At 38.9% G+C, this 72,089-nt stretch overlaps 3 protein-coding genes across 5 annotated transcripts in view; 1 reads left to right on the top strand and 2 right to left on the bottom strand.

The window, feature by feature from the left end:
* Positions 1-19,349, bottom strand: part of LOC139135218 (uncharacterized) — a 22,804-nt gene extending 3,455 nt beyond the window's left edge. Inside the window, exons 1-2 of one of the 2 annotated variants that reach the window (XR_011552953.1) lie at positions 19,112-19,349; positions 2,254-4,919 (exon numbers count right to left, since the gene is read on the bottom strand). Coding sequence is in view for 1 of the 2 variants with exons in the window: in XM_070702501.1 (XP_070558602.1) it covers positions 3,881-4,919; positions 19,112-19,242 (1,170 nt within the window). In the remaining variant the exon portion in view is untranslated. Of the gene's footprint in view, positions 1-1,110; positions 4,920-19,111 lie in introns of those variants that run through there. The other variant, XM_070702501.1, reaches the window with a different exon arrangement.
* A 27,763-nt stretch (positions 19,350-47,112) lies between these two features.
* LOC139135229 (1,25-dihydroxyvitamin D(3) 24-hydroxylase, mitochondrial-like) lies at positions 47,113-58,285 on the bottom strand. The gene is made up of 9 exons (XM_070702514.1): positions 57,715-58,285; positions 56,729-56,916; positions 53,190-53,396; positions 52,036-52,193; positions 51,397-51,569; positions 50,998-51,076; positions 50,370-50,529; positions 48,095-48,138; positions 47,113-47,554 (listed from the first exon to the last, which is right to left on the bottom strand). Exons 1-9 carry the CDS (start codon positions 58,218-58,220, stop codon positions 47,450-47,452), a joined length of 1,620 nt encoding a protein of 539 aa, XP_070558615.1. The 5' UTR covers positions 58,221-58,285; the 3' UTR covers positions 47,113-47,449.
* Positions 58,286-60,409: 2,124 nt separating this feature from the next.
* Positions 60,410-68,355, top strand: LOC139135206 (uncharacterized). 2 transcript variants are annotated; one of them, XM_070702488.1, is made up of 7 exons: positions 60,410-60,578; positions 62,515-62,808; positions 63,263-63,319; positions 63,847-63,978; positions 64,929-65,051; positions 66,267-66,423; positions 66,779-68,355. In XM_070702488.1, exons 2-7 carry the CDS (start codon positions 62,548-62,550, stop codon positions 67,045-67,047), a joined length of 999 nt encoding a protein of 332 aa, XP_070558589.1. In that variant the 5' UTR covers positions 60,410-60,578; positions 62,515-62,547; the 3' UTR covers positions 67,048-68,355. The 2 variants fall into 2 exon arrangements, with proteins under 2 accessions (XP_070558589.1, XP_070558582.1); XM_070702481.1 differs by having other exon boundaries at positions 60,438-60,578; positions 62,507-62,808.
* The last annotated feature ends 3,734 nt before the right edge of the window (positions 68,356-72,089 follow it).

Genomic DNA, 72,089 nt, shown 5'->3' with positions numbered 1-72,089 from the left:
TCTCTTACGAAGATGATTAGCATGTGTGCATGTGCCGCCGTATTTACCCTCAATTCGTTGTTTGCTTTAGCTGCACGGAGGCAAAACCTTATATTCTCCTTCTCTGACGCTGTTTCATCATAATTTGTCAGATAGTATAATTAATGAATAATTAAACAGTGGATATCAGCCACATGTCTCATTGCGAACAAATTCCTAACAGTGCTGTCACAATAGAGCACGACCGTTGCTTGAGTGCAACCCGAGAGTGTTTGGCATTGTTAAGAATATTTGAGTTCATCAGAAAATAAACGTTTACTTGTGCTCTATCGATGAAGTGAAAACACATTCTGAGTCAGAATATCTGACTGTATTGGCAACCCTACTACAAACACCTAGCATAACCCCAAGCACTAGCGCAGTAATAATATTGAGTTTGAGGGCGATATGCTTATTGTGAACTGCAAAAGTTATATATATATATATATATATATATATATATATATATATATATATATATATATATATAAGAGATAGATAGATAGATATAGAGATAGTTACATATATCCGGCATTATTATACCGTACACTTTATAGAGATAAACAATTAATATAGGGTTAAACGTAGTGTAAATAGAAGCCATTATAAATATGATACAAGCAAGGGGGTGAAGACGATTATTCGTTTAATGAGTTACACCTTGTCTTGTATTCTACATAATGGAAAGATTCAATCGTTGCAAATGCAATTTGTTATTTAAGGCAGGAATATCCTCTGGGAGGATATTAGGACTCTCAAACTTTTACGTTTCTTTTCGGCTCTACCACTTGAGGGAGTTCATTGTGAAGCTCATTTGAACCTAGCTTTTCAAAAATGCAAAATTTCATCCCCTCTCCTAGAGTCAACAGAATTAGGACGGATATTTTCAATTTCAAATATCGATAAATATTGGGTAATTTTTTATATCTAGTTCCAAAATTTGCATGGCGACCGTCTAATTTTTATTCTTGATTTGGTAAAAAATGTTTAAGACTTTCACAGAGGAAAGTTTAACTAAAGGATTCTTTCACTCTCGAGGTGCAAACTATTATAAAATACTTAGGCCTACATGAATAACAGGAACCCTACTAGTTAGACTTATAGCAACATATTTATTTTATTGTTTTGAAAAAAAATATTTTGTACAATAGATTAAACACAGGAAAATTCCAAGTTTAATTTTCATGATGAAAATATGATTATGCGACAAAAATTGCTGCATACAGTTTGTTCCCTAGTCTGTAGACAGAGCTGGCAGCCTGTATTATTTGTTGAAGGTTTTTTTTCTCTTTGAACAGCAAGAAACAGTGTCCTTACGATGTTGCATGACATGTATTGCTAAGTCGTTGGAATACAGAATATACAGAATACAGACATTGTAAATGAAAGAATGTTGTGGCCGCATGCGATTGCTACGTTTAGTGCCGCCTGTAACCTTCAAGTATTCGAAGACGAGTCTTTCATGTTTTGATGATTGACAGACTAGACTCCCGCTTCACTCATTGAGAAGTGTGTATGTTTTTTTTTGTTGAAATAACAAAGTTAATACAATTTTGGAACTTTCGCACGTTGGACCAGAACGCCCAGGCATAAAACTTTGATGAACGGCTGAGCACGGAATTCAGATAATATTTTCTCAGTGATATGAGATTCGACAGAAAACATGCGCTAGTCTTGATGACATTCTTGGGGAATAGGAGCCGTATCTTATCTATGGAAACAAAAATTTCACTTGTTTTGACTAAATGTAGGATTGCTGAACCATGCTTCACTCATTTGATTTTCTATAACGTCTCATGGTCCCTGGATAAGCGGTTGTGTGTAGGAAAACTGACGATTGAATATGTTAAAACTGTCTCCGATTGTCCAAAGACTTGCAAACATGATATGCTAACTCGTTTTTTGTTCAGTTATTTTTGGTTTTAGGTCAGAACTTTTAACTAAGAATTTGAGTCGACGTGAAAACAACAGAAAAGGAATGATTTTTTCAACGGTAAATCTGACACCTATCAAGATGACAACGAAAATAACTTAAATCTCTATTCAAACTTGCTCAGTGGATGATTATACTGATAATGTTTCCTGTCGTTTGCATCGCTGCCTGTTCCGTGTATAATTGATATTGAAAATAAAATAGTTTCATGATTGGTCTGGATCGATACGCGCGCGTATGAGAAACAATAACCTTCCTCACTTTGGCCGAAGTACGAGTTACATAGCAACAGACCATCTTACCTGCTTTTTGCAATTGCTGGGACTGTTGTCCCCTTTCGCCAAAGGAAGAGTATACTGGACGAACGTAAAAGAAGACAAATCAACGCCAGAGGCAGAGTCCTTCTCCATGCAACGAGCCTGTCAAAAGCCATGATTCTCTCACCGTGTCCGGTTTGCTATGAGCGGTAGCTCTGCGCGGATGACGCACCTTCACAACAGCTGATAACGTTGAAATGAACCCTTACAACGTACAATCAGGACTGCCTTTTCGTGCGCCTGACATGTCGAAACCCTTACCTCATCGACCCGTTTTCAAAAACTGTCAAATAAAATAACTGCCGATCAAATTTTAGTCAGCGATTATCATGCTGTTGTTCCACATATGTCGACAAGCGATATCTTAAAATTCGGTCGTTTGGAAGCATCAACTCTCGTAGATGAAGACAGATCCAACGAGAGGAACGATTACAAATACATTAAAATCTAATTTCTGATCCTATTTTTTCGTCTTCCTTTTTCAATACAGTTTGGCAACTGTGCATTTTTAAAATCAAGGATTAGTAAACAATAACATGTATTTTACACATATAGACGCTAATTAGTTAACAATGTAATTAGTGGGTGTTTCAAGATTCTTTTAGGAATGGAATAATAACTTGCAATTGACATGCCAAAGAGAAATAATGAAAAGAATAAAAAAAATCAAACAAACAACAATAAAAAATTAGCACACTATGTAGGAAAAAATTGCGAGAGATCGAGCGGAAAGTGATGCCTTCACGCAACTGGTAAAAATCTCTAGTTATTCTCACCGCTATCAGTAAGAAGTTTTCATTCTCACCGGTGGGCAGTAAGAAATGCACTCCCTAGTGAGAATCATGCTGATCTCAGGTTCTCACCGGTGAGACTGCAAATTTTCACCAAACATAGTGAGAATGGTGATTTTCACAGTAAAAATGTATCATCCTCATTGTTCACTGGTGAGAATAAACCAGACTCGCCTTAAATTGGTGAAAATAGCCAAACTTATTCTTAACCGGTGAGAATCAGTCTGGTCAAATTCTCACCAGTTAAGAACAAATCTCGCTGATTCTCACCAATGAACGATGAGTCTTGTTGATTCTCACCACTGAAAAATGAGTATGACACATTCTTACTGTAAAAAATATCATTCTCAGTATGTTAAGTGAGAATTTCCAGGCTTGGTGATGAGAATTTGTTATCATATGTGATTCTCACCAAGGAGTGGATTTGTCACTGCTCAGCCGTGAGAATTAAAAAAAATTATCACTGATAGTGTTGAGAATAACAAGAGATTCTCACCCATTTGCGAGAAAGCGTCACTTTCTCGGTCGAGTCTCGCAATTTTTTCCCTACAGTGACATTGCTGGCCCTTTTATTATGGCAGCATTATTTTACTCAAGGGATAGAGGAGTGCATATTTTGGGGTAGAACACATAAATTTTGATATCAATGATAAAATTAGTATTTTATGAAATTATATATCTCTTTTCAAACTAGAGTATGTATAAAAGTCTTGAATGTTACATGAATTTCTATAAAAAAGATCTGAATTAGGTAAATTTCAATCATCGAAATTTGCCTTGTAAGTGTTATGATGGCGATTTTCGAAAACACAGATCACAGACTACTTGTTTTCCGCAAATTTTTTTTCGTAAAAAGCTAGCACTTGTCTTTTAAAGATGTCTTCCATTTTCTTATAGATTTGGATATCGAAATGCAGCGCCCTCATGACCTCCGGATCAGATGACAGTTTCCTCTTCGTAGTTTTAACAGCTTCTTCTTTCGTTATATTTGCTTCCCCTCCCGTTAATCCATGATAATCACGCCTTAAGTTTTTCTGTCTGCCTACACACAGTTTGTAAAACGGTAATTTAAAAACACGTTCGAATAAGCGAAAATTTGTGTCGTATTCAGCTGTCAAGCCCACGACAGCGAACCATGATTCAAGATTAGCTAAGACGTAATCTAGAGCTAGTTCCATTTGCTTATCGTTCATGAGGTGATCCAAAATGAGTTTGTTTCGCCACCATGGGCTGATACGTTTGAGGGACGGGTCATCCGGTCCGCGGAGTTCGTCAACTAAGTTGGTGTAGACATTAGTGAAAAACTCGGGGTTTACCAACAGCTGGTGAAAGAAAAAGCTCCCTTGGTGAACAGCCCAGTCGTTCACCGTCATGTTGTGTATGTCTCGCATGACGCACTGGGGCTGCCTCGAGGCTCTACACATGTTGTACGAGGAAATGACACGCTCTAGGGGATCTCTCATTACCGTGAAGTACGCACAAGGTCTCTGGGCAAACTCACAAATAGAAAAAGTCGAGTCCCCCATGAAGCTGGTCCTTGAAACTTCGAAATGCCCCCTCTTTAGTATGGTACTGTAGACCTTGCCGGCGTTCAAATTATTCGCGGGTCCGGGAAGCGGGTCGCCTTCACGTTTCATCAGATCATTGAGGCAGCTCTTGGTTGTGGTCCCGCCAGATTTTTGATTGTGAACGAACACAATGGTGCAGTTTCCGTACGCGTAGGTCTCATCCGACGGCCATTGTTTTCCTACCTTCGGGTCAAACTGCCTGGTGAAGAAGTTTGGAAGATTGTTCGACCTGATCATCCAAGGGTATAGTCGGCGTATCTCATCCTGTAATGTGTCCCTTGATTTGTGTCCTCTTGAGAAAACAAAAAAAATATGCATCAATCATGATAATCCAAACCTTTGCTCAATGCAATATAAGAAGAAAGAAATTGCAAACGGCAAACCTTTCTTTTTCCTGGTATTTTCAGCAGACTGAAGGTCTATTAAAATAACATTATGAACACCTACTCTTGATTTACCAAAAAGCAAAGGCTTTGAAAAAGTTTTTTTTTTAAATAATTGATTCTATTACGTCACCTAATCGCACTGCGGTCTTTAAAGGAGGAATAGCTGTGAATTATGTGGATGTATTTACTATTTTTCAATTGTTTGGAATTTTAATTGCCAGGTCTCATTCTATGCCCTAGATAATGTTGCAACAACTACTTTTAGCTTGCCAACACAACGTCTCTATGTTGGAAATGCTCTCTTATTCTTTGTATTTGAATTTTAGTCCTGAATGAAATTCATCTATCAACAATCATGATGTATAAAGTATGTATATTAAAGATCCATTAGCTGTAACTTTGGTCATTTTTATTTTGTTTTTTTCTGTGTATCATCTGCAGTTTATGGTTTGAATCCCTGAACCATGGATAAATTCCAAGTATTTAGCTGATAAATATACCCTAGATGAGTATTATCTGCATTTTCATTGTTTAAATTTTGTATTCAGGTCCGGACTAGAATACATTTATCAACAATAACAATGGTCATTCCACATATAAAGGCTGTCTTGGCAAGCAGGACAACAGACATCGGTCATGATGATCGGATTATAGTAAAATTCTGTAGTTGCAGAGTAGTGACAAATTGGCCAAGAGTTACAGTGGCCAATATAGACGGTCCCTTTCACGCAAATACTTTCATTTCCCTGGCAATAACTTTCACATGTTGAAAACGATGTATCGAGTTGGCATAATAGAAAAACATACATTTTAAGATCAACAGTAGTGAGTAAAATCGGTCAAATTGGTCTTTTTCCGGTAGTATCCAATTTTAAAAGCTAAAGTTATTTTTTAATTGGTGAATATTCTCAAATGAAAGGTGATGCAACTAAATCTCTGAGACGTGTACTGTCATAAGCCAGCATTATATACTTAGTTCATAGAGAGGATGGGAAGACCGACACTGTTTAAATATCTGCCATTGCAATCCTAGCCACCGGAAATGATTACACTGTTATTGGAGTAATTTATGATCATTTATCATTTCTTGTCTTGTCATGAAAGAGTAGTAATCTTATTATTATAAAGGGTCTTATGCTTAGTAGTAATCTGAAGGCAGCCGTAGCCATTTGGTCGCGCCATTACATACAGCAAGACATCTAACAGTAATAAGAAGTATTCTTAATAATTCTTAAGACCAGTCAGTGTAGGAATAGGAATGCTATCTGTTTGTAATACTTTCACCACTGGACATTAAATGTCTATTGAAATTTTGTGTGTGCCGAATCTAACTCATGATCATCTGTACTTAAAAAATCCTCTTACGAAGATGACTTATCATGTGTGCATGAGCTGCCGTTTTGAACCTCGATTCGTTGTTTGCTTTAGTTGAACGGAGGCAAACCTTATCTTCTCCTTCCCTGATCCTGTTTCATTATCACTGCGGAAAGTTTAAGCAAAGGTTTATTTCAAATTCGAGGTGCATACTATAATATATATTATGAGAGGAAACCTATCAGTTAGACTTAATGCAACATATTCATTTTATTGGTTCGAAGAAACGTGTTTTGTACAGTAGAGTCAACACAGGAGAATTCTAAGTTTAATCGAAATTTTGATTATGAGACAAAAATTGCTGTACACAGTTAGTTACGGTGGTCTTATGACAGAGCTGGCAGCCTGTATTATTTATAGAAGATTTTCTCTCTTTGAACAGCGAGAAAGACTGGCCTTATGGCGATGTCGCATGACATGTATTGCTAAGCAATGGTTAATACAATGGTTAATACAGTTGTTGGAATATTCACGACGATACAGATTTTGTAAATAAACTATTTTTTGCACATGAAAGAATGTTGTGCAAGCGAGGGCCGCAAGCGATGGCTGCCTTTAGTGCCGTCGGTAATCTTGTAGTATTAAAAGATTAGTCTTTCTTGTTTTGATGATGATTGACAGACTAGACGCCCGCTTCACTCATTGAGAAGGCTGTATGTTTTTTTTTGTTTTTTTGAAATAACATAGTTTAAACAATTGCCACTTTCGTTTAATGGCTATAAAACTTTGATGAACGGCTGAGCACGAATTCAGATAATCTTTTCTCAGTCACGGTGATATGAGATTCGACAGAAAACATGCGCTTGTCTTGATGACATCCTTGGGGAATAGGAGCCGTATCTTATCGCAAAAAAAAATTCACTTGTTTTGAGTACATTTAGGATTGCCAAACCAGGCTTCTCTTATTTAATTTTCTATCACGTCTCATGGTCTCTGGATAAGCGGTTGTGTGTAGGTGAGCTGACTATTAATCAAACAGTAAATAAGCCAAAAATTATGTTAACTGTGCCTTTTGTCCGAAGACTCTTGCAAACACGATATGCTAACTCATTTTTCTTTTTAGGTCAAAAATAGAACTAGCAGTATGAGTCGACATGAAAACAGTAGAATAGGAATAATTTTCTGACACATGGCAAGGTATGTACGACATTTAAATTCATGGTCACGTGTCTCTCTTCGGACAGGAAGCTGAAAACGCGGTGACGGTTGCACAACCAAAAGACAATGTCATCGGACTTGGCATGCAAAATCACTTAATTTTTACGAAGTATATACGCAGCCACCCATTTCTTCGCTTTCAGATTTTAACTGGTACACTCAAGTGCACAGCTAATACGCTTATTTGTATTTAACAAGAAGATTATCCCCAGATTTAGCTCAGAATGACAGTTATGTAAATAAAGCCTAATGCTTACGCCGCGAACTAGGCCGTTTCAGTGTTCATTTTCTTCCAATTTTCACGTCATGTATTATTTCATTCATACCACAAATTCAGACAATTGTGTAAAAAGTCCTGTATTTCATTATGGGCTGGGAATTTCCACCGAAAATGTGAGCGAACCGGACTTTTAGCTGACTTTGTGCGACTCCAAGGGTCGCATACACATTTATTCGCTATACTGCGTTCCCGGGCCGTTTTTGGCAATGCATCGCAACTTCTGGAGAGTATAATTTAGCGCCGCGTTGATGGGTTAGAAATATCTTTGCATAGGTCATAGTTAGTAACTGTTTTTACAAAACTATGTCTCAGAATTCCGATAATGTTCCAAAAAACAAAAGATATCGTGACAAACGTTGACAAAAGCTATAATTTATTCAGAATCCACCAATTTTCACTTTCAAGGCTAATTGTGCAAAAAACAAAGCGGAGAACCAAAAATCCAAAACACGTTTTTTTTTTACACACCTTACCCTGCTATCGATTGCAGTAACCGGCTCACCAATGGCCATCACCCTCTCGTACTTACACTTCTTTAAGTGAAAAAACTCAAAAACACACATTTTTTAGCAAACCAAACACACACAAACAGGTTTTGAAATGTTCTTTTTGTAATCTTCAATTGTCAAGCTACCCAAACATATATTACATGTCCGGTTAAAGATTCATTTTAATGGTGAAAAATCAGGTTAAGGATAAGTGTCTGTGAATGTGGGTCTCCCCCTAAACTTGACTAAAGTAGTTTGACAAGAGTGATGTTGTCTAAAACCAGATTGGGAGCTGACAAAAAAGATCGTTTGAATGCATAAAATGGTACAGACTAGTTTAAACATGTTTTTCTTGTATTTTAGAGAGAACTGGTAGAAGAGACATAGACCTATAGTTGTTGACATCACTCTTAGAGCCTCCGTTATGAATCGGAACTACTTTAGCACATTTGAAACAGTCGGGAAATGTATCACTGATAATTGACAAATTGAACATTTCTGTAACAGTAACTGCAATACCAGACACACCAATTTTCAAGAGTTTAGGATAGACATTGTCATTACCAGCTGATTTACATTCATTCAGTATAGAGAGCTGCTCTGTGACAAAATAAACAGAAATTTGAGGAATCTTAAAATTGGCCGTGGTAGCACCAAATTTTGAACTATCCCAGTTATCAATGAGACCCATTTCAGTGGAAGCGTTGAGACTGGAATGATACTTATTAACAATACCTGTAAAATGTGCATTGAAAACCTTGGCAATATTCTTATGATTGGTTAGCTTTTCACACTTATAAAAAATACTGGGACTTTGTGAACGAGAATTATCATGAGAGAGAATATCATTTATACAACGCCAAATAATAGACGGATTTCTAGAATTGTTCCTGAAAATGTCACGATAGTGCTGTCGTTTTGCATAGGAAATAGTGTGTACAACTCTATTTCTTAAATATCTATAAAGTTGCCAATCATCGGGAGACTTGGATCGGGTAGCCTTAACAAGATGATAATCCCGGACATGAATGAGATCAAGAATGTCCGGAGTGAACCATGGCGGCTGTCTGAATCTTTTCACTAGTTTCTCAATAAAAGGAGCATGCGTATCACATACCTTGTTGAAACAAATGATCCACTTATCAATGAGTTCATTCACATCATGTATCTCAGAGAGATGTTGGCAACGGGTAGAATACAAATTACAAATAAAACTAGAAAGCATTTGCAAGCAAAAGCGAAGTTCCAGAGACCAGAGCAGCGGAAGAAACAAGAGAATGTGTGACAAGATAGGTGCAGAATGAAAGAGTGCTTTGGATTTTAATATTCAAGCACGTACCTATACTATAGTTAGGGTTGCTAGCAGTAAACACCATAATACAACTAAAAGCAAGGCAGTCCACAGATTACAAATGCCTACATGTACGGTAAAAACGCAACAGATACATACGGGGGCGACAACGCACGGAAATGTATATCAGACGACATTCTCGCGAGCCAGAGCAATAATTTTCCCTCCGCTGACCGGATCTGTTCAAGTATGCTGCCTAGCTCTGCATGGCAGGGCTGTGTGTTACAGGCGTTAAACGGCCTCGCAGACTGATATAGGAAAAAACGCTGGTGGCTCCTCAGAAATACGGCGGGCAATTTCTCCGCCAAAACAGCCGATTTTGAATCCAAATTTTGCATTGATCTTCGTTTTCGAGCACACCCACCTCGCCTAGGTACACGATGTGCCCAGCAGCGCTTGTAAACTTACGGAAAGCGTACTTTTCTGTCTCTATGCGAGCGAAGCGATCGATCCGCCGCCATTGTTGTCTCATGAGCATTCGGGCGAAATAGTATAGCGCCTCGTACGGCGAGTATTTAGAGAAATATAAAAACAAAAAGCAACAAAAACAAAGCGAAAGAAAGCTAGAATTATTAATAGCTGAACGCAATATGATAGTCGAGCAATGCAGAATAAAAAATAAATAAACACACAAGAAATGCCCGAAAAACCCGTCCGGCGTTGAACGGCCTCGCAGACTGATATAGGAAAAAACGCTCGTGGCTGCTCAGAAATACGGCGGGCAATTTCTCCGCCAAAACAGCCGATTTTGAATCCAAATTTTGCATTGATCTTCGTTTTCGAGCACACCCACTTCGCCTAGGTACACGATGTGCCCAGCCGCGCTTGTAAACTTACGGAAAGCGTACTTTTCTGTCTCTATGCGAGCGAAGCGATCGATCCGCCGCCATTGTTGTCTCATGAGCATTCGGGCAAAATAGTATAGCGCCACGTACGGCGAGTATTTAGAGAAAAATAAAATCAAAAAGCAACAAAAAACAAAGCGAAAGAAAGCTAGAATTATTAATAGCTGAACGCAATATGATAGTCGAGCAATGCAGAATAAAAAATAAATAAATAAACACACAAGAAATGCCCGTAAAACCCGTCCGAGCTGAGCGATGACGTCATAAGCGTGTCGCAATGCATTCTGGGTAATTAAGGTAAAATTTGTGTATAGCATCTTTTATGATAGTAATACCGGAAATAGAGAAAGAAAGAAAGAAAGAAAGAAGGAAAGAGAGCAAAACCTAACAGTTCCAGAGCTGGTCTCTGGAACAAATTATGTTGTCATGTTTCTATAATTTGTACCGGTTAGTGTAAATCTTCATTCTAGTGATTCGCCCAATTTCAACATTTCGCCACTTAGGCTTGAATTCCCACGATTTGCCGGAAGTGTAATTCTTCAAAATTGGCGGCAAATTTACATTTTCAAGTCTCTTCTGTTTAAATTCAATGACAGCGCATTCCAGCACCCGTGTGTCTCGTGAATTCCTATGATTATGCATGAAATGTCTCACGCAAGGTTGGACAATAGAAAGACAATGTAGTCGAACTTTTATCAGAACTGTAGCTGTTAAGTATAGCTTTTCATATTTTCACAGCTTGGATTTAAAACAATGGTGTTTTGACATGTCTCATGCATACTACGTATTAATCATTGTGAAACTAGCGTTGGCAAGTTTTCTTGTCGACAAAGTATTGTAAATTTGAAAGTCGGACTTTTGGGGCCTTGGAGTGAGCATATCTCCAGGCTCTCGGAGCGAAGAGTTGCCCCAGGCAGCCATCAGGCTGACCTGGGAAAATAAAGTTTCGAGCGCAACGTTAATTCCTGTGTCGCCAGATCTATATATTTACTCCATCTACGCGGACTGTAGTCTGAAGTAATCCCTTAATCCTGTCAGAACAGCAAGAACATCATTTACAATTCGATAATGTGTTGAAAAATTACACAACTGTGTTTTATAGAAATATGAGAACCTGCAGTAATGTTGCTGGCATGAAAACGCCTCACAACACACACGGGATAGTGATCGGAAGTACCAACTTTGGGAACGCACACATGAGCAATATTCATTGGACAGGTGACATAGATATGGTCAAGAAGAGTACCGGAGGATGGACGAGTGGGAACAGTGACAAGTTGCTCGAAATTCAGAGATTCCATTGCTTTATGAAAATTGTGTTTCTTTCCCATGTGCGTAACAAGATCTACGTTAAAATTCCCTAAGACGATAATTTCTTTGTTTTCAAAGTACCCTTATTCTATCCCAGATTCAATATCTTTATCAACACAGAGTGTTGAGCTGGGCGGTCGATACACACCCATAACAAGAAGAGGGCGTGCATTTTTCAATTTAACAACCGGTGCTAGCCTGTACGCTGTGGACTTTGTCGACAATTGACAACACACGCCTGTGAGTTTTCGTCAAGAGACATAAGTTTAAAACTATAAATGTTTGGGGATATTTATCTGCTAAAAATGTAGTATCGACGTGGTAGCACTGGTTACATAGACATCACAGGGAAGGAACGGCGATTGCGGTGGTCACGGTCATGGCCGGCAATGAGCTTGTCGGATATGTACTATCTGATGGTACTTTTTTTGTGTGTAGTTAAGATATTTTCTGAAAGCAGCAGCTTTGTTGTACCTTCAAAAAGTATCATTAGCAGACATTATATTGATTCCCTGTTCATTTTGCCCCGCGTCTGTCAGGAACTCTGGTTATCAGTAAGAGGAACTGAGTTTGTCAGGTACTCTAGTCAATAGAGCAACATGAGAATGCCAGTTACTTTAATCAGAACAACGTTGGAAAAACAGCTTGAAGTTACTGATTAAACAGTGAGCAAATATAATTAATTTGTGTCGAATGATTCATTTGATAACAAGTGATTGATGAGACAGAACTACTCAATGTTAGCAACAGACAAATATTCGGATGACGTCAGAGTACGAAGAATGCATCTTTATCATGTTTTGACTCGTATTTAAGATCCTTTATGTACCTTGCCAACGAACCATAGTCCACAATATGATTATAGCTAACCATGGTACGACGTATTTTGTGAAAGAACTCGAGGCTCTTTTCATAGCGAAATTATTAAAATAGGGGCCAACGCACTTACATGGCTGATCGAAAAAGTTACCAGTTACGAGTTACAAGACGCCCTCACTGTTTGAGAAAATTGTTAAGTTAACGATCGTTATCACAGCCACGGGGACAAAATAAGCGAAATTCTGGCGCCAAACACTCCGCTACAGGGAAGAGAAAAACAATTAAAGACTCCCAAATGCCCATTCCATATGCGTATACAGGGTTGTGCATTGTGATGGCAAACAAATTTAATGTTTCCTGTCTATGGCGAGGGTTGATTAACTCAAGTAGGCTCTTTCTGAGTGTCAAAAAGCTCCATTTATGCATTTAAAAATAAATCATTTACAGAACTTGTCTTAAGATATATGACTCTACAAAGTGCTGATAAGAGGTGTCGCGATTTTTTCTATGCGTGAATTACTAATAAATATATGCTGATATATGATATTTTGCAGGTGGGGGACTTGAAAAAGTTTGATCATGTAGACGGCGACTTGAAATGTTTTGTGGATATTGGGGGGAGGGGCACCTGAAAAAATAATATTTCAATCGCGATTCATCAAGCCCTGCCAAATTCTTTGTGAGCTCAGTCTGACAGTTTTGTCAATAGTTATGACGTTGCTTCAAGCGCAAGTTGTATCATAGAGTAAATGAGAGTAGCGAATACATTGACTGCAAAGTATTGTATAATTTTATACATGAAGTGTACAAATAAAGACTAGAGTTGAATGACACGTAATTTGCCGAGATATAAACTTCGATATAGCATTATTAATTTTCATGAAAAACGTTCTTTGAATTTCAAAAATCCTCTTTCCCATTTTAGCCTATCATTTGACGATTTATATGGTATGAACTTGGTAGCAGTTGGTGTCCAGCGTCACTATGACAAGCATACGTGTTGTTCCAGCTTTATGTATATCAGAGTTCATTAACCCTTTCACTGACATATAATCAGCAAGGTGCATCATCCATTACGAAAATGCAAAAACACAGAAATCTATATTTGTTCTTATCGATGTAGACAAAGGCGTGATTCATCTTTGCCATCCCGGTGTATGGAAAGCCATGACTGCCTTATATGGTCTAATATCATGTTGTGCTGGGCATTCAATATGTTGTGCTGGGCATTCAATATGTTGTGCTGGGCATTCAATATGCTGTGTTGGGCATTCAATATGTTGTGCTGGGCATTCAATATGTTGTGCTGGGCATTCGATATGTTGTTCTGGGCATTCAATATATTGTGCTGGGCATTTGATATGTTGTGCTGGGAATTCGATATATTGTGCTGGCATTGGATATGTTGTTCTGGGCATTTGATATGTTGTGCTGGGCATTCAATATAATGTGCTGGGCATTCGATATGTTGTTCTGGACATTTAATATGTTGTGCTGGGCATTTTATATGTTGTGCTGAGCATTTGATATGTTGTGCTGGGCATTCAATATATTGTGCTGGGTATTTGATATATTGTGCTGGACATTCAATATGTTGTTCTGGGCATCCAATGTGTTTTGCTGGGCATTCGATATGTTGTGCTGGGCATTTGATATGTTGTGCTGGGCATTCAATATATTGGGCTTGGCATTCAATATGTTGTGCTGGGCATCTGATATGTTGTGCTGGGCATTCAATATAATGTGCTGGGCATTCGATATGTTGTTCTGGGTATTCAATATGTTGTGCTGGGCATTCGATATGTTGTTCTGGGCATTTGATATGTTTTGCTTAGCATTCAATTATTGTACTTGGCATTTGATATGTTGTCCTAGGCATTTATTATGTTGTACTTGGCATTTGATATGTTGTCCTAGGCATTTATTATGTTGTTCTAGGCATAATTTTTTCGCCGTGTGAAAAGGTCATGACTTTTTTTTACTCGGCATAATTCTCGACTTTCGAATCGGATTGAGCCGAGCCTAGCCCAACAAATATGGGGGCTTTGCGAAGCGCCGAGCCACATACTGTCCCTGACAACAACTTGAACAGCAAAACCAAAGCAAAGGCTACACTGTTCGTCCGGTAGAATGACAATAAGTGGCGAGCGACGCAGATTTGACGTTTAAGTAGAACTTGGTATTGATAAAGTCAGTAAAGTTGTAGTATATATTACACGTACCTACTCCGTTCCTAAAGGTAAACCACTTGTTCCAAATATTGCTTTACTAGTGGGAGGTTCTCAAAGACAAAAATAATAAAAAGTATACACACTCTTTTCACACTTTTATAACAACCAGTTTCTTATTTAATTTCCTACAGGCTTGTCTCGTCAGTAACAGTTGATTACTAATTAATGAAACCTTAGAACGCATTGGAAATTACAAATCCCCAGACTAATACAGCCTTTACATGACTTTATTTTGACTCATTCTGTGTGCCAAAGCTCCTATGTCCCTGTATATGGCTAATCGATCACGTTCATTCAACATTTACCGATGCACAGTCTGTCGCCTGTGATTGGTGACACGAGAAAGCCCTCCTGAACTTGCGCCAATGAAGTAATATTTTCTTGTTGTTTTATCACCATACTTTGACTTTAGTAGTTCTCAAGCTTGTTTTCACATTTTATATCCAGCGTGCCGTGTTGTGCTGCAGTGTGTAAAATAGTAGAGAAGTGAGGTCAAACTGCACAGGCCAGTGGAAATTGGTGTGTGTTGCGTCATTTTTTTCAGGGGACGCTGCGTGAGAGCGGAAGTCGGTTTGGTATTTTATTGCTTAGGAACCGCCCAGTTTATTTCTAAAGGGAAAGGGACAAGTTTGCGGGGAAGTTAGTTTTCAAAAGTAGATAGACCTTCAGGACCAAAACGTGTGACCCCTATGTTCTACAAAACTAAGGACTGGTCAGTTTCTTCAGCCTTGGGGGCGGTGGATTCATGGGGGGGGGGGGTCACCCTGGTTTTGACTTTGGTGATAGGGGGTCACCATGTTTTTGAAATGCTCAATAGGGGGGTCAGTGTGTTTTTGAATTTTAACACAGGCTCATCATTGCCTAAAATGTTAGTGTCAGTCACAAATTTCATCATTCAGTTGTATATTTCGGCGCGCCCTTCGGGCGCGTAACTTTAATAATCAGTCATATTTTTTCAGCACACCCAACTTTAACATATCAAGCATACATACATCAGAGATATCTGACTATGTTCATATTTTTTCAGCGTGCTCTTCAAGCTCATTACTTTAATATATCAGAAATTTTCAGCATGCCCTTCAGGTGCATGACTTAAATATACAAGGCATATATATCAGAGATATCAGGATGTTTCATATTTTTCTGCGCGCCCTTCGGGCGCCATACTTTAATAAATCAGAGATATCTTGATGTTTGCAAAGTGAAAGTGTACCATTATGAAATCTGCATTTCATATGAAAAGGATGACAAATTCCTGATACTTTTCTGTTCTCTCTATGATAATTCAGTATGAGAAAGCAACATGCACAAATATTTCACAATATATATTTGATACAGTGACATTTTTAGAGATTGAAAAATGACAAGATATCTTTCCTTCTCATTGATGCAATTATTTTCCTTTGTGTCACAGGTTTTCTGTAGAAAGATGCTTTTTATGAACAAAATAACAGTTAAAAAAGGCAGTTTGTGTCATTATTAGTTTTATGGTTTCAATGTTTCAAGAAAAGGTCCTCTCAGACACTGTACACATCAGATTTGGCTAAAAAGCTCTCTATGGCTCCTCAGGAGATTTAATTGGATGGTTGGCAAGTCTTAACACCCATCAAAGTTTTCGATTCTCTGCTTTTTCCTCTTTGATATTAATGATTGACATCCATTTCTGTACAACAGTTCAGGACATCTGGTTAAGCATAGAAAGTGTGAAGTACATTCACAGCTCATTCAAAATACAGGTCATTCAAAATGTACTGTATTCAAACTTTAAGATTGACACTTTGAAATTCCTATCTTAGAACTGACATGTCAACAATTTCATTAAAACATAGAATGACTATTTAAAATATAAATATATGTAAAATGTAAAATAAAATATATATATAAGTATATATATTACGTATATATATATATATATATATATATATATATATATATATATATATATATATATATATATATATATATATATATATATATATATATATATTTCCACCTTTTGTTTTACCTATGTCGCGCGCCGGGGGGGGGGGGTCACCCTGTTTTCGAAATTTGGAATGGGGGGGTCACCCTGTTTTCAAAATTTGGAATGGGGGGGTCAGCCATTTTTTGACGTCAGCAAAATATAATCCACCGCCCAACTCCCCCCCCCCAAGCCGAAGAAACTGACCAGTCCCTAATGTACAGAATGTTGGTTGATCAGTTTTTAATGTTACAATTTTACGGGCGTATGATTTAGAATACTGGCCCTCCCTCCCTATAATTTCGCTCGAGTCCCTTTCTGCATATTCCCCTTGATGGAGAATTCGTAAACATACATTCGCTGGTCACCAGTTCATGCATTTAGAAGGCGGCGTTGAAGCCCGAATTTTGATTTATCCATGAAAATGAATCAATGAATTAAATTGCTGTGAAAATGCACCTATTTCCAGCGTAGCATGCTTATCGTGCATCGTGAACTTCGCAAGTATGTTAAGGCATGGGCGTCAAACGTTATCATGAATATGCATTAGGGCTCATGAATATTAATAAAACAACACTGCCCACTCATGAGATAACAACAGAAAATCTCTAAAATCATATCACAAACAAAGTTCCTAACTGGAACATCATCGAGCCAACGAAGTGACAAAGGACACACTAGTGTTCACAACAAAAGATAGCCCATAAGCACTGTGTGGAACTTCGAACACACAGAATAGGCCGATCACTGCGTACAAACGAAATCCATACATCAGCCATCCCGAGGCCAAAGTCCACGGCATGAGGAACGAGGTGACAAGGGTTAGTGAACAGAGTCGGACATAAAACGATCCGAACATGAGTATTCTTGCTTCCCTGTAAGAAGAATACAGTAATCAACAACATCTATACAATATGAAATTAAGGAAGAGATGTGCTTATGTCATGGAGGTACATTTGGTACCTCCATGTTTATATAAGCCACTAAGGAACGAACTGGTAGGAAACGTGGGGTCAAAAGGTCATGGTGGTCTGAGACATACTTCCACGTCTCACCATGGCTATAACAACCAATTTGTTAATTTTCTCACTAACAACCTTACCCGATACAGACAGAAAACACATTAAAGCACAAACAAGACAAGAGGGATGATGTGTGCAGCCACTTTCAACTTAAAATTACAAATTGTTTCAGTAACAGGCGACGGGGTCATGACCTTTTGGATTGCTTGCGAGATGGCCCGATTGCGCACAAAGCGACCAGATTTCTTTCGAAAATTCCAACTTGTAGATCGCATTTTTTCCTGAACTTTTGCTATCCCCAAACTAAGGCTTAAAATATCTTTACAACAATACCTTAAACATGTATGATTTGGTAGCGTTTCTTTAAAAAATCACCGAAACTCAACCAAGAATTGACTTTTCCTACAAATCGTACGTATTTGGTGCAAATTTGAGGCAATTAACTCAGGAATTTCTCTTTGTAAAGGATGTTGATCGATTGTACTGAACCCATTCTATTATTATATGCCGATAAAACATAGTTTAAATGTGGTTTACAAGTTGGAATATGCCGATACATAATATACGCGATTTTGGCGCGAAAATGTCAATATAAAAATCACGTGACATATTTTATGCAAATTTAAATGGCATAAACTGAAAGAGCTATCAAAACTACGTATGTGTACCAAATTTCATCAAAATATGACCAGTAGTTTTTGAGAAATGAAATTCAGCTCGAAATTCGGTCTGGACCCCTGCTGGACCCCTGCCTTAACTCACTTGCGTACGGCTCGCGTCACGCGGCACGTGAATTAGGCTTACCCCCATATTGAATGGCAAGCGCAATATATTGAATGAATGCCCAGCACAACATATCGAATGCCCAGCACAATATATTGAATGCCCAGCACAACATATTGAATGCCCAGCACAACATATCGAATGCCCAGCACAACATATTGAATGCCCAGCACAACATATCAAATGCCCAGCACAACATATTGAATGCCCAGCACAACATGATATTAGACCATATAAGGCAGTCATGGCTTTCCATATCGCTGCATACTGTAATGCCGGATATACGCTGTCGATAACAGTTGAAATACAATTGCTAGTCGTCTTGTTTTCTCTAAAGATAGACCTTTTCCATGTATAATTGATACTGAAAATAAAAGGCTTTCACGATTTGTCCGGATCGATACGCGGGCATATGAGAAACAATGAATCTTGCTCTTTGGCCGGAGTACGGGTTACATAGCAGTAGACAATCTTACCTGCTTTTTGCAATTGCTGGGACTGTTGTCCCCTTTCGCCAAAGGAAGAGTATACTGCTTGAACTTAAAAGAAGACAAATCAACGCCAGAAGCAGAGTCCTTCTCCATGCAACAAGCCTGTCGAAAGCCATGATTCTCTCACCGTGTCCCGTAGACTCTCCACAGTCGCAGTGCCTTGTTTTGTGCGCGCCCACGATTGGCTTGGCTGGTCCCCGCCTCAGTGACTAGCACAAAGAGGCAGGTAATGGGCAACCGCCATGTATCGAATAACGAAATCTGATTGGTTGAATCATGGGGCGCTGTCACTGGCGGTTCAATTTTACTTTGAAGAAAAGCTAAAATTATCACAGCAAAATGGCTAGAATTTAACCAAGGATTTAATTAACATTCTTACAAGTTTTGAAATATTGGCAGCTACCAGATTAGACTAAAAAGCAGGCGACAAAAATGATGCATTTTGTGCGGGCATGCGCAATTAACAACTTCCGGGAGACCAAAAACTGTCTCATTTCAAAATGACGGTTTGCCTGTATTTGCGTCTTACTACGTGCTGCGTCTAGTCACGTGAGACGCAGTGATCAGCGAAACGATGCATGGGCCTGCCTTGGAAGGCTACGATGTGCAGCTGTGAGCACGCGCTGCAATACACAGCGTCGCATCTCTGAAGGGCGCGTGCGTGTTCCCATAGGAAAGAACGCGAATCACAGGGTCTCTGCCAATCTCCACCGCAGAGTTCTTATCGGCGTGTATTTCCCACAATTCCTTGCGCTGTCGCCGATAATGATAATACTTATTAGCGTACGCGCGATAAGAACTCTGGTTCGAGAGTGGGTCTCTGCCAGACTATGTCCCGTTGCTATGAACGGCAGCTCTGCGCGGATTATGCACCTTCAGAACAGCTAGACGACGTTGGAGTGACCTTACAACCGTACAATCAGGACTGCCTTTTAGTTCGCCTGTCACGTCCCTACCGTCACCTCATCGACCCATTGTCAAAAACTGTCAAAGAGAAGAACTGACCAGTCCCTAATACAACGGTTTTGTTTACGAGAATTAGAAATGATCAGACACTCAAAACACCAGTAAATCAGCGACGCTCAACCGACAGAGTATATGAGATTCATTGAAGACGGCATGGAGGTCTCGAGAGATCTCTTTCTACCGCCATTCCATGTTCAATGAATCCCATATACTCTTTTGGCAGCATCAACTCTCGTAAATCAAGACAGATCATCCAAAGGGAGAAACGATTAAAAATAAACAACAAAAATCAAATTTCTGATTCTATTTTTTTCGTCTGGCTTTAGCAAAATAGCTTGGCAACTGTGCCCTTTTAAAACCAAGGATTAAATAAGGTTCCTGCGGCCGCAGCTGTTACTAGTATAACTATGCTTTGGGGCTTGTGGACATGTTTCTCCCCTCCAGATAATCTGATCACACACTCGTAACAGATTCGACGAGCTAATTGGTATGATAAAGGGGTTTGTTTGATTTATTTATGGATGTTTGTCACCCGAGGCTACCATTCTGGAAGTTCAACATGGAAAGTGATGCCGGCCAGGAATCATATGCGACTTAAATAAGTTCATGAAAAGTGCAAAATTCGTCGTTTTGTGACTCCTCTTTCAAATGTCATACAAATTAAAATTTACGGTCTACCATTCTCTACGCGGAATATCAACAACAGCCAATTTCACGTAGGTTTGCAAATATAGTGCAATTTATCATAGCTTCAATGCATAGGCATTTTCAGCGGGTCATCTGACCATTAACCTTCCATTGTAGTATCAAGGTTTTTTTTCTAACATGTGAACCATTAGTTACATATTAGTAAAAAATTAACAACGTCACTCCCCGCGGATGCCTTCACATACAGTTGATTGGATCGACCGGCATGCCTTCATGACAGCTTTCTGCCATACAAATTTCTGCCAGCTTAATGAGTTAGTGGGTGTGTGTGTCAATATGTACTGACTGATAACAATGAATTTTAAATTTGGCGCCTAACCCAAGCATGGCCAGTGATAGGACAGAAACGCCGTTCCACTTATCACGAACACCCCCACCAAGTGTAACATTTTGTTTATCGAGTCCTAAACGCTATGTTCAGACGTGAGCTGAGCACAATCACCTAAGTTTTCTATAGACAAAGCATAAAGAAAATTTTCACTGGCGGTTTACACAGTGTCGCATGACTGAACGAATATGACTAGAAAGTCTATTCCACAAGGAAGCAGCAGCATTCAGCTGTGCAGTCGAAGCTCTCGTTTTCCCGGTCGAATTTGGATTGCAACGGGAAAACTCCGAGTTGTGTGACGGAAAAAAAGTTTTTCCGTCGCAACGGACGAGAGCTATGGCTGCTGCTACAGCGACATATCGGCAGATCGTCCATGTAGCCGACACGAACACGAAGTGTCTGTTACCGTCTACCAAAAGCTATGAAAAATAGTCAAGAATGAGCTACAAAATCACTATCAGTTTTAAGTTGCAGGTAGAATAAATCTGTGCCTTTGTATAAAATAGCATAAAAATATCAGAAAGAACGATCATCATAATTTGAGTCTTGTTGGTTGAATTTAAGAGAAACTTCATCACTTGAACGGAGAGATCTGAATTCTGGTTTATGAAATCGAAAACTTTTGTGTATACACAGTCCCTCATAACATGACTAGTTGGCAATAGTGTAATACTGTCAGTAAATTGTACTCGGGTTCATTGAAGGAGAATAGAGAAAATTGAGACTGATTCACAGTCACTAGTGAGCTATTCAGCTCTGGGACTATTCGCCCCATAGACATGTGTACAAATGTACACACGTCTATGGGGCGCATAGTCCAAGAGCGGAATAGATCACGAGGGACTGAGTGGGCTGCGGGATTGCTGGATAGCTGAAAAGCCCCCTAAATAGCTAGGTAGCTAATAGCTACGTTAGACATAAGAATAGCTTATATTTAGCTCTTTGTGGCTATTTAAGCTATTATTAATTTCCACAGGACACTTTTAGCTGCTAATAAACATAGTAGGTAGCTATTCAGCTAAAATAAATGGTTATTGTAGGGCTGGCTATTGAGCTATTCAAGCTATTAGCCGTTTTTAGCTGATAATAAGCCACTCCTAACTAGCTATTAGCAGGCTACCAGCTAAAAACTCCCGAGGTCGGAATGGGCTGGCTATTGAGCTATTCAAGCTATTAGCCGTTTTTAGCCGCTAATAGCCACTCTTAGCTAGCTATTAGCTGGCTACCAGCTAAAAACTCCCGAGGTCAGAATGTACGAGGCGCCAAATGAAAAAAATAATTTACATACATACATCATAACATACATAATATTACATACATTCATACATACATACATACATACATACATACATACATACACACACAAACACATACATACATACATACATACATACATACATACATACATACATACATACATACATACATACATACATACATACATACATACATACATACATACATACATACATACATACATACATACATACATACATACATACATACATACATACATATATATATAGACTATAGAGCCTGGACAAGGGTCGAAATTACATCGAACCTCGCCGCGAAAAATTTATACACATAGGGCCTCGGTCTGACTTACTGATACAGATGGACCTTGTTCTGACATACTGATAGAGCTGCAAAATTTTATATACATAGGACTCGTTCTGACTTACTTATAGAGCTGCAAAATGTTATATACATAGGACTCGTCCTGACTTACTGATAGAGCTGCAAAATTTTATATACATAGAAACTCGTCCTGACTTACTGATAGAGCTGGACCTCGTTCTGACTTACTGATAGAGATACAAAAGTTTATATACATATAACCTCGTTCTGACTTACTGATAGAGCTGGACCTCGTTCTGACTTACTGATAGAGATGCAAAATTTTATATACATATAACCTCGTTCTGACTTACTGATAGAGCTGGACCTCGTTCTGACTTACTGATAGAGCTGAAAAATTTTATATACATAGAACCTCGTTCTGACTTACTGATACAGCTGGACCTCGTTCTGACTTACTGATAGAGCTGCAAAATTTTATATACATATAACCTCGTTCTGACTTACTGATACAGCTGGACCTCGTTCTGACTTACTGATAGAGCTGCAAAATTTTATATACATATAACCTCGTTCTGACTTACTGATAGAGCTGCAAAATTTTATATACATATAACCTCGTTCTGACTTACTGATAGAGCTGCAAAATTTTATATACATATAACTCGTTCTGACTTACTGATAGAGCTGCAAAATTTTATATACATAGGACCCGTTCTGACTTACTGATAAGATTGATAAGAAAATAGCTGATAGCCAGCTAAATATAGCTAATAGCGGCTAATATAGGCTATTAGCTTGAATAGCAGAATAGCCAAGGATTTTGGTATCATAGCAGAATAGCTGAATAGCTGCTCAACAACCACGAAGCAGCTATTAAGTTTCCGTCATTAGGTCCCAAACTTAATAGCTGAATAGCCGCTTATTATCCCTTGAGTCATTACTGTAAACCCTCTTAGCTGAATAGCTGCTAAATATGTCAAAGTTGGCTATTTAGGCTATCCAGCAATCCCGCACCTTTATGAGGGGACTGTGCATGATTCTTGAGGTTGGCCGGCAATGTTAGCCGTGAGTTGCGTACAGCCTCCGTGTGTTCCCGGCGTTACACGGGCTAGCCGGCATGTAAGCATTTTTTCTGTTTGTCTGTGAATAAGTCAGCATATCAAAATTAGACTTCAATATATCAAAATTGGACGACTGACCTTACACTAGGCTTACATAAAGGATAAAAACAAATAAATAAAAACGGCTAAGTACAAAGCTGGGATCGAGGTACAGGCCGGGGTACGGGCGGAGTGAATCCTTGTCCCCGGGAACGCTAGCGCTTACAAACAGGCAAAGTTGGTCAGTTTTTGTTTTAGTGTTATGTCCCATTGGCCGAAATGTTCTGCACCTGTGAATGCCAGACCCTTGTCCATAACAACGGAGAAAACATCAGTTTTGTAGTCATTCAAGTCACTTGAACTGGACCATTGATACATGTCATACCGTCGTACCGATCGACACGATCGCAAGCGTAGCACTCGTCGCTGACGTGTAATGCATACCCACAATGTACGGACTAACGTGAGCGCGTTCATGTAAGCTTATGGCCGTTGTTTTGTGACTCGAAATTATTGTGTGTCGCAACGCATTTCTTTTCATTCTCAACCAAAATGGTGACTTTGTTATTTTACAACATGACATGCACTTTTAATAGTTCGCTAGTATCCATTTCAACTCATTGGACAATGGAAACATCGTTGGTGTCGCCGTTCTGAAATACCGAAAATCCAGTCGTTGTGGACTAACCAGGTGGGAGTGCAGAGAAATACTTAGAAGAGCCAAGTGTAGAATTTGGGATAGAGTGGGGATAATTGTTTGCGTTCCTGCCAGCCTTATCCGAAGTATTCTTTGTAGTTGTATCGCCTCGTTCACGCTGAATATTCATAGACGTCGGCACTATACGGTTCTCGGGGCCTATATAAATTTCGGTATTGCACATCGCTTTGCCAGCGCAGGCGTAAATATTGGCAGAAAAAACATCGATATGTAGCTGCTTTGATAAAGTTTCCCCTTTCAAAGTATACAAAAAAAAGGACGTTAACAGTCAAGCACTAACTTGAGAGTGAGTCTTGCTACGGCAACTGACAAAACGATGACGAACGCAGACCGACAGCCGATAGGAATTCATCGTAGCTCCGAATATCGACCAAGCATTTGCGCCACATTTTTGAGGTGTGCGAAAATTTGCTACTGAGCAAAGTGCACGTGCCTCAAAACGATCCATTCACCACGTTTTTCAAACTGGCCGATGGAAATTAGTATTCTTATCGAACTATCGTTTCGGTAATTATCATTTGGCAAAGCTTGTACAGAAATTGTACAAAAAATATTGCTTTCTGTGATGAAAGAGAAGTATTACATTTTATACACATAGTACGTTACGTTTATGTTCTTCCTAGGCAAAGTGATTTTATCCTTTATATAAATATACTATAATTTTTTGTTTTTCCTGAATAAATTTGTTTACGTTTCATACACAATATATCACATTTTAAGTCCTGCTAATACAAAGTTTAAATGTTATACACCTATTCTGTCAAATTTTATGTTCTAGTACTACAAATTGTTAACACGTGTAAATTTGGCGTCATTTTTCATTGACGCTAGTATAGTTATGGCCGACCAAATTGCGGGGGGAGGGGGGGGCAGAGTTTCATCGATGTCTCGGTGAAATCTGGCTTTGACATCTCAGAGGTGCTCTGGCGTATAGATCGCACTCGTGTCAAGGGTCATCGCCCCAGAGCCTGGCGATGACCCTCGACCCGAGCGCGATCGATACGCCGTGACAACACTGCTGTGATATCAATGCTAGGTGCAATCATGCATTTTAAATTTCGAAAGAAAGCTATACATTTGCTGGCAATTTACATTATAATATTCATTTAAGCCCCAGTATTTGTAACTTTTAACCTTTTTTTATGTTCGAAATTACATATTATTCTCTTACATCCATCGTAAATGTTGTTCAGTAAAGAAATAAGCCAAATTTGTGCTCCTGTAGTGACATACAAACGCTAGATATTGCCCGATCGAGTTAGATTGCCGCGCGGGTTTGTTGACAATTTGTAGGCTGTGCACGTGATCGAGAACGCCGATACTGATGACATCATCGAGCCTGCAACATTCCTTGGGCCTTGCCATGCCACGCCACTGCCCGGGTAATCGCCCATGGTCGCCGGCTGAATGACCTGCGAATGGTTTTATTTTGTTCTTCTCCGTTCAAATACGTACTGCTACTGTGTTTCAGAGAATACAGAACTTTGGCAGAGGAGGCTATTCTGGTACCGTGTGCGTTATATACGGATTATTCAAACAGCAGTCGGCAATGCACCGATGCGCACCCTGCAGTTGGTCACTCAGAACTCCGGGTACCGATGTAAAATCAAGACGACACTATATACACTTGGCTCACTTCTGTAGGCAAATAGCTATCAAAATTGAGTAACTTGAAGTAATAAATTTCAGCTGATTGTCGCTTTAGCGGCAAGGTGATTGCGTAATCGAAGCAACATAGTTTGGCAATGTATGGTAGGCTGTCGAATGCAGTGAACGCGATGGCCTTTGGCGGCAAGTAAGGGAACCGTCAGTATTTACGACCTGGGGGTCATTCAAAAATTGAAAGTTTTGAGGGGGGTGCTCAAAATGTTTTTTCTTCGTCTTACTCTGTACTCAATGACATAATGATTAGTTGATTATATATATTTTACTCTGATACATATTAAATAAAAAGAAAATAAATACTCTAACAGTACAAATAAATATCAACTAGATGAAGCAAGGCAAAAAACTACAAGTAGGTGCTACTACTAGCAATACTTATTATGAAAGAGAAGATAGTGACGATGAGAATGATATCGTTGTTCATGTACGCAATGGCACCAGCGACATTAAAGATGAGGATCAACAGTGGTGATGATGATGTCACACAATAGTTTTCTGCAGTCGTTACCAGGGTTGGAAGGAGAGGCTGGGTCATGGAGAAATGTTCTCGACAGATATCACTATAAGTGCACTGGATCTAGGACAAAACTGAACTGTTGTGAATTCATCCTTTATATTATCATAGAAATGTATATTTTATTTGACTTGAGTTCAACAACCATTTGGACATTTAACCATACCATAATGACATGCTACCCATCCAAATTTAACAATACTATATGGTCGGAGACTGCTTATTAGGTGAGCTTTTATATCTACATATTATTACATGGGCTCAGGTAAGCCAAACTTTCTGTTAGAGGGGGGGGGGTTACTCAAAGTCATCATGGTTGGCTGGGGTGCGACTCAAAATTTCGGAGTTTCTAATGTAATTCCTACGACCCCCAGATCGTAAATAATGACGGCTCCCTAAACAGCTGTGAACGCCCGAGTCAGAACGATCGGGACCAGTATACGCACTGCTGTATCTCAGCGAAAATTTAGAAAAAAACAATGGAGCTACTGCTAAGAAATTTACAGACTCTTGCTCTCGATGCATCAGTTACTGATCTTTTATACTGGTAAAAAGGCATTCTGAATACAGCGGTAAATTTCCTCCCAAACGACAAAGGATAACACGCGGGCATTCTGCAATGGACGCTGTCAATTTTACCTTGCTGCAGGCCCAACACCAATCTCGGCCCGGCCCGGCTGCACTTGTGCAGTCTACTACCTCCATGTAGTACAGCCTTACAGGTCTAGTAGCTGGCCAAACACACAAAAAACAACGTCGCAGTATAAATTCCGTAGGTCAGAACCGTTGATCATAAATTTTCAGAACCAGTGATGTTTAAAAGTTTTGTATTGATCACTTCATTTAGGTTTATGTGAATGACTTTCTCATCGAGCTGCGTCTATAATTGTCCCGGGCATTGTCCATGCAAATTTGGGGCCTGCCTTAGCTCCCTCCGATCGTCTGTAGACTACAGCCTGAGCAAATTGTACAGTTGTGAAAGTCAGATATGTATCATGAATTTTATACAAAAATATAAACAACAGAATCAAACCAAGAGGTTAGTTTGCTGTCGGGCCGGGTGCGCAGGGGACGACTTTGCAGTGAGGCCGGGATCTCTCTTGTGTTTGAACGGGGTTTGAACTTCCATCGCATCGCAGCTAGCCGATACTTGTTGTACTACTGTAGTCCTTGTGAGGATTATATACCCGTTACGTTCGATATTATTTTGAAATACTTTTAAATTTTATAAGTAAGACTTTTGTACTGCATTCAAGATATAATTTTTCCTTTCTGAGCGTTTTCAATTACGCCGTACGGCAACGATATGCGAAGTTGATAGGCTGTGTTGCCTGCAGCATAGCCGGCCTGGCCGTACACAAACTTCGTTTGAGTCGACGGAGCAGAATCAGTCCCGCCATTTATTTTCAACGAAATTTTCATTATACTCCATAATGGAAGAAACGACTAGTTCAATGATTACAATGGTGAAGTGCTGAATTTTTATTCATATATGTTTTTCTCTCTCAATTCATTCAGCAAACTTGATCTCCGTACCATCGGTCACAACGTGCAGTGCCTTGCATGAAGCTTACAATCGACTGCCTCCGTCGTTAGTTTAGCTGTTCAAGACGTTTGTTTGCACGGCTCATTATAGTCGGAACAATCTGTAAACACTTACATATTTATATCTTTCCGGTATTTCACCCAACTTTTGCGCGTTTTTAGCTGAGTCTCCAGTTTCGATGGACCAGACCTTTTCGAAGAGCGTATGGTTTCTACGGACGCCACAGTAAAACTTGCGTAGATGTGGTTGAGCATGCGCGGTGGTGTGATTACGTTTCGTTTCGTGTGTCAACAAAGCTGACTTCTGGTCCGGACAAGAAGTCATTTTTCACTCCTTTTACTGTTAATCGTTAGGCGGGCTGGGCATGCAAACCATGCGATTCAGTATTAATTATGGTCTACTTTCACATACTGAGGATGTCATTTTAATCAAAAATATGAAAAAAATTGTTAAAAGTTACAAATACTGGGGCTTTAAGGAAAGCAATAAGATATCGCATGTTTTGAATGTACTGTAGAAAAATCCTATCACACTCAAAGTAAGGAGAAAACGAATAGAAAAATCATTGGTGTTTAGAAGTGCATTAGTGAGAGTAATTTTTTAAAGCTGTCAACAATTTTCACCATTATTAGTCTAATGAACATTCTTGTCATAGTGTTTGCCTTTACTTTTTGCTAGATTGCAATACAATTATACAATAGCTATTATTACATATCAAACATTTTAAATGTCATTTAAAGTTTTGTTCGGTAGGAATGATAACATGTGCTTTGCGTTCGGTCTCCACGTCAGTACATTTATATAAGGCCACGGTAATTAAATTATTTGCTTTGCATTCCAATGCGCACTTGTACTAGTTTGCCATGGAAAACGTACTGTGTTTTGAATAGGACTTTACCAGTCCACTAAACTTTCCTGCCCGCAATTCTTTTGTTAGAAATGTTGTATAATGTGCTATAATGTGTTCCTTTGACCTGCTACAAAATGATATGCTTACCCGGCCTGTTTCCTGACAAAAGTCAAACTAGACTGCTGGACATGACGGCGTTTCTACTAATTTTCACCGGACAGTTTCGGCAAATTGCGATATTTGACAGTGTCCAAATGAAAGCGAATTCTCTGTGTTACTTCAACGTATGCACTGTGCATATGCGCGCGGGTTGTTCGCATTACCTGGCACAAGGATGTTTAATTGTGCGTTGAAACCGCAAAATAACTCAACGCGCTGCAAAAAGTGACACTTGATTCAGTTAACCAAGCGTACAAAAAACCATAGCAACAATAGAAATATTAGCGAAGAGTCAGTGTAAGTACAGAGACACTTGACGTTAGTAAACCATCAATTCAAAGCACGCGTGTTGAAGATCGCACTGAAATATTAACGATTTTATCAGCATCTCTGACATGTGTATACGAAAAAAATGCGTTTTCCCAAAATTTCCGCCCCCCCGCCTGCTACGGCTATGAAAGTATTAGTAGTATTGCTAGACATATTTTATCATAGTGTCATGAGGACACATATGTACATTTGGTAAAGGCACAGTATGCTGTCGCGTATACAACCAAGGGGATGTACTTTATTTCAAACATCATTTATTTATCTTATCTCGGTTAAATGTCCTTGTTGGTGACACTCCTGTACATTAAAGGTAGACATCTATTTAGCAACAGCCGTATCACAAATGTGTCATATTGTTCTGTAACTTCTACCATAAGTCACGATGATTTCTTACACATTTGTAAACTTGAAGGAAACATCAAATATAGCAAAATTTGTCACTCTAATTTGTCTTTTCCCCCAGCAATATATTTCGAGGAACCATAAATTTGAGCTTTTGCTGATGGTTATTTTTGAGAAAAGTCGGATCGAGTCTCTTGCAGTGCGTCCATTAGTGTGAAGCAGTTGTACAGTGCCATTATGTTCAGTGGGGTTTGAACGGCCTTCATCTGTTGGTGAAGACTAACTGAAGGGGTTCAGCGGGGAGCAGTACACGGGTGACCGTTGCTTCTACCTCCCTGGCGCATTCTAACCGGAAGATTGAAACGGGAGAAGAATATTGTAAGAAGATATACTCAGAAATTGTCAATATTATGTGAAAAGCGAAGATAGTTTATGTCATACATAATGGTTCTCTTACATTTAGGTAGAACGTGCCTCAGGACAGAAAGTCGCCAGATTCTCAGGCATTTTTCAATGCTTTACTGGTCCAGCACTTGTAGGGGATCATTTAAAGTAAATTGCGCCTCGGGACAGATATTCGGCCTCTAACATTTTTACAATTTTTCATCTGATCAACCACATGTTGGGACTCATTTTAAAGCTTTTGCATTAAGAAGCATTTTCATCGTCTTAGTTTTGTAAAACAGCGAGCCCTATAGGGATGGCGGCCATTTTGAATTTCAAAAATCGGTAAATATTGGATAATTTGTTTCTCTAGTACCAAACATTGCACGGTGACCCCTGATTTATATTCTTCATTTTGAAAGACAATGGTTTAGAGTTTGTTTTAGGAAAGTATGAGCAAAAGTTGCAGTCTTTCACTTTTAAGGCGCATACTACCTTAAAAACATCTGCGAAACTGTGTTACCTCAATTAAAGCAATGTACAGCCCCAGCTCAGCCAGGCGGCGACCTGTTGGCAGAGAACATAGAGAAATGTCTTTTATCATCACAACCACAGTTCTTGCGGCTTAACCTGAAAGTCGTATGTGCACGGTACTGACACAGATCCATGAAGAATAAGCCGGCTTTGAGGAGCAACATCCTGTCATATCAGCAGTGACGTTTATAATTCCCTTATCCACTTTTTGTATAATAACTACTTTATAATCGTAAATCTTGCTGAGTAAAATTGCCATCTGTTACAAAGTCCATATTTTATATTTTGAATAGAAGAAGACGAAGAAATCATGATACAGAAAAAAATGAAATACATATAAAGTTTCCGGTTACAGGTCTCTTACTTATATCTAATTGAACTTTATGGTATTACTGACACCAATAATTCAATGTTTTGATGCCCCTATAGGTTGGGGAATGAAGCGGAAATATCATATGATATATTTTAGAAATTGACGGTGTTGTGAAAATGACAGCATTATCGCTGAGAGCCAAGACGATTAAAGTAAGTGATTTTACTCGAATATTGCTGTTTTAGGACGTTTTATCGCTAACAGTCGGTATCATGTAACATTGGGATAAATGTTAGCGTTGACGATACCTTATATTTAGATAAATAAATAAAACACTTGCGTGGATAAATGAACATACATACATACATACATACATACATACATACATACATACATACATACATACATACATACATACATACATACATACATACATACATACATACATACATACATACATACATACATACCTACATATATACATACATACATACATACATACATACATACATACATACATACATACATACATACATACATACATACATACATACATACATACATACATACATACATACATACATACATACATACATACATACAAACATACATACATGCATGCATGCATGCATGCATGCATGCATACATACATACATACATACATACATACATACATACATACATACATACATACATACATACATACATACATACATACATACATACATACATACATACATACAAACATGCATGCATGCATGCATGCATGCATGCATACATACATACATACATACATACATACATACATACATACATACATACATACATACATACATACATACATACATACATACATACATACATACATACATACATACATACATACATACATACATACATAGTCTATATTCTGTCAATAATGTTCTATACGTTGGGAATTTAAAGTTTTTTTGAGAAACATGGCTGCTGGGGAATGGAGATAATACATTCTCACATTCCTGGCCGCTGGGAGTGCGGGATCGAGAGTGTGGGAAAAATCGATCCCACACTCTCAGAAACCGTCCCACACTCTGCAGTAAATATTACACGAGCTCTGATTGGATGATAAACGTCTGTTTTGTTCCACGCGCAAAATGTTATCCAATGGCACGACGAGTAACACACAGACCAGAACTACAAAGTAAGCAGGTCAAAGTACAGTGGCAGACAACAGAATTGTCACGATTTTGGCTAACGTTGTATATGTCCAATGTGAATTTAACGCATTTTGTGGTCATGTGAGAAAAAGAATCTCACACACCAAGGACCTGGGATCAGATTTCTCACACGAGTTGGGGATATTTTGTCTCACCCTCGCCTGCGGCTCGTGTGAGACAAAATATCCCCAACCTGTGTGAGAAATCTGATCCCAGGTCCTTGGGGGTGTGAGATTCTATTATAGCCAAAGTTACACTTTTCAATATTGCCTCTGCCATTTTGCATAATACCTGTCAATCAGGGTCTCCCCTGGAAATGGTCATATTAGCATTACAGAAAAGTTAGTCATTCAACAAACAAAATGATGGGAAGTATTATGTTTGAACTGGCGATTTTTCGAGTAACCCCTTTATGGAGGATGCATCGTCGTTTCAGACAATACGGTAAAAGCTCTTTGAAAAGTTAATAGTTGGTATTAATTGATCTTTTATGGTACATCGGCAATTTAAAGCGCCGGGTCACGATACAGACAAAAGTGAAGTACGCAAAACCAAACTTATTGAATCGTGAACCTTGGAGTGTCGCGGCTAGAGCGATTCTTTAAGTGAATCAGTTTGAAAGTGGGGGCATATGGTTGCACACGGTTGAATCAGTTTGAAAGTGAGTGCGTATGGTTGCACACGGTTCATTGAGTTTTTAACAAAAACAAAGTTACACTTGAATACTTTATATGACAGAGACAAGTATAAACTTTGATGTCTCGTTCATTTTCATTTTTCATTTTCATTTTTATTGCCCTTTAAAATCTTTGACAAGTTCATTATTACAAAAACTAAAGATAGGCAAAAGGCAAATACGGATCAAGAAAAATAGCTACATGCTAATCGAGTCTGGTCCCATTCTCTTTAATATTTACATTTCATATTCCACAATGTGGCGCTCAGTGAAGTGAATAGTATTAAACTTTCTGAACTAGTTTCGTAACAACCACTGTTTTAATGATTTTATGAACTGATATCGTGATGTACTTATTTTAACAGTATTTGGTAAATTATTCCATAACTTTGCACCCATGTACGAAATTGCAAATTGACCAAAAGAGGTATACATTCTAGGTAAAGAGAGATTCGTACAAGTTTGAATCTAGTGTCATAACAATTATCTACCATTTCATAATAATCTTGTATAGGAAAAGGAAAATTATGATGCAACAAATCAAAAAAAAAAATCCCAAAAAGAAGTTTGTGAAGTTTATAAACATCTAAAATTTCCAAGTTTTGAAATAAGGGTGAGGAAGGCTCTTGGAATCAAGAAAAAGTTATCGCACGTACACACATTTCTTGAGAGATATAATAGTATTCAAGTACGATGAATATATACTACCCCAGACTTCAAGACCGTACATTATATTAGGTAAAATGAACGCATTGTATAATAAAACAAGTACATTTCTTGGAACATAATTTCTTAATTTGAATAAAATCCCTGCTTTTTCTTCCTATGCATTTATTTATTTCGGCAATGTGTTCTTTAGATGTTTATTTCAAGAGAGATGATTTTTGTGTCGCCAATTTCTGTTCTGATTTAATATTGATTTTGCTAAGCTTGTGAGTGAGCCAGGGGTCAAGTTGTTTTAATGTATAAATGACAGGTGGTTGTACTCAGCGAGGATTGTTGTACTCAGAGATAATTTATGCCAATGACAGGTGATTGTACTCCATCGACATTTGCATTTTAGGATGTGTACACTTTGGTTATCAATTATTTGCCTGTGATGTGTGTGCACATGGTGTCGGAGGTAAAAAGACAGTGTTCGTGACTTTAGGGGCACTCCTATCTACTCCAGCTGAAGAGTCACCCTGCCGCTCAGCCTAGCCAAGTAACAACTGGAACAGAACACTGTATTGGACCAGCCAGTTTTCCGCACATAAACCGGACATTGATGCTACAAGTATTGAAACACGCCAGCCACTGGAATGTGCATGCAGCGCTCAGCAGTCTACAAGCAAGTCTCCCTTTGCTAAGGTACTCGTCGATATTGCTGATATTCCAAGACGAACAGACTGTTGCCCTTTGAATAGTTCTGAGTTGTGAGTACACCCTGTAATCGCTGAGTCACATAACGCTTTAGTTATTTTCTTGTGTTGTTAATTTTTGTACTCAAGTAGTTATTGTAATTTTATTTATTTGATATTATAGGTCCTTTGACCAATTCAAATATCATTTGCGTGTGCTGGTCTTTCTCCTTATCAACACTCTGTCCCTTCCCGCACCTTTTCGGCCAGTTTGAAATCTTGCCACAGAGTGGTTGACCATCTTGTGACAACTGGGGGCTTGTCTGGGGTGTGAAAAGGTGATTTCTCAAGTGTCCCACTTGTCTACATATACCAGTAAGAGTATTGAGTGCCTGAGAAAGACTTGTACTAGGATTGGCATTGGTTCAAGCAGCTAACATGGATTTGGCAAAGCTTATTGCTCTTGGTACTCAGTTAGGTTATGAAGGCCAGGATTTAAATGACTTTGTAAAAGCAGAACGAGAAAGTGAAAGGGAAAGGGAAAAGGCAAAGGTAGATCGTGAAGAACGGCAAAAAGAACGTGAGTTCAAACAGCGTGAGCGTGAGCACTAACTTAAGGAACAACAAATTCTATACCAAAAAGAAAAAGACGAACAATAATTTGAAATGCAAAAGCAGAGGTAGGAGCGCGAATATAGTTTGCAAAGGGAAAGATTAAAATTAGGTGTTGTCTCTAAACAGGAAGTGAGTGAAAGCACAGATCTTTCTACTGCTGATAGTTCTTCTAGGGTGAAAGCTAGCGCGCCCAAATTGCCTGCATTTGATGAGTCTAGGGATGACATGGATGCGTACTTGTTCCGTTTTGAGAAATTCGCTACTAGCCAAAACTGGCCAAGAGCCACATGGGCCACAAATTTAAATGCTTTATTGAGTGGGAAAGCCCTGACAGTTTATTCCAGCATGGCCGCCACGGAGACTATGGATTATGATAAATTAAAAGAGGAACTATAGAAATGTTACCAACTGAATGAGGAAGGCTTTAGGGATAAATTTCGCACCAGCAAACAGGAAAAGTCTGAAACTGTTAAAGCCTTTGTAGCACGACTAGACCATTATTTTGATAGATGGGTATCTATGGCTAAAGTTGACAATGATTATGGGAAATTGAAAGATTTACTGCTGCGAGAACAGTTTTTGAGTGAATGTGATAGAGATTTATCCTTGTTTTTGCGTGAAAGAATTATGGTTGATGTTAATGAGATGGCCGAGTATGCTGATCGTTTCACTGAGGCCAGGGAACAGGTGGGCTACAAGGATCAGTTCCGTAGTAATAAAAACAAGTTCAAAGGTCAGGTATCTAGTAACTCTAACAGCAATTATGCTAAACATATGGACGGTCAAATCGGGCGCTAAATATAAAGGCCCAATCATATGCTATAACTGTGGTAAACCAGGTCATACTAGTGCTAAATGTTGGAGTAAGGTAGGAATCGATAAGGCCAAAAGTACTCATTTAGTAGCCACTACGGTACAGAAAAAACAAAATGAAGCTGTTAGCGAAGTTCAAGTTGCAACTTGTACTCAAATTGGTGAACCATGTATTGAACAAGACTGTTGTCTTAGTAGTTTACAGGACAGAAGTGAGGTCGAATTAAAATGTGGGCATGCTTTACCTGTAATTTCGATGACCAGCTTGTCTGAAAACCAACCATCAGTAAGTAAAATGCCTGTTGTTGATGGTATTGTCAATGGACAAAAAGTAAAATTCCTTAGAGATAGCGGTTGTAATGGCGTTATTTTTAGAAATGGGCTGGTCGACCCTTCCCAAATGACAGTGAAATTCGTACTTATATAATAATAGACAGGACGTGTAGGAGAGCACCCATAATTAAATTATTTGTAAATACTCCCTTTTATGTAGGTGAAGTGGAAGCTATGTGTATGGAGACTTCTGTATATGATCTAGTGTTAGGTAATTTAGATCAGGTCCGAGCGCCAACTGATCCTGACTTGAACTGGTTTGCACCTCCAGTTAGTGTTGACTCATTGTCTAAAAATGACCCTGTAGTTGGAAGTCAGGTGAACGATTCTGAGGTAAAAAGTGTGGTACCTGAGAATGGTTGGTATTCAAACGTAAATGTGCAAGCAGTACAGACTAGGGCTAAAAAAGTGGCTGAAAAGAAGCCAATGAAAAAACTAATTGTCCCAGAGATTAGGCAGGGAACTTGTAAGGAGCCAGTTACTGCGGAAGTACTGAAGGAAGCCCAGCAAGCCCAACTTTGAAGCGTGCCAGAGAATTGGCGGGTTCGGGTAAACAGGTAAATACTGGTAGGGCTAATTTAGCTAGTTTCCTCATGAAGAAGGGTCTGTTGTACAGAGAGTATACATCTCCAAAAATTGACCATGGCCAAGTGTTTACACAATTAGTGGTACCTCAGAAATTTCGTAACGATGTTTTGGCATAGCTCATGATACAATTCTTGATGGGCACTTGGGAGCAAAGAAAACCTATGATAAAATTGCGACCCAATTTTATTGGCCAGGTATATATGGCGATGTTGTTCGTTTCTGTCGCTCTTGTGACATTTGTCAACGCACTATACCAAAAGGTAGGATTACTAAAGTACCACTTGGTAGTATGCCCTTAATTGATGTTCCGTTCCAGAGAGTTGCAGTAGATTTAGTTGGTGCAATTGATCTGGCAACTGACCGTGGTAATCAGCATATTCTTACTCTGATAGATTATGCCACTCGTTATCCAGAAGCTGTTCCACTTAACGCATTTCTACCGAAGTGGTAGCTGAAGCTTTGGTTGACATCTACAGTAGAGTAGGTATACCCAAAGAAATATTGTCGGATTTAGGGACTCAATTTATATCTGATGTTATGAAGGAGGTAAATAGGTTATTGTCTATTAGCAGTGACGACAACGCCTTATCACCCAGCTTGTAATGGCTTGTGTTAAACATTTATGCAGTTTTGAAAAGCATGGTTCGCAAATTGTCCTCTGAAAAACCTAAAGACTGGGATAGATATGTAAATGCTTTGTTATTTGCATACTGAGAGGCTCCGCAAGAAAGTACGGGATTTTCCCCATTTGAATTACTGTATGGACGCTCTGTTAGAGGGCCCATGGCAATTTTGTCTGAATTATGGACCAAGGAATTGAAACTCCTGAAGTCAAAAGTACATATCAGTATGTTTTAGACTTTCGTGGACGACTGGAAGAAACATGCAAACTAGCTCAAACTGAACTTGCCAAGTCGCAGGTGCGATACAAAAACTACTATGATCGCAGGGCCAAGCCCAGGAAGTTCAAAGTTGGTGATCTAGTATTGATCTTACTGCCTACAAATTACAACAAGTTACTGATGCAATGGCAGGGTCCATATCATATTACGGAGGTAGTCGGAGATCTAGATTATCGAATTGACGTGCTGGGAAAAACAAAAATATATCACGCAAATTTATTGAAACGATATCAAGAGAAAAAACCTCATGATAGTGCAGGTGAAATTGACCAAGGTTGCCAAGAAGGATTAGGTGTGATGCATCGTGTTGCTAGTGCTGTCATAGATAATGATGAACTGGATGACACCACATCTTGGTTGAAATTTGAGCTTGTTGAAACCTTGCCAACTCATTTTCAACAGAGTCTGTTGCAGATGTTCATATATCCCCTGATTTGGATGAGACCCAACAGAACGAAATGAAATGTCTGATCACCGAATTTGCAGATGTATTGACAGATCTTCCAGGTCATTGTAATATTGGTGAGCATGATATTAAGTTGACAAGTGCTGAGCCTGTTCGATCAAAACCGTACCCTCTGCCGTTTGCAAAGACAGAGGAGGTCAAAAGTGAGGTCATCAAAATGTTGAACATGGGGGTCATTGAACCATCTGACTCGCCGTATGCATCTCCTATTGTGATCGTCAAAAAGAAAGATAATACAAATCGTTTTTGCATTGACTTCAGAAAGCTGAACCGAATTACTGTGTTCGATGCTGAACCCATGCCAAGCCCTGAAGAGTTGTTTGCACATTTGTCGAAGGGGCGTTATTTCACAAAGATAGATTTGACCAAAGGTTACTGGCAAATCCCGATGAAAAGTACTGCAAAAGAAAAAAACGCATTTCTTACACCGTGGGGCTATATCAATTCCGTAGAATGCCATTTGGATTGAAAAATGCGCCCTCAACGTTCAATCGTGTAATGAGACTGTTGTTGTCTCAACTAGATGTTGTTAATATCCTGGATGACATTCTTGCCAGCTCTGTCACCTGGGATGAGCATCTAAATATTGTAAGACAAATTCTGTCTAGATTACGAGATGCAAATTTGACGGCCAGACCAACTAAGTGTTATTTCGGCTACTTGTCACTGCAATTTATTGGTCATGGCATAGGTAGAGGATTGCTAACCGTCATGTCTGATAAAACACAGGCAATTGTCGAGGCAAAACGTCCTGAGACTGTGACAGAAGTGAAGTCATTCTTAGGTTTGGCAGGCTATTACAGAAAATTCGTGCCAAATTTTGCCGCCACAATAGCTGCCCCACTCACTGATTTGACACGTAAGGGACGACCAAAGAAAGTCCAGTGGGGTGAGTCACAAGAAAGAGCATTTCAAGTTTTGAAACATATGTTAAGCAGGGAGCCAGTGTTAAGACTCCCAGATTTCGGTAAACCCTTTATTGTAAGAACCGCAGCCTCCAGTGTAGCTCTGGGTGGAGCCTTGTTTAAATCTCATCCAGATGGGAAGTTTCCAGTGGCTTATTCCAGTACAAAATTACTACCAAGAGAAACACGGTATTCTGTGATTGAAAGAGAATGCCTTGCTGTTGTTTGGGCACTTCAGAAATTCCAGCAGTATTTGTATGGCAAGCAGTTTATGCTGGAAACTGACCATCAGCCACTGATCTATTTGAATAAGGCCAAAATAGCAAATAGCCGGTTGATGAGATTGGCTCTGTATTTGCAGTCATTTGATTACACAGTTACTGCTATCAAAGGCTGTGACAATATTGGTGCAGACTATTTGAGCCGTAGTGTAACTGAGTAACTGTGTTCTAAGAAAGTACCAAAACCCAAGGTTATGGGATATCTGCTAGACCGATAACAGAATAAAAAAAACATTTTCTTTCATATTTTAGAATCTGAGAAAAGCTGTGATTATTTTGTAGGATATTACAATGTAAATGATGAAGCTTAACCTTAAAACAAGGGTACAAACACATTGGTGAGACAAAAAGTTGACTCATCCAATTTTTGTCTTTGAAAGGGGAGTAGTGTCAAGAGATGATTTTTTGTGTCGCCAATTTCTGTACTGATTAAAATATTGATTTTGCTAAGCTTGTTAGTGAGCCGGAGGTCGAGTTGTTTTAATGTATAAATGACAGGTGGTTGTACTCAGCGAGGATTGTTGTACTCAGAGATAATTTATGCCGATGACAGGTGATTGTACTCCATCGACATTTGCATTTTAGGATGTGTACACTTTGGTTATCAATTATTCGCCTGTGATGTGTGTGCACATGGTGTCGGAGGTATAAAAGACAGTGTTCGTGGATTTAGGGGCACTCCTATCTACTCCAGCTGAAGAGTCACCCTGCCGCTCAGCCTAGCCAAGTAACAACTGGAAAAGAACACTGTATTGGGACCAGCCAGTTTTCCGCACATAAACCGGACATTGAATCTCCAAGTATTGAAACACGCCAGCCACTGGAATGTGCATGCAGCGCTCAGCAGTCTACAAGCAAGTCTCCCTTTGCTAAGGTACTCGCCGATATTGCTGATATTCCAAGACGAACAGACTGTTGCCCTTTGAATAGTTCTGAGTTGTGAGTACACCCCTGTCATCGCTGAGTCACATAACGCTTTAGTTATTTTCGTGTGTAGTTAATTTTTGTACTCAAGTAGTTTTTGTAATTTTATTTATTTGATATTATAGGTCCTTTGACCAATTCAAATATCATTTGCGTGTGCTGGTCTTTCTCTTTATCAATACTCAGTCCCTTCCCGCACCTTTTCGGCCAGTTTGAAATTTTGCCACAGAGTGGTTGACCATCTTGTGACAGTTTATCAATTATCACTCCAACAAATGATGCCTCTGAGGCCTCGTTAATTACAATGTTTCTGACAGACAAAACCCCTGTGGTTAATAACAATTTACGTTTACTGTGAAAAAATTACATAAGTTGTTTTAGAAGTATTTTTTGTCAACTTATTAGCATCGCACAAGCGTATAACATTCTTAAGATTGTGATAAACTGTAGATAGATCTACATTCGATATGTCAGCTGGAAAAGTATGATCGGTGACATGGGGCCTTAGTTAGTGACCACTACCTATCTAGCTTACAGATTGATATATGGCGGGTGCCACATGTGGGGCAGGATGCGCTTACTATTTTCGAAACACCTGACATCACTTCTTGGTCTTTTGGCCAGAGGTCCATATATCTTTCTTTCATGAATTTGACTTTGTTTGTGTACCGTCTATTTACTGTCTGTTCTGTGCTCTTTTGTGTCTATGTTTACAACTATTGTCTTACAAATTCTGACCTGGTGTTATTGGATTATGGATTGGTATGATTGCGATTATGAAATAGGTTTGAATCATCTGCAAATAATCGAAAGTCAAAGTACTTAGAAGAATTCGGTAAATCATTAATATAGACTAAAATAAGTCGGTCGAAGTACAGATCCCTGAGGAACACCACAATTCACTGGTAGTTTTTCAGACATAAATTCGTTTGTACACACATATTGGGATCTATTGTTCAAATAATCAGTAAACCAGAGGAGTGGGTTTCCCCTCACACCATAATGCTGGAGTTTCGATAGAAGTACATTGTGATCAATAGTATCAAATGCCTTCGTAAAATCAATAAAAATACCAATGGTTGAATTTCCTTGATCAATTTGCTGTATTAAATTATTCACAAGATTGATGAGGGATAATTTGGCACTTCGTCTCTCACGAAAGCCGTATTGGTGTTTGAAAAGAAGGCTATGCCTGTCCAAGAACTTCATAATCTGCTTATTTACAATTTTCTCCAGAATTTTACTTACTAGGGGTAAACTGAAATCGGACGATAATTTCCAGGTTCGTCTTTTAAACCCTTTTTGTAAATTGGGACGACTTTAGCAATTTTCAGTGCATCGGGAAACTGGCAATTTTGAAACGACAAATTAAAGATGTGACAAAGGGGTTTTGCGATTTGCTTCGCAGCAATAACCAGGAGTTTCGCAGGCAGGTTATCATAACCTGTTGCCTTCTTCAAGTCAAGACTCATCAATAAGTTGTACACTTCCTGCTCCGTTGTCGGATGCAGAAAGAAAGAATGATTTGACTGTTCTGGTAAAAACTCTACAAAAGAGGAACGATGCGTTACAATCTTACTGGCCAAGTTTCAGTCGACATTTGTGAAATAACTATTAAAGCCATTTACAATCTCTTGTGGTGTACTATACATTTGTGGTATGCCATCTGCAGTCATCGTGAGATGATCTGGTAAACACTGCCCTTTCTTTCCCTTATGAAGTAGGTGATGTCGTTAGTGCACAGTACATGGGAAAGGGCTTTGTTTTACAGAACGCCGTCTGTCGTTTGTGACGAGAAAAACCATGGTTCACTGCACAGAACTGAGGCGCTTGTCCTCATCCTATGATACATGTAAGTCATCGATGTTGCCACGTATGCATTAAACATAAATGGTATTCGTGAGAACAGGTTTCGTAGACCTTGATACCTTCATAATTCTCAACTAATTTTTGAGTTATCACAAACAGCTCGAACATCACTGGATCCCTGAAATTGGCACACCTATTCTATACGGCTGAAGTCATAATATGCAAGTAATTTTTTTAGCTCCATGGTTAAAGTAACAATGTCATGGGGTAATTCAATTCTCATCTGAGAAACGTCAGCAGTGGTATGACCGGTTCAGTGATCTGTTTATCTGTGTAAAATCGGCGTTTAGGTGTTTTCATTTTATACGAACTGCGTGGTCGTTACTATATTGAGTTGAAGGGACACACACGTCTACACAACTGCGAAATTTTCCAATATATTGGTTGGGAGCGATCATCATAGACACAGCTTATTGCCACCTATCCGGACTTACTAGGACCGAATTCATTAACCGTCAGCAGAGGGTAATGTTCGCCGTACAATCTGATATCAAAGATATTAACAATATCATTAGTATGAACATCTCCCACACACGCAAGTTATGAATAAAATCATACTTTCCTTTGCATATCAAGATCCTTATATAGCATTTTATACCTGTTCCAAGACCATCGGAATTATATCAGATAAAGGGACTAAACATTGTCATAAGCCTCGTGATAATTTGACCTGACTTGCGTTCCTAATACCTAGTATCGGCAACCGGGACATGAAATTGGTGTGAAAAGCTGTCAAGCAAACTGAAAAGGGTAACTTTGTCTGAGCTGGATCACCTACAAAATACACTGCATGCCCCGTTCAAATATTCAGGATACAGTGCGACTACACCATCTCGCCATGGAATTCAGTTATACTTCTCAGTGTTGTTTTAACCGGCTTATGTTAAACAGCCTACCTGATGTCAATAATGCAGACGGTATATCTTCATAGTGGACGTATGTCATAAATTGCAGTCTTAACGTGACAGCTATCTATTCGATATTTATGTCAATATTATTTATTATATTGCAAGATTATGCATGTTAGGATGTGAATGTAACTGCATCACAAACAAGGTTGGAATAAACGTTTCGAATAGTTCTCTACGATATCTGCATTGTGTCCGCCAAGTTATTTGTCATGCCGAGATCCAATCATAAAAAATTGTAAGTCAATTTATGTTTCGATGGAATAACCGGAAGCCAATCAGCAATGAAAGCTTTCTACGTTTAAAGGAGGTTAAACTGGCTAGTATTTTGTCAGCATTTAAACATGTTACCATGACATCAGCACTTTCATCTTGGCTGACAAACAACGGCAGTACGGTAGCTGCTAGCTTTAGATTTTATTGTCACTTATAGTCATTATTCAGTGCAGGTATAACGAGGGGCTAGAAAACGGAGACGTGCATGAAATGAAAAAGATGCAACTGTTTGACCAGGTAACTTCCATCGAACTTTCACCTGTTTAACAGCCAAAACTGGCTATCAACAACAACTTTAACTATTCTTCTACGCTCACCATCAGTCTCGGACGTTTAATAAAAATGGTTTCTGATTAAATGAAAATAAAATGTAAAAATCTTTTATTTTCAAAGTACTACTTTGTCACGAATTCAATAATGGGCTAGCTACTAGAATTAATCAATCATATTTTTAGGATAATTATGATCATATTCATACTGTATAACCGAATATAGCACAGCCTTACTGTGACAGCAAAAGAAGGAAAATATGTCATGACAGCCAAATAAGGAAAATATATTCACAAGGTCAATTGACAGGGTGAGAATAAGAGAACGCATAAGAGACCGAGGGAAGAGAGCGCAAGAGGCAGTGTACCCTCTCACGTCGAAAACTTTAGAAATTGTTGTGAGCAATGGTGAAGTCTGAGTGGTCATATTCCAATTGTTTTGCACTGAGTAACACTGTTTGAAAATGGTAAAGAACTGCCAAAAGGGGAAAAGTGAGAAAGGGGATGTCACCCCTCTCGCACCGAAAAGTTTTGGAAATTGACGTGCATACATAGATACATAGATAAATAGATACATAGACACATAGACACATACATACATACATACATACATACATACATACATACATACATACATACATACATACATACATACATACATACCAACACACAAACACACAGACAGACACAGAGACAGAAAGACAATCAAAAGACAGACAGACAGACAAACTGACAAATAGACGCACTACATCATTGTAGATTGGTGGATTGTTAGATTGTGTGGGAGCGAAAATTGTCTATAAACATCATATAACGCAAGGAAGGGAAGATAGCTTATTGAACGGCTTCGGAGAAAATCAAAATGGTTACTGCATGAATTCTTGACGTCGGTGCACTTAGCTATCGGTAAAACGAGTTATTTGAATATAATCTGGTGTGGTTTAATATCAACATGACGATCTTCTTGTTCGTAAACGATGTATACTGTCAAAAACATTCGATTTATGGACTGTATCAGTACTGCAAAGTAGATACCAATTTCAAATACTACAATGTAAGATACGTTGACGATAAACATTGCTAAGATATTTGATCCACCAAATGCAAAGTTTTTTCTTCTTAGTTTTTTGTCGTATCTGATCATTATGTCATTTGAGAGAAGTGCCGACGGTTGTGGTTCTTTATTTTGATTCCTAAACATTGGTTGAATTGGATGTCAAAAACAGATTGAGGATTGGCATGTTGTTCATGTTCTGCAAACGCCTTTAGCCCTGGCCAAGGCCGCATATCACTGGTGGTGATGCGGTGTCATGGCCAGCTGCAAACACTGATGAAAAAAGGAACGTCCCACTCGAGTCTTTGTGGATGAAAATGGGCCAACAAATGGATGACCGTTTAGTGACAAACTGTAAATGTGAAATACATCATGCAAGCCACGAATTGATAATAAATAACAGCAAAAAACGTGTGCCCTTACAATATCTAACCAGCTTGCATCTGCGATAAAGTTATAATGGTGAAATACATCAAGAAGGTAACAAATTGATGACCAACAAACTGTAAAAAATATTCGTTACATTATGATTAAGAAGCCCATAACTTTAAAATACATTAAGGGGGCAAAAGAATGGGTTACCAATTAAAAGTCTACCAAAGGTTCAGCTACTCTAAGATAATGCATTTAATCTTGTCCCAATCTTGAGAGGCCCCAAACATGCCACAAGACACACCTTGGTTTGGCCCCACAAGAAGTCTAGTACATCACTTGGAATGGGACAAGTCACTGGGGGCTCCTGAGAACAGTTGCTTGTGCCAATCACCAGGTTGTCGTATACCATGTCGAGAAAATTCGCTAAATAAACTGTACCACGTTGCCGGTTGCACAAGTGCATGTTTTAGGGACATCTGGAAATAACCAAGAACAGCGCGACTTACTGCAGCCCCTGCGTACAGTTGCTGTTCTAAAACCCGTCTTCAGCTAATGACTTATACGTTTTTTTCAACAATACTGACCGTACATGTACCTACAGGCCTAAAATACGCATGTCTATCTTCAGGCAAGTATACTTCAAACATCCCAAATCTCTGATTGGTAGTTGGGATGCCTGCTTATGAAGTAGCAGTGACGCACAAGTGTTGACACAGGGGGTTAAGCTGAGCTGATGATCACATGACTCTACTGTAAAGATAGAAAAGTGCTCACATGAAGTGGAGACTACAGTTGACTCTGAGTAAAGATATATTTTTGTACATTGCATTTACTAGATAATAAAGGGAAATCATAAGAACAAAATGAGAAACTGATATTTGAGTAGTGATCAAAGTAACATATACCCCGGTACAGACACCTAATTTTGAGGGACTGGCAAAAAACAAACAAACAAACAAACAAAGAAAACATATCCAACGGCTGTAGCAAATTGATAATGATGTTTATAAAGACAACTGTCTTGAATTATCAGACACTCTTTGTTTATTACTGTTATTCATCAGATACACTTATATTCGTGAAATATATCTGTTTATTAGTGCAGTAAATCAGACATTATTTGCGGTGCAATTCATTAATGCTATTTAAAAAAGATATGGTGATCCTGACCGAAATATTGATGATACCCTCGCCTGCGGCTCGGGCATCATCAATATTTCGATCAGGATCACCATCCCTTGGGCAGGCCACAAATCGTGATGTTGCACGATCTTCATGTGTTATTAATTTTAATGAAACGAACATTTGAAATCATCAAAACATCCAGTATTTGTACTGTGCTCATCGAACGATAGGTTGAAATGACGCGCAAATTTTAGTATCAAATTTTGGTATTATGATAGAAATTAATTGAAGTCAAAATATGACACTTTTTTCTCAAATAAAATATTTCACTTGAAATAAGAGTATATGTAGTAAAAAACCGACTAATTTATTTTCGAATATCTATCGTCATTCTAAACTGGCAGCGTAATTAAAAAACATGATCAGAAAAATTAAAATGAGTCTTATTAAAAGTGTACAAAATTTATTGCCAAACAAAATAGTCCATTTGTTATGTAGCATAATGTTAAAATTTCAGAAAATTCGACACAGCCAGAGTGGATTTAATTCTTTGGAAATCTTGAAATTGGGAGGAAAGAGAAGCCCGGAAATTTGGAGATTTGCATACGATTGCATAAATTAACACTTCTTTATCACGCGACTTACGACTGCTTGACAAGCGTAAAGGTGAAACTAACCAGTATTCTAATCTTAGGTTAACAAATTAATTAAATTTGAATGAATATTTGCAAAAAATATGCTGTGTTAGATGCAGCCCCCCCCCCCTACCCCACTCAAACCGCGTAATTCACTCCATATATATTCACAACAACGGAGTCGCATTGTACACGGATGTTATGCTGTCATTCAGACGCCACACTCTTACGTCACACAATCCAAATTTCAAATTGCATGTATTTTATTGTAAAGCGTTTTGTCATTGCAATTACATATCTTCATAGTGACGGGCCGCCAAAGAGACACGCCAGTGAACGATAACTTGCCAATAATCTTATATCACGTCGTTCCCATACACCAAACTTTCCACGTTTTAGTGCCGACCCTAGCTGTTATGGCCTTGTAGGTGACATCCCTGCACATCAAAGGTAAGGCCTCCATTCATCAACAGCCATATCACAAATTTGTCATATTTTTCTGTAACTTCTACCAGAAGGTACGATGATTTCTTACACATTTGTAAACTTGCAGAAAACATTAAATATAGCAAAATTTGTCACTCTAATTGTCTTCCCCGAAATATATTTTGAGTGAAAGGAGTCTTGCTGATGGTTGTTTTTGAGAAAAGTTGGATTGGGTCTCTTGTAGTGCGTCCATTAGTGTGAAGCGGTTGTACAGTGCCATTATGTTCAGTGAGCTTTGGACGACGTTCATCTGTTTGTGAAGACTAATTGAAGGGGTTCAGCGGGCAGCAGTACACGGGTGACCGTCGCTTCCACCTCCTTGGTGCATTCTAACCGGAAGTGACGTATTATCTTGAAGATTGAAACAGGAAGAAGATATACTAAGAAGATATGCCCAGAAATGGTCAATATGATGTGAAAAGCGTAGGTAGTCTATGACTTACATCATGATTCGTTACATTAAGTGGAACGTGCCTCATGAGATATTTGGATTTTCAGTTTTTCCAATCCTTTACTAGTCTAGCACTTGCAGGGGCTCATTTAAGGTAGAATGCGCCTCCGGGACAAATATTCGGCTTTTCAAATTTTTACAATTCTTTTCTGATCTATCTCATGTGAGGCTCATTTTAAAGCTCTTGCATCAAGAAACATTTCCATCGCCATAGTTTTGTAAAACACAGATTTCCATAAAGATAACACATGGATGACGTCCATTTTGAATTTTAAATATCAGTAAATATTGCGAAAAGTACCAAACTTTTGCGCAGTAACTCCTAACTTCTATTTTTCATATTGAAAGGTAATGGTTGAAAGTTTGTTCTAGGAAAGTTTGAGCAAAGGTTCAAGTCTTTTCGCATACTGCCTAAAATAAGATTTGTGAAACTGTGTTACCTCGATTAAAGCAATGTACAGCTCTAGCTCAGCCAGGCGGCGACCTGTTGGCAGAGAACATCAAGAAATGTCTTTGATCACCAGAACTACAGGTTTCACGGCTTAACCTGAAAGGTCATGTTTGCACGGTACTGACACAGATCCATAAAGAATAAGCCGGCTTTGAGAAGAATATTATATCAACAGTGGCGTTTTTAATTTCTTTTTCCACAAGTGGTGGGGTTTATAATAATTACGATACAATTGTAAATCTTGCCAAGTAATTTTAAGAAAAGTTTTACAAACTCGCAAAATGCCATCTCTTACAAAGTCCATAACTTATATTGATCACCGCTTTTGGATACCACTATTGATTAATGTAACTACAATCACATAACATTATATGCTACTTAAGAGGATGAACATATACCTACAATAACCATACTGAAAATGCTCATGTGTTCAGTATGTATTGCATTCTTCTGTGAATCTAAACTTTATGGACATCGTTACAACTTTATTGAAAGTGTTACGATCAACTTCATGAACAATATTAGCCAAAGATAAATTCCTAAGGTCATTAAATATGTAATTAGTTGAAATAAAAGTACTAAATTCCTTTGACTTCGGTCATTGTATCACCACTTTATATATGAAGTCAAGTCCTTCACGCTATATATGCCAAACTTTGAAAGCTCATTACATATGCAAAGTATAAATTAGCTGGCATAAAAATGCAAAATACCTTTTACCTATACAACATAATTGTTTCATCTATACACATAGAAAGTTTCATAAACTTATTTTGGAGTCCCTCAAGTCTTATATCCCTAATCAGGAAAGATTGTTAAATATGCAAATTTGTAACTTGCTTATGTAAATATGCTAAACCACTTTCATTAATATTTTATCATATTTCTCCAATGTACATATTAGGTTTCATCGACTTTGATGAAGGCAATCAAGATACATCCCTAATTAGAAAAGGTTGTTAAAAATGCTAATTATTAATAAAATATTTTACAAAATCAAAACCTACTTTTGGCAGTATTATATCATAATATCTGCAATATACGTCATTTTTGGTCCAGTCAATCCAGATATGTACTCCTTATTAGGAAACTCGTTCAATATGCAAATTGGTTATTAGCGAAACTAAAACCGCTGAATGACTTCAATATTGTTATGTCGTACTGACTATCTTCAATGTACATAGCACGTTTGCAACTTTAATTAAGCCAAAACAGATATATGTCTCTAATGAGGAAAGTTCGTTTACTAAGCAAAATTAGTAATAGATGTTCTGAAAAATCGAAACCGACTTCTCGTCATTATAGTTTCTTTATTGTAAAGAGCCAGTTTTGTCAATTTTGATCAAGTCAATGCAGATACATATTGCTCATTAGGAAAGTTCATTAAATAAGCAAATTAGAATTGGTCGAAGTAAAAATGCTTAATTACTTTCAATAATGTTGTGTCATAATATCTTCAGTGTAAATAGCAGATTTCGTCATATTACCCTATTAGGAAAGTTCATAAAATGTGCAAATTTGTAATTTGCTGAAGTAAATATGGGTAATGACTTTCAATTATGTTAAACTGTTCGCGATCCCTGGGACCGCCTTTGTTCTAGTCTGTAAGAAGATTATGGAGGTGTGATAGCCTTTTGTTTTCCATTGAAATTGTAATCTGCTGGTGGGTTAATTTTCGGATGAGACAATCTGGTGCCAACAAAAGCCTTTAAATCATTGTATCTTCAATATACATACCAAGTTTGGTCAATTTTGATCAAGTCAATTCAGATATATAATTAGGAAAGTTCACCAAATATGCTAATCGGCAATTAACTTTCATGTCACACCTTTATCCTTGTGTGATCAGCACTTTAAGAAAATCTTATTCAATTCTGTGCAGCCGTTCTCATTGTATGTCTGTTTTTTTCTAAAATCATTAATTATGCAAATGAGCATGAAACATACAAGCCACACTAACCAAAATGTAATCAGTTCTTTCCATCAGCATATGGTACAGTGTACCTGTCTATCTATCAAATCTGACTTGAATACGTCAAGGCATTCTTGAGACACACACCACAAACACACACAAACAAAGACAGAAGACATCGGTGCGACATTAGCTCACGTGTTCACACACATGCGCTAAAATATAGGTAATTTTCAATAAAACATAAAAGTGACGCCATTTACACGTACTTCACCAAACAAATATGCTTTAATATACTTATTTTTCTTATAGTAAAGGTAGAAAGTTGCGATACACTCTATAATCTACTCACCTAAACACATTCTTGGCCCGAATCCAAAGGGTATTGATTTAAAACCGTCGAAGGGGTTCAGCTTGTCCCTCCGAACCCATCTTTCCGGTCTGAATGCCAGCGCGTCTTCGAAGTTTTGTTGGTCACGTGACATCACATACGTCACGCCGAATATTAGCGTCTGAAAGTGTGAGAGCATAGATGGAAACGGGCTTTCAACCTTGTACCTCGAAAATGAAAGACTTCAACTAGACTTGTGCTCAAACTTTCCAAAATGAAACTTTCAACCATTCTCTCACTAAATCAAGAATAAAAATCAGACCTCACCGTGCATGGTTTGGTACTAGAGAAATTAATGAACATCTACCGATAAATTAAAATTCAAAATGGCCGCCACCCCAGTGTTGACTCCATGAGGAAAATGAAATTTTCGGTTTTCGAAAAACTAAGACAGTGACAATCTTTCTTACTCCAACAGCTTTAAAACGAGCCCCACAAGTGATAGAATTTGGCTATCGTAGGACGTTTAAAAGAAATGTACGAGCGACATAGTCGTCCTTTGTATCCGCTGATAAAGGCATCGTTGCATAATTATACTCATACGTTGAACATCGATGTCACGATTAATTCAAAATGGAGGTTCACTTACCCCTGCCGGGATGTGGTATCCTTGAAGGACAGTATCATGGTCCAACTGTCGCAAGTTACCAAAACCTATCGGATACAGCCTAAAGAACGAAGACGAAGACAATATAAGTAAACTACGGGGTATTCAGATCGTCAATATATTTTGAGCTGTACGTGCTGTTATTCCAATTACATTTCGACAATGGTTATGATTTCGATCGCACTAGGTGTATTGTTAAAATGGCATTGATGATGATGATAGTCGTCATCATCATCATCATCATCATCACCATCATCATCATCATCTCATTTCACCTTGTAGTTGTATAGAATTGCTAGAACACACGTTTCATTTCATGAAAATGCATGCAGTGATGGGAAAATTACACATTACAAACATCGGACTTAAGGAATAATGTACCTTAGCGTCTCTTTGACGACCGCTTTCAAAAATGTCCATGGATTTCTCAGCATGGTATTTTCGGTGATGATCTGACCTCTTGGAGCGTACCGAGTCACTTCTTGGTGTAATTTTTCCTGTATGGTAGAATTTCGGCCCAGAAGATACAGTGCCCATGTTAAAGCAGCTGCTGTCTGTGAAAACGTAAAAAAAAGAATTTGATATTTTGAGATACCTTCTTCCTGTTGGAGACTTTCCCGCCTTTAAAAAGCACTTTCTGCGGCAAGGAAAATCAGTTATAAACGTGCCATGTGATCTTTATGTAGGGCGAAAGCGCGACACCAACGACATATATCCTTGAAGACCAGAGTATCAATAAAAATATCGCATACGTACTGTGAGAGAAATTTGGTGTCACAGCGGAAAAGTACTTCGTCGTGTAACAAGAACATTAACATGTAACTTTCTTTGATAGTTCTGTCTGCAGTCTCTCTCTCTCTCTCTCTCTCTCTCTCTCTCTCTCTCTCTCTCTCTCTCTCTCTCTCTCTCTCTCGTACTTTGTGTTTCAAGTAAGAATGACAAGTCGGACTAGAGTCAGAAAAGTACACAACATATTCATAAAGAAATAAATGAAAAGGTGATAATATTCGATCGATTTACCGTATCAGTGGCAGCAAGGAAGAATTCTGTCAAATTAGAGTGCAATTCTTGGTCGGTAAGTCTGTGCTGGCGAAGCAAGTTCGTGATGTAATCTGCAGGGCACTTGCTGTCTCCTTTCTTGGTCAGTAGTTCTTGTTTTTCATCAATACATTTCCTAGCTGAAATGAGATCAACATACTTTAAGATGCTCTCCCAATAAATGTTTGCTTAAATTCTTCAAGTATTATTCGAAGTTTAGCAAACAAGTCTAGCGAGTCGTCTGCTGCTTTCGGAGCTACTATTACTGCGACCTGTCATCTCCAAATTCAATGTACAATACATTTCTCTTGGCATTTTATTGCTTCAAGAAGACGTTGTATATCTTTGCCATCTATATTGTCTTAAATATGACCTGCTATGGTGCTGGTGAAAGATAAGACGTATAGTAAGCACAACCCCTGAGCATGAGCAGAATATATAACATATTTAACAATGAGTCTGGATCTACTCTGGGTTTGGCAGAGTTGCAGTTTGCCAACTCGCAACTTGAACACTTCAGGTGATGTGGGCATTGCCACAGCCTATTTTATGATTGTTTCATAAACTGTAGGCTTTCGACCTCTTTCTTGCCTCCACCACGGTTTGACCAATCACAGTCCCTCTGGAGGGACACTGGGACCAATCATATTTCAGAAAACGTAGCGTTTTGACACCAGTATTTGGGCCAAAATGAAGACTTTTGAACCTCAATTTAAAGGAAACTTGTAGAGTTTGTGTTTTTTAATTCGCACTCTCCTGGTTTCACACGTACCCAACTCGGTGGTGAGTGCGCTCCCATTCCGCTATGTGTGGAAAAGTCGTGTTCGTTAAAGGTATACAGTCACCTGTAATCTAAATATGCCCATATATGGTCAAAGGGGCGTTCCTTGGTATTCAAGATGCCCATGTGAGGGCGCTATTTTTAAAAAGCGGCCACCTGCCTAAAATCTGTGATTGGTTAGATTTTGTCTTTCCATGGTAACTGTGGCAAAATTGGAACAGGTGACAGTATTTGAAGATGACGAGAACATGTCTTCACCGTATGAAAGATTCCGCTTACGCTGGTGTGATTTTGTACTCAATACACTAAAAGCTATGTCACTATTTCACTAATGTCCCAAGGTTGCGGTACTTACTGATCTCAAAAATAGTATCCCATAGTCTGACGTGTTTCTTCCAAATTGGTGTGTTGTACTTCCTGTTCCAATCCAACATTGCCTGCACAGACAACATGGCGGCCACGCTGGTAAGGGATTTTAGAGATTTCATAAAAGCAGCGCCCTCCGGGTTTGCATTATCGGTGAGAAGATTAAAACGCTTTCCGAAGATGGTCGACGCACCAGCTGGAAGGACAGTCACCATACGTAAATTAAATACGGAGAAATTTCTCCAATAACATTATTTGTTAATCTGTCTCGGTCTGTCAATCTGTCTTTTCTCTATATGTATGTATGTATGTATGTATGAATGTATCCATGTATCCATGTATCCATGTATGTATCGCCGCTTTGAAACCCAGAAATCAACCCATCTGTCGCCAATATCACCAGGTTTAGTTTCAGTCACTGACCATCATGACATGGAACTTGCCGTTTAGCGTAATGCCCACCACTGCAAATGTGTGGAGCGACTGGTCACGGTAATATTTTTGTTCAATATAATCACTACGACTTTAATTTGAAATCAAATCAATTATATACACTCATTTATTATAAATCAGTCCACTTCTTTCTTTGTCATTGTACACTGATCGTTCTGTGGAATCAGCCTGACTTAGGGATGGACCATTAGACCTTGGGAGGGGGGTGGTCACAATGAAATTGTGAAATTTTTTTTTACTATTGTAAATTTCTGAAATTTTTTTTTTCCAATTGAGATTAGCTGTGCAAATTTTTTTTTTCAGAGTAAATTTTCAGATTTATAATTTTTTTTTTAGTTCGTCGCTGTCTGAAGATAAAGAGGGCAAAAATGTGGTGCCAAGCACCACAAGCGGCCACGCAAGCGGTCACGGGGGGGGGGGGAGGTCAGGAGAGGAGAGGGATGTCCCCTGCTGCCGTTGGAGCTTTTGAATAATAGAGATAAAAATGGTGTTATTTGGTGGCACTTGGGGAGTATTTTTGCGGGGGGAGGTCAGGAGGGGGGTGTCCCCCTCCTGCTGTTGGAGTTTTTGAAAAATAGAGATAAAAATGGTGTTATTTGGTGGCACTTGGGGAGTATTTTTGCGGGGGGTGGTCAGGAGGGGGTGTCCCCCTCCTGCCGTTGGAGTTTTTGAAAAATAGAGATTAAAATGGTGTTATTTGGTGGCACTTGGGGAGTATTTTTGCGGGGGGAGGTCAGGAGGGGGGTGTCCCCCTCCTGCTGTTGGAGCTTTTGAAAAATAGAGATTAAAATGGTGTTATGTGGTGGCGCTTGGGGAGTATTTTTGTGGGGGGAGGTCAGGAGGGGTGTGTCCCCCCTCCGGCTGTTGGAGCTTTTGAAAAATAGAGATAAAATGGCGTTATTTGGTGGCACTTGAGGAGTATTTTTGCTGGGGGAGGTGAGGAGGGGGTGTCCCCCTCCTGCTGTTGGAGCTTTTGAAAAATAGAGATTAAAATGGTGTTATTTGGTGGCACTTGGGGAGTATTTTTGCACGGGGAGGTCAGGAGGGGGTTCCCCGTCCTGCCGTTGGAGCTTTTGAAAAATAGAGATTAAAATGGTGTTATTTGGTGGCACTTGGGGAGTATTTTTGCGGGGGGAGGTCAGGAGGGGGGTGTCCCCCCCTCCTGCTGTTGGAGCTTTTGAAAAATAGAGATAAAAATGGTGTGTTATTTGTGGCACTTTGGGAGCATTTTTTTCGGATTACACATCTTCCTCTGAAACATGGTCTTCTTGCTCCTCAGTAGCTTCCTATAGTTTTGAAAATTGACTATTTTGGTTTCCTGGCTTCCCTTTCTACTGCGTGGTGAAATGCCTACATTCACCCCACCTAACATCATGCATATCTCATGATTTACAATTGATTTTGACAAGCTGAGAAGCTAAAATAAGCTAAATAATATAGTTAAATTTGCATATTTGTGTTTTTAGAGTAATTTTTGCCCTTTTTTGATCAAAACATCTATTTCTCTGTAGCAGCATGTCCAAATTGATTGGATGTGTATAGATGTATTGAAATTTCAATATTTGTCTTTTTAGGGCAATTTATGCCATTCATGGTCAAAATATCTGTATTCTCTGAAAGGGCTTGTCCAATTTCTTTGAAATTTGCTACACAAAAACGATTATTCATGCAGATTTATTCAGTATTTGCTATTGAGAAACTTTCAAAGTTCAACCCCTTTGTGTGTTTTTGTGTTGGGATTTGTAGGATAGATGGCATTCTACGTAGTGTATTTTTGAATGTTAAAACATGTGTTGCTGTTGTTTTTTGAGGCTGTTTTTTGAGAAAAAAGAATTGAAAATGCCTTTTTAAAAGCAAAATAATACATAATGACTTGGTATGTTGTTTTATCATTATTGACGTGTTTCTACTTGTTCACCCATTCTTGCATTCATCATTGCAATAAAATGCTGTGAAAAAAATGAAACTGATGTGGCCTGCATCTGTTTGTTTTCATCTTAAAAGGCAAATACAACTTTCTGTCTTGACAACCATACCATAGTTTCAATGTTTTACCTAATGTACCTGCTTGGTTTGTACGCAGGAAACAAGTAGAAAACAGGCTCTATAATTTCATAATTTTCAAGTGATCAGAATACAAAAGCCCTGAAAAGATAAGATAATCACAACTTCCAGTATAAGGGATGCAGTCACTCTAAATGTATAAATTAAAATTAAAAATGTGCCGGGAAGATGTACTAAAAATACAGAAAGTTGCTTTCTGTCGGTAAAATCTAAAAAAAATTCAAAATTTTAAAGACTTTTGCAGATTTTTTTTACGCCTTTGTCTTCTTATTTATTTTTTTTTATTTTGCAAACTAGTTTGAAGATTTTTTTTTCCGAACTTCTGCTCTGAAAATTTTTTTTTCTGTTTTTGACCACCCCCCTCCCAAGATCTAATGGTCCATCCCTTAGCGCAGCCGATCGATTCCTTGCGGAAAATGAACACCCACGTGAGCATATTTAAATCGCATTTCGTTGTTGTTATTTAATTCCTACTGGGCGTTCGTCTATACATTTTCCACGTTTCGTTATCGATTTTTAGAATAAAGAAATATTCATGAAAAATAATTGTCAAACCTCAGTGCTTATCGTGACTGAGTGACTCTTTATATTCTCTATGCAATGTGTGCATTGACAATACATGTCGAGCTTGATGCAAAACGCGGATCCTGGAGCGGACCAATCACAGTTGAGTTAAATGGACCAATCAGGTTACATTACGTAGTCACTTTAGGACCAATCAGAGTGAAGCTGTAATCTTTGTAGCAATTTTCTCATGTTGTTTTGGCTACAATTTTCCCGCCTTATGGGCACTGTAGTTTCAGAGATTCAAGCTACTTTGGGGAGTTCAGAGTACCTGTTCTGTTTGTCGTTTTCTATGCAATAAAACCTCAAGCGTTTTATATGCTTTACTCCTACTGCGGTGTCCGAGACTCGTGACTGCCATCAAAGAACCTGCTTCATCACTCCCCACAGTGCTTGCCGGTAGTAGAAAACAAAAAGAAATTTTAAGATTTCACCGTTGCGTCTTACCTTCAAATGACCAGTTTGAGAATATTTCTTGTTCGTTCATCGGTTCATTTCTGTCTACTTTCTGTTGTATGGTTTTCACTAAGTCTCCACACACTTCTGCTATCCTTTCTGTGTACTTTATCACTTCCGTTGGTCGTAAGATGTAACCGCTGAGGGCGCTCCTGTTGTGTCTCCAAAGCGGGCCTTGGCTGTGAAGAGTAATCACACAGGGCAGTTCGTACCGGACTTCAGGATAACTAAGTTTACAATTACACAAACATCAAATTCCGCCTTTGTCAGTCAGTCAGTCAGTCAAGAGGGGATTGACGTTCAATAGGTTAACAATACTTTGACTAAAAGAGAGAGTGTTGGTGGTCAACACACGCATCGCTTGAAAGCTGTCACGTCAACCTTTCCTTCAGTTTCTGTGGAGAGATCGACCATGAAAACAATCCAATAGTTGCAAAGGTGTGCTTTAAAATTTCTCTCAGCATTCAAAAGTAGCAATGGCGAGACAAAAATCTTTTTTTGCATTACGAGCAAATAAGCATTTTGGTGCAGATCTATTGATTTAAGGTATACTGTCACCTATTCCAATTTTGCCATAGTTACCATGGAAAGAGAAAATCTAACCATTCACAGATTTTAAGCGGGTGGCCGCTTGTTAAAAACAGCTCCCTCACATGGGTATTTTGAATACCAAGGAACACCCCTTTGACCATATAAGGGCATATTTAGATTACAGGTGACTGTATACCTTTAATGCACTAACTGTCATAATAGTGTTTGGGAATGAAAAAAACACACGAGCAAATACGATTGCAACTAATTTGCATGGGCACCCAACACTTATGAGAAATTTGAAAAATATGAAAATCCAATAATCCCAGATTAGTTCCAATCGTGTTAGCAATATTTCAACGAAAGGGGTGGCTCATCTTCCTCTAAATCTTTTCTGAATTTTCTAATCGTAAAGTATCACAGCACTAGTCATCAGTATGATTAACCTTGAGAATATCCCACAAGGCAAGCCACGATGATCTCTATCTGCTGTCATGGCAACAATGTCCGTGCGCTTTGGGTACTTTCCTTCCTCTCTGATCACTTTCGCAAAGTCTTGTGGGTCGAAGAGCATGACGGTTGCATAGCGACCTTTGGCCTTTCCACTTCGACATATCAGTCCATACGTACGTCTGTATTCCATCATAAACACGATGGCGGATTTAGCGAAGCCTACCTTCCAGGCTTTATACAAGTTTGATAGCGATGCCATGATACTGGTCGGAGGAGCTGGAATGTCGTTGAATGGACGAACCGTTTGAACATCTTTCCGTTCTCGAGTTGGCTCATCAACAACGTCTGGACCGCGGGCTGAGAGGTAGCGTGCACATGATTCATGTTCCCTGCCGGGGCGTCGAATCCATGCTTCTCGTGTCCTGAGACACCCTGCCTTTGTCGATGGCGTTTTCAGGCGAAGAACACTGCGTATATCCCGATACAAAATCGAGTTCATCGTAATCAAAGTTTAAACGGCAACCGAGGCTTGTTTACGTTTTGCACATCGGTGTCCCCATTTGACCTCGGCGACTTAGTTTGTTTGCATGATTCTTTACTCGTGCGGAATACGGCCGAGTGTTCATGTTGTGTCACTGAAACAAAACGTGACGTTGCGTTCAGCCTCTGTTGGTCACTGTTGGAAGCATATTTTGCTGGAATGTAATGTTTTAAAGAGATTATCTCTCAATAAAACCCAGTAAGGCCTATGAACACAATTTACCCTCGCATTGAGACAGCTTTTGACCTGAAGGCACACTGAGTTACTATACACGGTGAGCAATTGGTAATCGGTTGTCACCTTACTAGCCACCGCAGACACGGGTCATATGGGGATTGGTTGGGAAAGGAGCTCAAAAAGGTTCATCAATCGGGCGTTCTAGTTCAAATTGTAAAATCAACAAGTCCAACATGACAGTAAATATTTCCAAGCCAACAATATGTTTTGTTGGCAGGCACTTAATGCGAAGCTCCAAATATCGGCACACAACAAGTATTTAGCACGATATTGTCGACATTGACAACATTATTCAGAATTATTGTATGGAAATACCTGACATTATTATCAACAGCTGACCTTTAGAAGCTTCAATTACAATAATGGCAAATTTTGAAAATAAACCTAATTTTATCTAACAATTTCGCAACCGTTTTTGATCAACACTCGGTTGGGGAGGGGCACTGGAGCAACATGAAGGGTATACAAATATAACGAGGTTTTGACTCCCCGACTTTCGCCTAGTGTAGCTTTTTGACCAAAAGATGTCTGTAAAATGTAGATTTTTTACCTTTATTTTGCCCGCTGCACGATTTTGAACCACCATTCTGCAGAAAATGTAGAGTCTTTGCTGTCAGTATTCGAGCCACAATCATGGACGTAGTGGGTAGACTTTTGACGCCAGATTCAAGAGAAAATTCCAGAGTTTTGCTTTGTATTCGAACTAGCCAGGGTTCACCTGTGCCACGAAAATCAGGGGTTACTGAATATGATTCAAGTAGCCCAGTTGTTTGATGATTCATATATGTACTTGAGAGTAACCGTGACTTGACTGATACAGTTGTTCAAAGATAATATGTGCGTTTATTGACAATGGACACAGAGGGCTCCCTTCATTCGCGAAATCGGCGTCTGTCAACAACCTTATGACCCAAAATTATACCAGCGGTTTTTAAGATAACAACGTCATATTTTGAAATAATATGTGGAAAATATACTCTGTGTATAAAGTCTTGTGAAAAAAGCAAATCAATTTCTATTTCGCGACAAAATGTTAGATTTCCGAGAGACGCAGCGCATGGTGATATGGTAAGCCTAGCACCTGCCCGAGGCGAGGCATCCTCTTTAAAAGAATGTTACGTCCACTTGACTGTAGATATACAGCGTAAACAAATAAAAGTACAAAAAATCAGTCTGAAAAGGCAGTCAGTGAGTGTGAAAAAAAGGCTAGGCTTGAAAACGGGGCCAAAAATCATCTTCATCATTAATCATGTTATAAATAAAGTACAGCCATACATAATAATCCCTGGAGAAAAATATCATCATAACGGACACATTATATTTGATTGACAACTGAATTTCTTGTATTCCAAATCATGTATGTGTGTGCTGTATGAAGTATAAGCAATAATGCACCCCATTCCGACCCATAGTGGACTCAGGCAAACTTTTCACGACAATCTGTACCGTACCTGGCTAAATCGAATATATTGCGTCGTGCAAAGTTTGCTTGAGTCCATTATTTTGCCGGGAGGCTGTACATTATTGCTATTATTTTATAGTTTCGGCAATGCCAGTGGATGTGTAGATGTTAAAAACACCTTACGCGGCAGCACTGGATAATCGGATATATTATCAGCAATAATCTACGGTATGACGTCATACTCAAAATTCTCTTGTATAGTGTCTGATCTTGCTTTGTAGCCATTAACGATCCTTGCTATCTCTAGTCTTTTGATATTGGTGTCGCTGTTGATAATGTGTTTTCTAACAAACTGGGAAATACAGTTTGGCCAAATGTCTCTTGCACATTTTGCACTCAAAGGTGCCATCCATCCGCCAGCTCCTGTCAGAAATAGCGCCATCTTACGACATACATGGTGAATGATTTTGTTAATATATGGTTACTGATTAATAATTGGTGTACGGACGTCGTAGACTTTGAACTGCGAAGTGAATACCGCGAACTCAACGTCCCCCACCTGTGATATTTATTTACTGCATATTTTCGCAGGTGAAAACATCTTTTCACCGCAATAGCAGAGAGCGAGGGACTACTTGGACGCTTTGTTTTGGTGAAAACGGACAGATATTGACAAGGTGAGTGTAAAATTACCCATAACGCGGTTAGGCAGTGAAGTATTGCTAGATGTGCCATATTTACCGGAAATTATAGGACGGCGTCTGTACAGTAAACACATTTGGAAGGCGGGCTTAACGGGATTTTCTCGCCATGAGATTTGTCGTCTGTGCCGATAGTTTTGATACTATACCGTTGTCAGTGTATTCAAGCACAAGTTTCCAATTCCCAGACCCCCTCCCTCATGGTAATTTGATTCTTCGCTCCAAACCATGTCAACTTACATAATTAATATGGTGGCTAGCTATATTGTGACGTCACAACTCTGTGTATGCACTCGATTGATTTGTTTCTTTGGTGGCTTGGCGTATTACTACCAGATTTTGTCAAACTTTAAGTTAAAAAACCGACGGCATGAACGTCGTACGCCACATACTTTCGTATATGAATCACCATCACGCGAATGGTCATGATCTTATATATATAGTCATACGCCTTGATACACATTTGTATTATTGGAATATTGCGTCTGTTTTGAGAGTACACCCACACAAAGAATTCAAAACAGTTCCTGCTCGGTACTTTAGAAACGTGAGCTGTCTATTTAAAGCGTTTAGTTACGTGTGATCACTGTCGGAGTGTTAGGTGATGACGTAACAGGGTGACTAAAATGGCCAATAAACAATGATATTCCGGTCAAAAAGTGTGGCTAAAAGTTAGTCAAATTCAGGCAGCGAACCAAAACCATTATTCGGAGACGAGTGCTTTACTTCAAGGTTTTTGTTGCGGGACAATCGAAAAAAAACCCGTACATTAAACTTGATCTTGACCTTCTTTGGGTTACCTAGGTATTTTGATTTGATAAGTAACGCATCGACCGTGACCGTGACATCAAGTGCCGGTGTGTCAATTGTTCACTTCCGTATCGTACTGAGGCAAGGTACGACCGCAAACGAGTCAGCCTGTCACGTGACTCCTGTGAATATTTGAAACCGGCGTTGACGAATCTACATGGGACGTTCGCCCTCGATTTAGGGCCTACGTATTTAGGCCAGTGCGCCTAAATTACACTCAGTCTGGTGTTGTTCTTTTCACATATTGGCTGAATTCGTTCAAAGTGACCAAATGTTTGGCTTCCATCAGTCAAAAATTATCTGAGCTTTTTAAAAACAAATAACGATAAAATGTATAGTAGTCATGTTTTTGCAGTTGCTTAATTTAACCGACATTCATGGGTGCATGTTCGATTAGAGTAGATATACCACAACTAGGAAAATATCTAGTCAAGATTTGAGTTCATCATAATACCGTATGGTCTAGTTCTCCGGCCGGTAACGTTTGTGCGACACCACTACTGTTCAATCACAAATTGTAGAAGCGACTGTCTATGGTTCATTACCGTTGCGGTTTGGGAGAAATATTTGAATCAAACGGAAAATGCTGACCAATTAAGTCTTTTGACGGAATGGAAGACGACACATTCCAAAATCACGTTTAAGTCTCACATGTTTGTTTCAAAGATAGGCAATAGAGGGCGGTGTCTCATTCAATGTTCTGCTGTTTATATGTTATTGTGATTGAAAACTATAAGTAAGCCTCTTTCAAAACAAAAAGTGATGTTTTTGGTTGCGCTAATATCGCCCAAATAAGTCGTAAGAAAAAATTATATGTTTCAATTAAAACACTCAGAAAATAAGGTAGATTAGTCGAGAACTGTTTAAATTGTTTTTATTCATTTCAGTGTGGCCAATGTTTTGGTGTGACCCACCGAAAACATGAAAAATTTGGCAAAATTATTCTTGATATTTGAAAATGTGAATAATAGTTCAGGTGGGTAGGCAAATAGGAGAGCTCGGGTTACCGGTAACATACATTTTTTTTTTGAAATTTGGCCAAAGGTAAGACACCCTTATAAATTCTTACGTCTTCTCCTGTGCTTTCTATCTAGAGATGTAGCCATGAGGTAAACCGTTGGAAAGAATCGCAAAGATGACCTTGTCGAACTTACCGTTCGGGCGAAGGCAGGAGCCTGCCACCATTTTCAACCCTGGAAGACAAGATGGCGACGGCGAGGTGTTCGGCAGACAGCCCATGATAGGGCTGAGGATGAGTTTCAAGCACAGGATAGTCTTTGCTGTCAATGTCGGTCAGATCTTGGCCTCTCTACCCTGCATCATCGCGGGAAGCTTTGCAATCGTGATGGAATGTTCGCTCGCAAAACTCGGAGTGCCTGTCTGGTGTGGACTCCTGGTAAGTTTGCCTGTTGGTTTGTTTGTTTTGTATTTGTTGATGTCAGGTTGCGTGTTAGACAGAAATGCCCTAGTGGGGATAGGGACGACACCGTCACACGTCTTGCAGAAATGCGAATGTCGACGGAGAGAGCAAAACGGGAACATGCGAACCAATGACGCATCAATCATCAGCAAGAAGTCACGTGACACTTGATAGCGGAAGAAACGTATAGAAATCTGTCATGATATCGATGTTTCCTTGTGTACCGAATGGTATAAAACAATCGAAGAGGGGAGAAATCTTACCGTAACCAAGGAATGTAGGGTGGGGATTTAAAGGAACATTACTTGATCTTGTGGAGTTACAATTCTGTAAATATCATAGACATGTATGTGCCCTGATGCATACACTTGCAACATGCAAAACTGGAGATAAAGGTTCATCATGATGAAGTTCACTCCCTTCATTTCAGTTCCTGGCGGCAGGTATGCAGGGAGTCATAGCAGCCAGAAAGAAGAACACGCTCATGGTATGTATCATCAGCTGATAAGTCGGTTTTAACCCCGCTGTGCTTTATTGAGAGTGTTTTGGCGTAAATGTATCGTCTGTATTTTGCATAATAGGAACAGCAGTGAATGTGATAAATTGCACATGAAAGATGACAGAATTTGCTTGATGGTCCTCCAGTAAGTTTCCAGTCCGATTCATCATACTCAATGTGTGGATACGAAAATGCGAGAATCTTGTGTGCTAGATACGACGTCATTGCTTATTTGAAATCAGTAATTTTCGTTACCTTTCGAAAAATAATGTTTTCAAAGCTTTACAGTTAGAAATTAATGGAGGCTTCTATCGCATTGACAGGTGGAAAAATCCACACTTTTAGTCTCAGTCATTGCGTTTTATCCTTTGTTTTGACCTTTGGTGTCACGTGATCATTTTCTATCAGCTGAGAACTACACACAACATCGTGTGTTCCGTTCATTTCCGCATTGCAAGGTCAACATTTAATTGATGGAACGTTCCTCTTATGATGTGGGGTGTTTTTTTCTGCAGGTCCTGATGGCCCTGATTCTGTCAGTCGTATCTACTGCCGGATCAATCGCTGTTGTGATAGTCGCCGTCTACGCATTGTTTCGAGATTCCACTTATCAGAACTGCTACATGTACCCGGAAGAATGTGTTCCTGTAAGTGAAATTATTTTAAATTTACTTTTGAAAATATTTGATATTTGATTTGAAATTCAAAATGGCTGCCATCCTTGTGTTGTTTTTGGAAAATTGAATTTTCGAAAGGCGGTAAAAAATTTTCTTAATTCACGGGCTTTAAAATCAATACCTACAAGTAGTATATCATAAAAGAATTGTGAAAATATGAGAGACCGAATATCTGTCCCCCTGGCGCCTACCGAAAGTTTTACATAATCTAAAGGAACTAAAACTGACTAAGGAGGTTGACCTATTTGGTAACAGGTGATTTCAGTGGACATAACTCGACTTGGGTTTAATATGCATAATCATCAGTTGCAACGTAAACGTTTATACGCAATTTAAAATCGATTATTACTGGCTGCATGTCCCTGAGTGTAAAGCAACATGCAAATTTAAAAGCCTGCCTTGTGTAAAATGAATATAAGAAGTTGGAGCTGTGGTACAATCCAAAGCATGGCAGCCACAAACTGGTATCTTTGAAAGTCACGATACTAAAGAGTGGACCTAAACTGAATAATTCTGCAAATCAACATAAAATTAGGGAGTCCCATGTTTATTAACCCTTTGGGTGCGGAAAAGTTTTGCATCAAAATTTTAGTGCAACGTTTTGCCAACTTTTGTGATTCTTTCCATATTTTTTTATACTTTCATGCGAAATGAACATCACTTTTCATTTGCTACAGTTTTTGATCAAACTTTTTCGAAATAATTTGGAAAAAAAAATTATTTGGTTATATTTTATAAAGGTGACAAAATATTTGGGGGACCTACTATATAAAGAAATTTTAAAGATTATTGTTATCATAAAGAAGATTGGGACAAGTTGTTCTTTGGTATACCTTGTGCATAATGAGATTTATACCCGACTGTGATTATATAAACTGAAATATTGCTGTTCCAATACCGCTTATTCTTTATAATTGTAGGCTGGCTGTGTTGTTGGAGGTCTCATCGTTCTTGTAGCGGGAATAGCCGAGTGCGCATGCGCGGTGATAACTGTCACACTTTGTAGCCAAGCAGTGTGCCGCTGCCGCAGCCCTACCTATCGGGTAAGTTCATAAAGAACTTTGTATCAGTCCATGTATTGGGATCATATAAAATGTAAATTACAAGGATATATCTTAAGTAGTATAGCTGCACGCGCTCGGACAAAAATTCGGACAAATTTGGGGAAGGGCGGGCGCAAACAGGTAGGTATTATATGATTGTGTGTTGTTGCATGCGCGGTAGTTGTTGCTTGTAGTTTGCGCCCTAAATTCATACGAATAAGTGTGACCTTTAGTAGCCATTATAACACAAGCGGGTTTTATTTTCGTCATTGATGCGGAAATTGCTTACAAATATTAATTATTAATATTAATGAGAGAAAAATGACGTCATTTGCGATCAGCACCATTTTAGCAGTTTTTTCTCTATTTAGAATTGCCAAGATCAATATTGCATACATGCTAGAAAATTTACGCTTTCTATTGATACAACGGTGCTTGGGGGCGCTGCAGACAACACAGCGTGTGCTTTGCTCACTCTCATATTTTTTTACAAATATTGATTCAATTTTCATTATTAATTGGTTAACTCCGACGTGGGCTTACCTTCTAGCAAAAGCAGCCGTCTTAATTGGGTGAGATTAATTTTGCAAATGTGTGCAAATTACTGCATTCAGTCCTGGTGTCTTTTCCTTACGTTTTAAAAAAAATAACTCCATTCTGGCTGTCAAATTTTCACATTATGTTCTGTAATTGAGTACTGTATAACGGAAGAACAATTTTGTTTGGTAATAAGGTTCTTACATTTTGAATGAGAGACATTTCAACTTTGCTTATCATGATTTTGATCACTTTCGAGAACGGAGGTCTTTCAGCCCCTGCAATTTAAGGGTGAGAAGACACATTGCAAAACAAAACCATCGTTTTATACATATACTTTAGTTTCCAATGACATATTTAAGCTTAATTTCACAAAGTGGTATCCAGTTTTTGAGTAAAATTAATTTTCATCTTTCAAACCAAAATTGAGTGTTGAAATACTTACCCCTTTCATTCTTTAAGTTAATATTTAATACCATACTGGACTTTATATTCTCTGCTTTTTGAAAATGCATAATATGACGGGGTTTTTATGTCATCTTTGATAAAAATAGTGCTTTGGAAAAGAAGATTGGCGGTTAATTTATTCATTAAACATCTGGAAATATTTTTATTTTGGGGTATCATTTCTCGTCCCACTTTTCAAATGGCATTGGCTTTTCTCTCTCTTGTCAACAGTCCGGGCGCCCATATATCGTGCTCGACAATTCAGAGCCCCAGCCGCTTCTCTCGGGAGTACAAAATACACCGACAATGGCGGGAACGATTGTTGTGGATCCGGGAGGTCAGACGCCCTCTAACGGTCGCGTGCAAACGTCTTCTGTCAACAGCACAGGTGAGAAAAATTTTACTGCATGTAACCAAAATCTAAGATTTCAAATAATATTAACAAGTTAGTTTTATAAAAGATTAAGCAATATTTATTGAATAAAAGATTAAACAATATTTACGATAATTGCGAAGACATAATCGAAATAAACGAATGATAAAGGATGGGTGGAATAGCGCAACTTTTAAGATTTCAGTACCTTAACGGTAACTGAGAGATACAACTTTATTTTGAGCAAGTGTATCTGGTACAGCAGTATTCGTCGAGGAATTGTGTTGTAATTTTATCATAGCTGTTGATTTTGTTTCAGTTTTTGTGTAGTTATTATTGTTGTTGACGGCCTTATATTTGTGCCTTACAGCGGTTCATTCCCGACCGGCGACGTTATCCCCCTCATCGCTACCGGTCCATTCGCAGGGAACAGGGACGTGGCTCACAGCGGCCAAGCACAGCGGCAGGGGTCGCGACGGCCAGGCCGCCGGGAGCAGTCGGTCAAGACAAGTTAAGGTCAACGAAGGCTTCGAGGCGGAAGAAGAAGCCCCCGATCGCCGTACAGAGGCGACAAATTCTGTGACTTTATACAACATTATCGGCTCTGACGACAACCAAATCAGTGATTCGGCATGCTGAGCCGCATTACAGATATATCTGTGCCTTTCCCCCCGGTAAACCTTTGGAATTGTATGGTGCCGTGCCGGCGAATACACCGACCTTGTGTAGATTCACCTTTGTATGGTGAAAAGCATGGACGTTAATCATTGTTAGTTCTGTTTAGCTGAAAAAAAAAATCAACAAACAACTCTTCTGTTTTCGCTAAAGTCGTGTTCTTCGTGGTGAAATACTTGTCGTTGTGGTTGTTTATTGTTAATTTTTGCTGAGTCAATGTTCCAGTGTTCGTGAGTACAACACATCATGAACACTTGGCCTCGTCAGCGACTGCCTCATTTAATGTACTAGGGACTTCCCCACTGATCTCTCATTTGTAATTTTAAATCCGGCTCCGTATTGGTACTCATTATTCCTACTACAGGGAGAGTGAGTACGGCAATGTGCAGATTCGAAAATCTTATTACGATGGCGGAATGGCGGGAACGGATGTTCCACGGAGGCGATGTTCATGAAGCCAAAGTTCAAGTACATGCTACTTACAATAACGACCTGGAAACAACAAACACAAACAAGAAAAAATAACTCAATATATATTTTTTTCGATTTTATTCATCATGGAAAACAGCCGTCGAAGAAAACAAAACAATTTTACTTACCCAAACAAAACTAATAATGATTGAGAGTCCGATGTGGCGAAAATGGCGTCGTCGTATAGTTTATTGTGCATTTCCGTTGCTGCGAATACGAAGGACCAATTGACTGTGTAGTATATATTATTCAATATTTTTGAAAAAACCTTGAGCAATATTGGCCTATTGGGGGCGCTGTCTATAAATCCTGCAACATTACTCATTTTGATCAAACACTTTTTTTATCAAACTAATTTTCCAAATTAAACACAAGTGAGAAAAAACATCGTCTTTCATTCTAATGGCTTCAACATTTTCTAGCAAAGCAATTTTCAAGTAGGTCAGAGATAAATTTTACAGACTTGATTGATTTACATTGTCGGACATTGATCAATCATGTCTCAGAAATTCACTGTTTCACCAGTTTATTTTAAATCTCAACCCAATAGTTGTAAACGTACATCAAATTATGATTTCCCGCATATTGGCGACATAAGTTTAGCAGGTATGAACGATGACGTTCCCTGACCTGATTGGTTCCAGGAGAATTTGATAATTTTTAAAACTATACACAAATGCCGACTCTAGATCAACCTGTCTCTTATAGTTTCTTTTTATTATGTTTGTGAGTGAGAATCATTCAGGTTCAATTTTATGTCGTAATAAAAACACACTGTTTTATTTATGAGCAACAACTTCATACTGCGTAACACATTTGACGTCTATCTCTCCCAGCCTACCTCCATACCTCCCTTCCTCTCCCTCCCTCGTTTTTGCTTCAGGATTGTCTCTGAAGTAAGTATTTAAACAAAAAAGATTAAGATGTTTATCGATATCATTTATAATAACAAGGTGACGTAGTTTGGGTTCATTATCATATCGCTAGCGTTATATTTTGAAACATATTATCTGTAATGATATTCACTATTCACTTGTCCCATTATTCACTTGTTAGTGCCAGTTTTGTCTACTTTATCAGATGCAAACCTTGCAACAAGCTTTATATTTGGGAAACTAGGAAAGGGGTCTGTGCCACAAGTGCTTGCACCTGTTTTGCCAAACGTCTGCGGACTGTAGACGATCAGAAATTAGATTATCCGCTAGATAGGCATTTATGCAGAAACCCCCTCCACATTGCGGTATGTCAGTTATGGGTGTTACAATTTTAACTGTGATATCCGCTGAACGTAACGAGACAGCACGTCAAACCAGAGAACAAGCCCTTATTTACAATCTGGGCACTGTGACACTGGCACAAGCTGGTATCGAGTGTTCATTTTACCGCCTTTCCCCTCTCTGCTCAACGATTGGATGTTTTTGTGTCACCTGTTTCAATGCCTCCAGTCTCTTCTTCTTCCTTTGTTTTTCCTGTGTGTCGTCACTCACTGGCAAGGGCTTGTCCAAGAAACTTTTATGACATGTGGACATACCAAAATTCATGCAAATCAACAAAAATAACAGGTTGACCATTACAACAAGTCGTGAGAACACGAAGAAAGCAAAAGACAGTTATCGAATTGTTACCGAAGATCGATTGAACATGTACTTCGCAGACATAAACTCTTATTCGTATCGCCTAATAACAACCAAAATAAACGAATAGTTAAATTTTATGTGCATCATTGTGCTCTTTATTATGTTTTCAGAATTCATGGGAGGAACGTCGATAGTTCCAATTAAAGACCCATGCCATACATTTTCCAATGAACAATTTATAGAGATTAGTTTTCTTAGCCTTCTATGTCAGTCACCTGGTTTAGTTCATAAGTCAAGACCAGGTTTTGCTCACTGACTAAAACGTTTTGATGACATTATTGCCTGTTTAAACATGTAGAGTCATGCAAATCTGGCCCAAGGAAAACTATCAATCATGGCGCAAGCGATGGAAATAAGAGAAGAAATACGTATATATGAAAACAACAGTTTGCTAAGACTAGGCAACGTTTGATAAACGGGGTTTGACTTTCTTCGAATTCGACAGAGTGAAAGGTGCAGCGTCCTCGAGATATGTTACTTGTATTTCAACAGTTTTGCGATGGAATTGAGAGTAACACCTATTTGACCTAGAAGAGGCAACGTCACTGTGTATCAGTTCTCGTTGGTCGTGTATTCACCTCGGAATCGTGAGCAAGACGTCTTGTCCTTCAGCCGGACACCCTTAGGGGTTGTAGGCAGACTTAGCCGTTTAGGGACTTGAGCAAATGAGACATTTAACACGTCAATGTTCTCTGTAAGCGGGTAAAATCTCAAATTATGTGTAACGACCAGTCAGTTGATGTAGACTTCAATACGACACCAGTCTACATGCCAATCATTTTTCAGTAACGGCCGCTACTGTGAACTGATTGGCACGTCGTGACGTAATCATCTGGCGAGATCATGTGATGCCCTGCCTCCGGAACGATTTAAGTCAAGCCTAAACGTGTTCCGTGTGTTAATCTTGGGCATAACTTCGCACGATTGTATATCTGGTCTCAAACATATGCTACATGACTTACGTTTGCTTTTCTGAAATTCCTCGAAATTTGAAGCAATCTCCATGCATCCTCAAGACGAGGAATCGAAGACATTAATCCTCAATGGAATGTCCGTCATGTGAGATCGAAGTCTGAATCAACGGAATGTCCAAATTATTCCTAATTCAACATTCTAATCTAAAGTGGAAAGTCCCGCATCAGCTATCAGCAGACAGATTTGTCACGACCATGGATCCGTCTTAAGATTTAAAGAAATAGCTAAGATTCTGGCATTATCTCAGACATTTTTGATATCCGTAGCTCGGAGAAACGTGGTGGCAACGTCCTGTCATACATTCATGGCGCTGACTGTCATTGTATGATTGTTTGCTAAATATACTATGAGCGACGCGCAGACGACATTTGCTGCAGACGACTTTGTCTCAGTACTCTGATTGTTCATATCTCACCGCTGAACGTTGGTAAAATCATTCACGATTCTGTAAGATTAATTTCGTACAGTCTAGTCAAAAATCGTCAAAAATATTTCATTTTGCGCATGTCAAATATAGAACTCTGACGTCATCATGAATCGGTCCTATTCTTGTAAAAAAGACTGAAGTGAAATGACTTCGACGAAAACAGGACCAACAGATTACTGATTGCACAAAACCAACATCTGAGAAGGTCCGCTCAGTCACGCATGCGCACACCAGATCCAGTACGAATAAGGAAAGGAAGTCGGTTGAAAGTTTGAAAAAGACTGAAGTGAAATGACTTCGACGAAAAAAAAGAATCGTTGAAATAGCAATTTCAGTCGCCACAATAAAATAAAACTTTTTGAAATGTTTGTAATTTGGTATTTTGTGTAAATTAAGAAAAGCTATGTTGTGAGCAGTAATGATTTACTTAAAACATTTTTACAAAGCTTGATAAATAGCTTTATAAAATTCCGTAACTTTGTTTATGCAGATTTGGTGATCACCATCATCACCGCGCAGACGACATTTATTGCAGACGACTTTTGTCTCGTACACCTGGCTGTTCATGACTTATCGAAACACCAGGCTGTTCATGTCCTATCCCCATCATCATAATCATCGTCGCCGTCGTCGTCATTGTCGTCGTCGTCACCATTACCATAGTCACCCTTGCTCCTTATACAGGGAATGTGATACCAGGCAATTTCGTTCTGTCTCAACTAAAATGGTCAGTTTGTCAACAGGCAGACCCTCTGGTCGAAGTTGACGTGTGTGTTCGACCAACCTCAGAAAATTTGTAGTTCAATGTCAGAGTCCACGACTGAATTCTCTGAGACGTAAGGCAGATGATGATCACTGGTACACTTCGTTCAAATTCGAATTTTCCGATCATTGTTGTAGTTCTCTTCTTTTTTCCGTCTGAAATTGAAATAAAATGATCCATTTACTAAATTTGCACCTAATATATATCTTCAGATACAGGTCATTCACATTTCTCGCGATGTCTTTAATATTATTGCCTATGGGTCTCTCCAAGCTTGCGGTTTCGGACAAATATAAACCCATTGGTCAGTGCTGCACCGTTGATGTCACCTTCAAACCATGATAAAAATATAATGACTGCACACCTTGTATTCAATTTACAAAGTTAACAAATTACAGGTGAAAGCTGCATTCACGCTGTCGAATACGGCTTGCAACATGCGATGGCGTATATAGGGAGGAAAATTCGAGTGTGTGCGTGTTGCGTGCCAGATGGGACTGCCGGTGTCCTCAATGCGACCCAATATGGTACCTGTTTGAACCATTGGCGAGGATGTGACGTCAGGCCTTGCATAGCAACGTTGAGGCAACCATAGTGACTGCTATCCTCCCAAGCAATCTTCAACACAACTTTGGGTCCAGCCGATCGTGAAAGTGACACATAGCACGTGCATGTTTTCTATCATTCTGCATTCTATACCTGTGTGTTTAGTTTTAAAAACGTTGAACATTTT

Source organism: Ptychodera flava, chromosome 1 (assembly GCF_041260155.1).
Source record: "Ptychodera flava strain L36383 chromosome 1, AS_Pfla_20210202, whole genome shotgun sequence".
NCBI classification, from domain to species: domain Eukaryota; kingdom Metazoa; phylum Hemichordata; class Enteropneusta; family Ptychoderidae; genus Ptychodera; species Ptychodera flava.
This window is presented reverse-complemented; position numbering and strand designations above follow the sequence as displayed.

Bases quoted from the DNA above. Each gene is read 5' to 3' on its own strand.
- LOC139135229 (XM_070702514.1), bottom strand. From the start codon at position 58,220: ATGAACTCGATTTTGTATCGGGATATACGCAGTGTTCTTCGCCTGAAA. The intron at 53,397-56,728 runs GTAAGACGCAAC...CTGTCCTTCCAG, and splicing joins CTCAAACTGGTCATTTGAAG to CTGGTGCGTCGACCATCTTC. The intron at 52,194-53,189 runs GTAAGTACCGCA...ATCTCATTTCAG, and splicing joins GGATACTATTTTTGAGATCA to CTAGGAAATGTATTGATGAA.
- LOC139135206 (XM_070702488.1), top strand. From the start codon at position 62,548: ATGACCTTGTCGAACTTACCGTTCGGGCGAAGGCAGGAGCCTGCCACC. The intron at 62,809-63,262 runs GTAAGTTTGCCT...CCTTCATTTCAG, and splicing joins CTGTCTGGTGTGGACTCCTG to TTCCTGGCGGCAGGTATGCA. The intron at 65,052-66,266 runs GTAAGTTCATAA...TCTTGTCAACAG, and splicing joins GCCGCAGCCCTACCTATCGG to TCCGGGCGCCCATATATCGT.